Genomic DNA, 59,717 nt, shown 5'->3' on the forward strand with positions numbered 1-59,717 from the left:
TGTGTTTCACATGAGCAGTTTAGCATTTGGTAAAATCAGTGCATTGTCTACGTACGCACTGACAGCAGCTTCAGTCTCTTTGTATTGTTAGCAAGTTCTTACCATCTCTGCAGTCGGTGCATCAATGAAACAGTCAGAATAATCCCAACAGTGTGTGATAAACAACATTGAATCACAATGTCTCTCACACACAACACAATCATATCTATTGGCTAATGTATCTGTGTAGACTCACACACAAAATAAAGGATGACACTTTTGTGATGAATAGATAAACATCAAGTGAAATGAAAGTGGTGTAACTTGGTAAAAAGTATGAAGCTGAGTCTCCCGCTCTCTCACACACAGTCACACACTCTCTCCTTTGTTCTTTCTTATCTATTACTCATTGTCTTTGTTTTTCTATATATGCAGCTGTCTTTATCTTTCTACTCTACTGCCATACTCATCTACTCTATCATGTGACTTGTATCCTGTCTTTTTATCTCTCTCTCTCTGTCTATGCGTCTCTCTTCCTCTATATTTTTCTCGCTTCATCTTAGTTCTTTCCCCCAGGTTTCTTCCATTGCTTCTATCTTTTCCATCTGCTATTTCTCATCTTTGTCATTGTCTTTGCCTCAGTAGCCTGAAAGTGTAGGAACATCCACATTTTTTAGATATTTCAGTCACAAAATTCAAGTGAAAAACTCTTGTTTGGTACAAGGGTCAGAAGGTAAAAAAAACAAAAGATGTAAATGTCACAGAAACTAAGTCATTAAGGTTAATTTTAACAACGCCAGAAGGTAACAGAGGTAGACAAACAAGCTCAAAGAACCAGACAGTCACGATGAAGATTAGTTTTGTGAACTGCCTCCCTCTTCCATCTTTTCCCTCCTTCTCGTGGCCAATCAGCTCCCTCTTCTCTTGCTTGTCCTCTTGTTGCTCTCTCTCCTCTGTTCTAGACTTTACCATAATTAAGACTGACATGAACACTGCTACACCAATCTTCATGGTTGGCTCTAATTGGTCTAATGAGAGCCTAATTACAGGCCAATTATCTATTGCTAATATCTAAAGTACTATGCAGAATTATTTTATAGCTTTATTATTTTTTACTATTTATACTCCTGATTATCTTTTTTTTTTTTTTGCTTGGCTTTAAACTTCCAAATTTGTGCATCAAAAGGCATTGGTGTCCTTGTGTTTTAGCTTCTGGCAATTCCACCTTTATGACACTGCTGATTGTGTCTGATTTGTTATTTCACATGAGAGAAAATTTGTAATTATATTAATTATGTTGTATAATCTGGAAGCAATACAGTCACCATTCAATATTTCAAATTTTACACACCCATAAGTGTCAGACCTCCCAGTCTCATTTTCAGCATCTGTCTTTTTAAAGATTGGCCCAGTGGAACAATCTAGGAAACACCCAGTATGTTGTTGTCTCATTATGGTAAGTACAGGGAAAGAATTTTTTTTCACTTTCCTTGATGAGCATAGGCAGTATTTCTATTCTGTTGAGTCAGGAAATAATGCTGGGCCAACATTAATTACTAAATAGTGCAATAAGCTCCTGCACCTCTGGAGACCGAGGCAACAGATTAATTCAGCAGTCTTTGTAATTGTCGCTCAAGAGGGTGTGAAATTTTCTGCTGAAACTGTTGCGGAGCAAAAATCTTCATATTTGGAATTGACAGTCTTAAGGACCATCTCAGCAAGTGTGTGACTGAGAATGCTGTTGCTACGGTGATGCATTCCACATCCCAAAACAAGAGGTCATATCCCACAGGGTGAGGTCATTAAAGACTTTGTTTCAGTGGCCCCATATGGGAGTTAAAGCTAGGCCAGTCTGTTAGTAGGTTAGTAAAACAAAATAAAAATAAAAATTATTTGGATTTTTCAATACTTAATTTAAAAATCCCTGAGTGACAACCATAGTGAAAATGAAGGTGGAAAGTTTGTATTCTCACTTCCAGGTACTCAGGGAGGGAGATCAGATGCATGTAATTGTGATTAACAGTTGTTATACAGAGATAAAAGACCCACAAATGGACCACACACTCGAAGATGCTCCTCAAAGCCAAAACAATAAGGTTGGCTATTGGTCCTTTACTTCTTTAGGCATTCTGCTAGAAATTGAGTGTGCTAAAAATCATTCTGAACAGCCAGGCTTAAAATATAATGCTACAATTGCATTGAAGTAAAGTTAATGAAAAGGTGGAGACAGAGACATGACATCAGAAAGGTTTGGGCTCAGTCTCTTTGCATTTACAGCAACCTTTCTTAAAGTGTGGTCTGATACTGAATGGCGCCAGTTGGTCCAAGAGAAAATCAGTTAGAGTGACCACAGAGCCACTGGCTAAACACACCACACACAAAGTAATGGAATATCATTATTAATTCATTCATTCATCTTCCACTGCTTATCCATTTCTGGGTCGCGGAGGGCTGCTGGGGCCAATCTAAGCTCACACTGGGCGGAAGCGGGGTACACCCTGGACAGGTCAACAGTCGATTGGAAGGCCGGAATAGCATTATTTTGTTGGAAAGAAACAAACTACCATTCACAGTCACACCTGCCCTCACCCAGTGTGAGCTAGGATCGGCTCCAGCACCACCTGAGACTTGGAAATGGATAAGTTGAATGAATTAATATATGAATATAACAATGAACATAGTAAAAATTCAACGTGACTGTTGAGCATGAATGATGCTTGTGACATTGTAATATGTTGCATGACGGCATAAGATGTCAAAAGGCAAATAATTTGGTATTAAAGGACACCAACCAAATTGAACTGAACCAGTTCAGCTATCATGTCTTTCTGAGGTGCATCAGCTCTCCAATGGAGCTCAGGTGAGGCCAACAGCTGGATCAACATTTGAAACATTTGGGTCAAATCACAGAGAATTGATGAATCCTGCCTAGAATGGGCTGAGCTGTTCTTTCACTGTGTCACTATGTATCCCACCTTTGACTCGGCTCCTCTGCTGGGACACCTCCCATCTCCCCACAGTTCTCCACATAAACCCTCTGGACTCTCTTAATGCCGTGTGAGATAACAGGAAAAGCACAGCATCCTTCACCCCACTAGATCCTACCAGCACCACCTGCTTCCCTTCCCCTGTCCATCTTTATTCCCCGTATTCGCTGAGGTGTAGCACTGCCCTCACTGCCACACAAAAAAGATCAATGAACTAGCTTCCAGGGAGGGCTGGTGATGGTCACAGACGTGCACTGAAACGAACATGCTCCAAATTAAAAATATACACAGTATAACATTTTGCTATTGAAATTTTGTCAGGAAAGTTGAGGATGTAAGTGTGAAATGCTATTAAAGTTCAATTGCAAGAAGACACTTACTAAGGGAAGCTGCAGTCTGGCAGGACTGAACAGCTATCTGGACTTTTTTCCCAAGAAATAGTCATCTCTGAATATGAATATTTAGTAACTTATTAAAATTGGGGACAAAATTATTTCATACTAGACTTCATGTTGAACAAAGTAGGAGAAAATATACAGTTATGGACTCTCAGTAAAAAGCATTTTTAAAAGAAGCTTTTAAAATGAAAACAACTCAAGCTGTTGAAGCGCTGAGCAGAAAGTGCAGCTGGTTTGGGATGAACTGGACAGACGGTAGGAGAAAAGCAATCTCTGCTCACACCTGTGGGAACTTCTGCAACAGTGTTTGGCCAAGTTTCTGAACAAACAATTGTTTGATTGCCATTGTGGGAGGATTGTCAAGAGTGGGTTCAAATGCTGGATAATCAAAATTTTTGTGAAAAAGTTGAAACTAAATTATGTAAATGATGCAAAGTGGTGGAAAATTGGAGGTGATCTAAATTCAACATTTCACCTCTGTAGTGAGACTTACATTTGTTTATTGCAGCCTTTTATTATGTTGCTTGAGTTCAGTGTTGACTTGATCAAGAATTTTCACACCATATGATATGCATTCAAGCAAACTTTGCAGGATCATCAGTCATACAGACTGACTGAGCTGAGCTGGTATCATCTTCCATCCAGTTCCAGCTCAGCGTCAGCTCTTTATGCATTCGACCTGTAGTTCAATATGACACATCAGGGAAGGTCTTTAGAGGGTAAAACATGTCCAGCACAGAGACACACAGCCCCCACCAAAAAATAGCCCTTTCAAAGGAAGAGGGAGAAATGTTGGAAAGCTTCGGCAGACGATCGAAGGGAGCCCTGCCCTACGACATGTGTAGATGTCTGCTGTGTCATCACTACACTCACACATGGGCGTCTATGTGTGTGTGTGTGTGTGTGTGTGTGTGTGCATACGTGTGTTATAGGCCAATAGTCACTCAGTTACACAACTGCTTTCAGTTTCCGAGCCCTGCCTGCCTGCCTGGTGGCTCCCCGCCCACCGCTGCTCCGTGCTGCCTGCCTGCCTGGCTGCCTGGCTGCTGGGCGGACTGGGGCAGATCCGAGCCGACCAGTTCCGTGTTCTGTCCTCATCCAGTGCACAGAGCAGACTGAGCGGGAGGACCTGGCACTGTCATGGTGGACATTCCTGGCCAGCCACGACAGCGGGAAAGTGTGGACGGAGGTGAGGAATGTGCTTGTGTTTCTTATTATCTGTGCGCGGATGGTAAATTCATCAGCCGACGCCGCCTGCGTTACGTTCTAGTCAAACTTTGACGCCCCCCCCTCCTCCCCCCTCTGAAACGCAAAGTGCGCCGCCGTGCACACTTACGGTATATTAACGCAAACGGTACACAGCCCGCGTGCGTTGCGGTGTGTGTCCGTGTCGTTCCGAGGCCGTGACAAGAAGCTCCGCAACTTTTGCTGTCGATACGTGCCGCGTGCGGGTGTTTGTGCGTGTGCCTGGGTGCGTGCACGTGCGCCCAGATAGTATACAGAAGCCTAGCTGCTACGTGCGCGTGTATTCGCGCGCGCAGTCTGCATGTACAGGAGCGTTTGAGCACGTATTATATATCTGTACTGGCACTGACACTGGTGACGTAGACCGTGACGCGCCTCAGCGATGAGATAAGCAGATCGGCTGTGTGAGCACGCGCACGCCAGCGTCAGTCTGAGGGGGATTTCTCAGCTGCGCACTTCGTGTTTTCGCTGCACAAAGCGGCCCACGCTAAATGGAGCCGGAGTCCGGAGTGTCTGTGCAATGAGCAAAGCTCCTGACACACCTGAGGTCCACGCAGCATTGTGACGTCATTTCAAAATGACGGAAGCTGCCCCGTGAATGAAGTGCATCCCCAGATATGAGCGTCCTGATCGGACAGAGGGTGAAAACAGACTCAAAAACTACTTTAACTGTTACATTGACCCTTTTGGCAGGTACCACATTCTGCACGAAGGCCATAAACTGATCAGTATTCAATAAAAGCTGAGAAATGACAAGGTAAATCTGTATGGATTACGTTATTTGCTCTGTTCTTAAATGTTACACAGCATGTCAAAATTAGCCTGTTGTTAATACAACGAATACATGGGAGGCGTGAGGACCTCGGTTACTGTAGCTATAGTTACTCACTATGTGACTGTGTAGCTCTATTGTAGCAACCTCATCACCATACTGAGCTGCAAGAAATGTCAAAGAATTTCACAGGATTGGTCTTGTTGTGGAGGTTTAATGTTTTTTACAAGTCGTAGCGCTGTGTTTCGATTGCATATATCTTCAATATAAACCTGATCCAACATCTTATACATATGAGAGATTTTTTTACTTTTTGCTGCAGGCTATTGTGTTTTAGCATAAACATTATCTGTTATTTTCAAGGCCCCATATTTTACACATTTTCACAGTTTTATCTCAAGTGCTGATATTTAAACGAAGATACCATTTCAAGTTTAGTTTTACATCTCTCTCTGGAGCTCTAGTAACACCAGGTCAGTCATTCAATCAGAAGAACGTTTCAGATCCAACCAAAGTGTTGCAGATTGAAGGTAAACATTTACAGAAACCAAATCCTGCAAGGTTGAATGGTGAATCCATATGGCTGTGGCTGAGGGGTTTCTTGTGACATTGCAAAGTTTCAGAAGTCCTTCCAGATGGTTTTAAGGCTCAGTTTCTGAATTCAGACTGTGGACTCTCTGTGGACTCAGATCTTTCAGTCTATTAACATACAACCTATACCTGATTAATAAGCAAAAAGAGAATGAAGAGCTCTAAAAGCACATACACCTTATGCTCTATGGGACCTTTTAAACCCTACCAGAAGCATTATTTTGATCAGATATTTTTCAACCATACATAAGTATATTCATGCAGTTGCTGTGGTGCCACAATCATCTAGTGTTCCCATAGTTATAGTTGTGTGTTTGTGATATGCAGTACATTTGCACAGAGATACTGATGTGATATCGATGTGTATGGTGTGTGTGTATCTGGTTTACTTCTGTTTTTGTAAACTGCGTTCTGATATAATGAAGATGCGGGACAATAGCTATCCAAAATTCAGTGTTAGTCACTTTGACATTAAGTGCATATCAAGTAAATTTATAGCAATCATTTTAGTCAGAAGTGTCTGACAGACATGAAATGTTGGATAAGGTAAATAAATTCACTGACTGTTATTGCACTCATTTGTATGATGATTAGTATTTGATGGCAGCTGTTATCAAGTCATGAAGGGGCTGTCCTGTGTTTACAAAGGGAATGAATCAGACCTGAGAACACTGCTCACATCAACAAACATGTCCTCGCTCCCTCACACCATTTACTGTAACAGCAGAACTGATTTAATCACATAAAAAAACCCTCTGTGTAAAGCACAATAAATGTGATACCTGTACCCCTGCTGTGGGGCTTCATGTTCATGCCAGTGTCTATATGTAAAGCAGGGTAACCAAAATTCATCCAGATCCATCAAAGTGGGGATGGAATGGGGACAGTTCTGGGAGTTTTAGCTATTCATAGTCGTAGTAATCCAGAGATGGATACATGTAGGTCAGGACTACTACCTTCCTGCTGGACCAGTGTTTGTGTCACTTCTGGTTAATATTAACCATAGCAATTGCTGGATGTGATAAATGCTTCACAACTGGGTTGGACTGAGCAAAAACCAAAATTCAAAAGTCACCGAACAAGAAAAAGGAAACAGGAAAACAGCTGTGTCTTTTGTGTGCAACCCCAATCTGTGTATTGTGTTTGACACTTAATTTATCGCTTGTTGTGGTTGTACAAACAATGACTTTTATTTGTCACGGGAAAGATAAAAGTGGCATATTAGTGAGTGCAACCAACAAAACCAAATTGGAAGGAGATATGGCTACAAATTTTACATTTACATCACATCAGCACTGCTTAGCTTTTGATAAAGATCTTAACAAGGCCTTAAAGTTATTCTAGTTTAAAAAACATTGTAAAGGCAAGAGATGAAAAACTATTTTATTCTTTAATAGCAATGGCAAATAATGCTTCTTCTCACAAAAAAAAACCAAAAAAAAAAAACCAATAAATACATTTTGGCTCTTTCTGGAGGTTGGACTTCAAATCAGACCAAAGAAATTAAAGCTATATTGATAAAGAGTTGTAAAAGTAGAACAAATTGACACATGGTGATGGTTATTCTAACAAGGTTCAGGGTTTAAACTATCAAGTGTCCTCCATTAGCTAGTTGCAGAAAACATTGTATCCCTCTCCTGGGTCACAGCATTGTATAATTTTTTGCAGAAATATCAATAGTGATGTCACATTTAAGTTGACCTATTCCCTTTTTTGATTTCATGATTTCATAGAGACAATTGAGTTGTTTCACAATTATCACATTAATGAGTGGGTTATGGATAAAAACAACACATTTTGTGAGTTTGTTGTGACCATTGTCCAAATTCCAATCAGTCCATCTCATAGTATAACTCTAACATTCATGACATTGACTCTGGATCTGAAAAGCCACTTATTTATTGGTGGTTGACAAACTGTTTCCAATAAGAAGTCAAATTATACTGAAATCTGTAGGAAAACATCCTTACTTCTCTCTTGATTTATCACCTCAGTAAACGATTTCTTCATACGTTTATGGTCTCAGTCTCTAGTTTCCTTCTTCAATACAACATGGTTTGAATTTTTAAAATGATGGTCCCATTTAGAGGAAAATAGACTCCAACATGCGGTATGAATTAGGGTGTGGCTACAGTGGGATTGACAGACTACCACACAAAGGTAAAGCAAAGAGCATGGAAGATCCAGCACTCACTCCTCCTCAGCTCCAATTTTTTTCTCCAAATAGAGTTTCTGCTGGTTTAAAAAAAACGATAATATGACTAATGATGATCAGAACAACAGCTTACAAACCAATGGGTGATGACGGAAGTTCAACACTTTAAATACCATGCTTGAGTCTATTTTTGAGGTATCCCCTTTTGCAGTTTCAGAAATACTGAATTCCATAATAATACCAGTACTGGCAAAACCTGGCTTCAACTGAAATTTTGAGCCTGATTTGAAGAAATGCTCTGTTGGTATTCCACATTAATGAGATGAGATGGATGTATGTATGTGCTTATGCACGACCCAGCTATGATCAGTGCTGAGGTATGAACATATCAGTGCTGCCTGAGAGATTTTGACCCATGTCCTGGCTCTGAGGAAACTTCAAGAGGTTTTTTTTTAATCTTTTATCCTACCCCGCACAGTTACAATACATTAATGGATTGTACTCTTAGCCTTGCATTGTAGTCTTTCACTATTCTGAAAGTGGGAATTGAAAAATTTTTTGATAATAATATAAACAGATAAAACAGCGGGATGTGGCTGTCTAGCAACAGCTTCAAATGGCAGTGAAAGATTAAAACATATTTTTTAAAACAACCTACCCCTCAGAGTTTAGAAAGACAATAAGGTGGCATGAATAACTGTCTGGGTTTCATCCAGGTTTTATGATTAAACTTTAAAGTAACTGAGCCATTTAATAGCCCAAGATCTTCACGTGGAGCCTGTTGGGTTGTTCAGGGATGTTTTACATTCAAAGTGACAACGTTTTCTGACTATCTTTGTTGAGAAACCATGTTTTTCTCAGAAACACAGAACATGCTTGTTTTTTTTTTAGTATTGATAGATGTACTCAGTGGAACATTTTATATGTGTCTTTTGATGTGTTATTGTGCTTTAATTTGAAAAATTGTGTCTTCTTCTGTTTAATCTGGATTTTGTGTATACATTTTTACAATTTTAGAAGTTTTTTTTTATCTTTACCCTCCTGTTCAACTCTGACTTTTGTCTTTACTCTCTCCAGGTTCTTTTATTCTGTGTTAAATAGCCATCAGAAAAACCTCTGTCACCATGGGCCAGTAAAGGAATGAAGACATTACCAGCAGCAGGAGTGGACTAATGAATAAAAACAAGCAGAAGACCTTTGACTCCTCATGGATTAAAAATGGCAGTGGGACAGAAACGGGAAAGGAGTTATTTTACTCTCTGGGAATTCTGGGAATTTAAAACCATTTTTGACTGAAGGAGGACTGCATAGACTGGACAAGTGGGGTGTCTTATTTCAAGGCAACTAACATGGGGCAGTGAAGCCGGAATACGGTGTGAATGGGAGATGTTCCTGAAGAAAAAAGAAAAAGTGATTATTGAATAAAATTTGATTCAAGGATGGAGCAAGATTTTACACAGTAGGACCAAGTAAGATTTCTCATAAATTGTGGAAATAGACCCTGGACTAACATTAACCAGTTCTGGCCAACTGCTAACACCCTGCTCAACTTAAACATTAAATCACAGGTAAACTCTATCAGCCCGTTACTGTAAACCTACTCATTACTCATTGTCTTGAATGGACATCTGACTCATCCCAAGCTAGAAGGTGGCGTTACCCTTCAGCTTCAAACTGTAACCTCATCTCTAGGTCTGTATCCTGCTGTAGCATCACAACAAAAATTAAAACATGGCTGCTACAGGAAGGAAGCACTTGGTGAGAGACTTTAACCATTTCATCACATGTTACCTGTGTCGAGGTTACCTGATTAAACCGACCACGGTCACCGAGTGCCTGCACACCTGTGAGTGAGACAACAGACACACACACAACATATATGAATTTGTTGCTTAAGGTGACAGAGGTAGTTTGTTGTCATCTGGTTTGCCAGAGGGCTTTTTGTGAATACATCTTGTCCTTGATTCTACTGACCAATGCAGAAGAAATATTAAATAATAATTTAATGGGTCAGACCATGATCTTTTATCATCAACACATAGTGAGTTAAAGATGTAGTCTTCACCTCGCGTTTTGTTTGACCACTTGTCAAAAATCTGAAGCCCACAAATACTCACTTTCCAATAATATCTCACAAAAAGTAGCAGGTACATTTTTTAGTGCATTTTTCAAGACAAAACAAGGCAAAAATTGCAGTTAACCATCTTGTGTTACCAAATTTCTGAGATTTCATGCATGTGGAGACTGGCACCATGCTAATTAGCTTCTGGGTGATGTATTTAGTACAAAGTAAGCTAGCCAGCTAGTCCACTAGTATTGGAGGTAAATGCCTTAGGCCTACTGTAGCAAGCTAACCTAGTACTATGTGAGTTAACAAGCAAGCTAGGCCAAGGGCAAGCTAACCTGCTGAAGTGCGCGGGAGGGGGGTCATTCATTTCTTTGTTTAGGGCTAGAAGGGGAAGTGGTCATGGTTTTTTAAGAAGAGCTGCCTCTGGAGTTACTAATATAAGCCCAATAGAAAATGTTGTTGTTTTTTCTGCAGTCTGTAAGAGCTGTATTGTGCAGCACTTTGAGGAGAGTAATGACTGTCCTAAATGTGGCATTCAGGTCCATGAGACCAATCCACTGGAGATGCTCAGGTAGGACACACTTCTTCTTCTTGTTTGTTTTCACTTTTATTTGTCTGAGCTCCTTCTTTTTCTGCTTTGGCTTCTGGCAATTTCTTACTCACCTCTTATATAAACACTGTTTTGTTTTTGAGGTTTTAAGAAGGAAATTTTCCAGGTCTTTGAATACCACAAAATCAATTCCATTCACCCCCTCTTCTTAACCTGCCACCAACTTTGATTGTTTTTCCATTTCCTCCCTCTTCCGCTCTTTGTCATCTTTCTCTCTCTTCTCGCCTCCATCTCTCGGGTCTCCTCTCTCCTTTTTCTCAGGTTGGACAACACCCTGGAGGAGATTATATTCAAGCTTGTGCCTGGACTCAGAGAAAGTGAGTCTCCCTAATGGAGTCACCCAAATGTCTTCCCATTATTTATTACAAGACTTTCAAACAGTCTATTGACACATACACCAATGATGAATTTAGAAATGTGGCTTGCTGCAGAGAGGTTCTTACAGCTGTGGTTTTACAGAAAAACTGTCACAGTATGTTGTTGCTCACCAGTGAACAATACCTTATGAGTAAGCAAGAACATCATCACAACTCATTGGTAGCGTTGTCAGTGTCAAACACCATTGTCACGAATGTTTTAGTGTTTTAGTAATCTTTTAGCAGAACCCTAGTAACCACCTGCTAAAATCATAACAACAAACCAGAATATATTATAAACCACCTCGTAATGGGGCAACGAGTTATTCAGCTACCACCTCTTAGCAACTGTCTGGTAATAACTCAGCAATCACATGTAAATTATTGAAACACATGGTCTTTGTTTTCATGATTCCAGTTCCTAATCTTTCATCTTTTTATAACTATTGCAACTTTCATAAATAATAACAGTAACACACATTTAGACCTATATGGATAAAAAGCATCCATGTAACCAAGTCTGTGCCAACCTCTCCAGCAGAACAAAGTGTAACCAATCATCTTATAAAATGGGAGGGACTTCCTTTTGACACGATAAAGGTATTTGTTTGTCAGAGTCACGTTATTTTTTTACATCGTATATTTTTTTTTGGTTACACAACTGAACCAAGTGGTGTAAAAATCTGCCTCATATGAGTTCTGCTTTGTAGTTTTTGGCGCATGACTATGTTTTATGTTAACTTTGCAGACATGCATTACATCCAGGCAGAGTGTTTCTTTGCACTTAAAGTCTGATTGCCCATGGTTTAGCATAAATTTTATTCAGCATGAAAACAATACATCAGCTTAAACTAATCAAGATGATATCTTGTCTGGGTGCTTTTTGGTATAAAATGAACATTGAGACAACAACATGCTTTTAAAGACAACTTTTTATAATTTGTATCTGTGGTAGAATTAGTACAGGGGGGTTATATTAGCGAACAGTTCAAATGAATCAGTTCTGGCAGGGTAGCCTTTTGCCTGAAGACAGGCATAACTGTAGCCTGTTTGATAAGTGTCTGTCTCCTTTTTATGACCATATAAAGGAGCTTGTATTTACCAACTTAGCATAAAATTATTCAATTACACCCCAACGAACTTCACACACACACACAAAAATTTCACAGTAAATGAAATGACGATAATAACTTCATTATCTAAAGCAGAACCACTTCACCCTTGCTTCTTTATAGAAACTGAATCTACCTGAATGCTTTTTTTAAACTCTGTTTTACTTTCATCTGTTGTTCATGTGAATTAGAAGAGGAACAGCAAGAGCTTGAATACTGGAGGAAGAACCAGCCCAAAGAAAATGGCCAAGGTAAACTATTAGTTGCCAGCTTGTGAATACAGTATGAACCTAAGAAACATATGCTGAAATTAAACAACTTCACCATTTCTCCCCATAAATATCTTCTTTTTTCCCTTCTGATTCTCATAAAGAAAAAAAAATCAAGCAATAAGGGGAGTTTTTCCATTAACCTTTGTTTCATCAGCATGTGATTATTCATCACATTTTGAGGTTCTTCATGTGAATCTGGGGCAGAGCTGATTGTAGGGAATTTCCTGTTCATACATTCATGCTCTGGTGCAAACAGGGCTCATACTGTTCTTCACAGGGGTCAATAATTCACTTTAATTAACACTATTAACCTTTGGAAAAGTTTGGAAAAGCTGTAACTGATATTCTGTAATTGAGCTTGCTGAAATTGTTTCGAACAGCAGAAAACCTGAGGTGCCAGAGGTTTGGGCTGCCTGATGTTGGAGGTGATGGTGGTAATGGTGGTGGCAATGATGGTGATGGAGGAACCAATGACGATTACCACAGGAGTGATCCTCAGATAGCCATCTGTCTGGACTGCCTACGTAACACAGGGCAGTCAGGGGAGAGCACTGTCACGGTGTGTGTCTCGAATTAATAACAATAATAATAAAAATGATGTCTTTATCATCAAGAAGGGGAAGTAACAATAAACTTGAAAAATGGCCTCATAGGTTTCTGTTCTTTTTAGGAAAAATTAGTTTGTTAACATTTAACCCTAGAGACAAACACTCACATTCATGCCCATATACAGTTTAGACTCAGTGACAACAGTAACCCTAGTGTCTTAAATCTTTCGAAATAGTCAATATATCTCCTACATAGCATCATTTTTTGGATCAACTTTTGTCTTTTAGTTGCTTCTCTCTTTTAATCAGGATGTAATAGAATTTGTCTCTCACCCAATTAGGATTTAATGAAGAGGTTCATCCGCTGCTCCAGTCGCGTCACCGTGGGAACAATTAAAAAGTTTCTCAGTCTTAAACTAAAGCTGCCCAGTTCTTATGAGGTAAGAAGCAGTTAGCTTTTAAAGGTGATTTTTGCTTTTTGCCTCTGCAACAAAGCCACTGTTTGCAGCAGTTTGTTATCTTAACATAATAAAAGCAAAACATAGATAGATAGATGTACTTTATTAATCCCAAACTCGGAAATTCTCAGTAACAATGACAACAATAATAACAGCAACAATATTACTGATACTATTACTACTACTACTACTACTACTACTACTAGCAACAATAATAATAATGTTAATAATAATAATAATTATAATTATTATTAGCATTATTATCATTATTTGTAAATTACATAAAGCACAGCAATACAACTTTACATTAACTGACTATAGGGTACAATATGTTAATCAGTCAGTTGAACAAGATAGAGTTTCAAGAAAACTTGGAAAAAGTAGAACTTCTACAAAGATTTAAACCAATGAGACTCACCTATTCAAGGTTGAAATATAGACTGTGACTTTATTCCAGATTGGCAACTTCAGTTCTGGCCTCACAGCGCTTACAGTGACTTGCTGATATTTCTACAAGATATGGATAAAATTGTATTTTATAATATTATAATATTTTGAAGCTTTTACAATTTCAAGAAAAGAAATTAATCAAATTCATAAAAGAACAACAGAATTTCCTGTCAATTTCTGGTAAATGTATTGCAAAAATGAAAGATATCACACAGACAAACAGAAACACATCTGTGCAAAGTTAGAGCTTGATCTCTCGAAGGGGAAGTCAAACTGTGGCCAGCTCTGAAAGTAGTTTGTGGGGCCAGATGCTCATTAATAATCTATTACTATTATCAGCAGTTAGGCTTTATCAGAGCATGAAGCTGCTTGCTTCTACATTGGCTGTAGACAGAGCTGATAGTGTAACGTGAACTTCTCGTCTGACTTCATGTTGTGCATCTGGATTTGGACCCTTTTTATTTTTTGTTTCCTCTGAGAGCAGCGCACTGACATTGTTGTGAAATGTTATTTACATTTAACTTATTTCTGATTATTTTTTTGTTTTGGCTGTGCCCAGCTGGATGTGCTGTGTAATGGAGAAATCATGGGCAGAGACCACACTCTGGAGTTCATCTACATGACCCGATGGAGACTACATGGAGAGAATGTAAGGCTGTCTCCCTCACTTCCTGTTTGTGTATGCATGTTTGCCTTCTAATGTGTCAATGCACTGGTGCAGAAAATTATCGTTATTTGTTGCTACATGCTGCAACTCCTTGCACTACAGAGGCATCACATCCTCAAAGAGAGGCTTTTATTTTATGGTTTTAATTTAAGGGTTAATGTGACGCGCCAGTAAACATGGGGTTTGGGCTAGACTGGGGGAAGTTTCAGGATGACTGGTTTGGGTAAGAATGAAAGTAAATAAACAGAATTTTCTCAGAATTAGTTTAGCTCTGCGTGTGTGAACGTGAAAACTAGTCTTGGTTGAAAGGCTTCTCTATTCAGCATTCAGCAAAAAGTTTTTATACAACGAAAGTTTCTGTTCCAAGAATCTTTTGTGACTCAAACTTGATAAAAAAAAGGAATTCTGACGTCAAACTAGTTAAAAGGAAAACTTCCACCATTGTTACAGTTATAGCATAATCAGTATCTGTAAGTCTTGGATGATTTTATTTTATTTTTTTACTATAGCTTCACCTATACCAGTTAATATCTAAATGACTTCTTTAAAAACGTAATTTTACCTTCACATACTGCGAAACCTTACGTTTCCAGTGTGTTTGGTTGTTAATGCCACTGTTGACACAGAAGGTCACAAAGAAAGAACAAAAGTAAATGTGTGCAGATTTTTGCATCAATGTCCCTGGGGGATTTTCTTTTAATATATGTTTATTACATTTTCAAGAGATAAAACAGATAACACATACGACAAAAACAAACAAACAGACTTTTGGATTACACACATATTTAATTTAAATGTATGCAGGTGAGAGATTCAGGCATCATCCTATACAAATAAAATAAGTAAGTAGAATAAACCAAGAGTACGCTGCCAGGCATGATACATTCACATGATCAAAGAAAGTTACACAGAAACAAAAAAATTACAATTAAATGTTAGAGCGTCATTTACAAGGCAGAGCATTCTCAGCTATGATATAAACCCTCTTGCAAGGATGGTAGAAATATTTAAACTAATATATGACAGTAAGAGTTCCCATGTTTTATGAAAAACCTCATCTTTGCTGTGTAGTTTACGCGTTTGATAGTCCAAAGCAACATATTGGAGTGTCACCCTTTGCTATTGTACTTTGGATGGAACTTTACCGGTTATCCAATTTAAGAGAATACACTTTCTAGCACAGAAAGAAAGTTTGGGTGAAGTTTTCTTTTTGCCAATGATGGACAAATCAGATATGCTATGTAGCAGATATGAGTGATCATTATTTCTATTAGTAGATAGAATCTTATTAATTTCCTGCCCAATGACCTGCCAAAACTGCTGTACTTTCCTGCAATACCACTAACAATAAGTAAGACAACCAGTTTCTATTTTACACTCGGGGCACAGTGGAGATGAATTAGGGTTGAATTCATGACGTTGAGAGGGCGATATATGGGCCCTGTGTAGGAGCTTCAGTTGCCTGGCTCTCACTCAGTTAGACGCACACGAGGGGAGATTCTATTTAATGAGAGAACAGAGCACATGTGAAACAACTGAACAGATTCTAACAGATCTTTTTCACTTTACACACATTCAGGCAAATATATAATATGACATATCATATCATATCATATATAAAGGCAGCATGGTGGCATAGTGTTGCCCCACAATAAGAAGGTTGCGGTCCCAGCCTGGGGTCTTTGTGTGTGATGTTTGCATGTTCCTCCCGTGTCTGTGTGGGTTTCCTCCAGGTTCTCCAGTTTCCTCCCACCATCCAAAGACATCATGTTTGGATTAACTGGTGCCTCTAAATTGTCTGTAGGTCTGAGTGTGAATGGTTGTTGGTCTCTGTCTGTCTCTGTGTGTTGGCCCTTGACCACGAAAATTGATAAACGGTAGAAGCTTAATGAATGAATCTTTGATTGCATTTATTCCTGATCCCAACCTGCCCTATATGCCCTCACTTTATGCTAATGTCTAAAAAGAGTGATGAAAATACAAGAAAACACACACACAGCAGGAGTAGTTGTCCCAGTTTAGTCAGCCTCAGGCTTCAGGGTCATCGCCCTGTGGTTCAGTGGGCCAGTGTGTGTTTGTTTGTAAATGAGTTCATGATCTTGATCTATAGCTGTATTGCCCACTTGTTTGTGCCAACACATACCTTCCTCAACTAGGTGCCTGAATGTTGAACTGTATATCTGCACGTGGGAATTCTCATGAATGATGAGCCAGTGAAAAGTCCAGTCCTCAAGTGGCCATAACTGAGGAGCGCAGACAGCTGGCACCGCAGGATGGGGCATCACATACCAGGGCAGTAGGAGGAGAGGATGGGAGAAGGAGGGAAGAAAGACAATATGAGTAGTTTGTAGCTTCTCAGTTGCAGCTGTGCTCTCATGTCATAATATATTTTCAACAGAGTAACTTTCCTCCACAACGAAAGAAAATAGAGCTTCTTTTGTTCCCCTCGGCTTTTTGAAATGTACTTCATTGTGCGTGAAAAAAACATAACTGCATGTATAATTAATTCATTCATCTTATACCACTTATCCATTTCTGGGTCCCGGGAGATACTGGAGGCAATTCCAGCTAATGTTGGTCAAAGGCAGGATAAACCCTGGACAGATTGCCAGACAATGACGAACAACCGCTGACACTCAGACCTACGGGCAATTTGGGGCACCAGTTTACCTGACCATGGATGTCTTTGGAAGGTGGGATGAAACCGGAGTACCTGGAGAAAACCATCGCAAGCATGGGGAGAACATGCAAATTTCACAAAGAAAGGCCCCAGGCCCAGGATCCAAACCCAGACCCTCTTGTTGTGGGGCAACATTGCTAACCACTCTGTCACCATGCTACCCGCATTTAGAATTATCATTCTCAATTATAATTCAAGTATACCACAAAAAACTAAGCAAAAACTTCAAAAGTCAGCATTTATTTAAATTTTTAGTGAAATGATGCCCCAGTGTGACATTAAAAAAGAAAGAGGTGAATGGGCAATGTAATAATGAGCTGCATATTTTATTTGTAGATCGGACAGACTGAATTGTAGTCTGATGTAATTTTCAATCTGGGCACTTTATATCATATCGAAAGTTGTGGACACAATTTATGTAAATATGAAATCGCAGAAGGGCAGTGCAGCGGCATAGCGGTCAATACGACGGTCGTGGGTTTGGTTCCTGGCCTGAGGCCTTTCTGTGCGGAGTTTACATATTTACATGTTCTCCCTGTGTTTGTGTGGGTTTCCGACGCCCAAAGACATCATGTTTGGTCTAACTGGTGACTTTAAATTGTGTGAGTGGTTGTTGGTCTCTGTGTTGGCAGGGATTGGCTTCAGCTTCCCCATGACCATGAAATAGATAAGTGGTTGAAGATGAATGAATAAAGCACAGAACAATAAAACAACGTGCCACGTTGAATCTAGATAAAAACTGAATTTAAATCCTTTCAATGTAAAATTGAATGTGTGAGGAGAAATGCTCTTAGTTTAATGTATCTTTATGTTACCTACTACTCCACTCCAAACACCACTTGGATGATCCACAACAGCAACAACAAGCAGTCAGAATTATTTGTGCCAGTCAGTCAGACATTTAAACACCCAGAAATCAGTTTTGAATCATATTTGAACCCAGTCTAGACAAGGACAATGTAAGGGGAAAATAACAAACAGGGGAGAAAGGTGTGGGGCACAAGAGCCAGGAATGGAGATGGAGGAGTGACAGAAAAAGATACAAGTCAATCATCAGTCAACTCTGCAGCCTCATTTTTCTTTCTAAAATGATCAATACTATTACAAATTAGCATCACAGACATCCAGAGGTTGCGCTAGACTTTTTCATTGTCCGTCATTTTGATAGATAGGTTAAAAAAATCCATCATAATCTATTTTTATCTGCCATTTTCGTTTTTTAATCATAATAAAGATAAGATATAGTCAATAGCATAAAATTTTTATTCGTTCGTTTTTAATGCAAATTCAGTTAGAACAAACTAAATGATGGACTTAGAGAAAACATTCATGTCAACAACACATTTCCCCGCAGTGACATTGGTGGCCACTGAAAACGCCAACTGTGGCCATAAGTGTAAATGAACAACGCAGTTTTACAAAATTAAATACTTGCAATTAAATATGAACAAACATCTGAAGAAATCAGCTGAATTTAACTCAGCGGCCTGTGGTCTCATTCACACCTTCCTCCTGTTGCACATGGAGTGAAACAGGATACCCGCTTGTGCATAATCAAATGCGTCAGGTGAGGTTGCTGCAGAGACGATTGTCATTAAATGTTGTACCTTTGCCTCGGACAGATGGCTTCTTGTGGCTGTTTTGATATTGGTCAGAAGTAATTGCAACCCGTCAAAATGACAGATGGCCTCCAGATCTGTCAATGCCTGAGAATTCTCGGTTAACGCATCCCCTGCAGACATCATAAAAGTCAGCAAAAGCTGCAGGTTTACCAAATAAAATAACAACCGTGTAAACGTTAGAACACAAGACCAACACATCAAGCAGAACATAAATAAATGCTGCTCATTAAATTACATGAATTATTGAAACACAATGCACCAAATAACATAATAGTGAAATTAACATTTAAACACAAGAGTCAGGTAAAAGAGAAACAGAATGCTATAAGGTTGGCTGGTCCAAATGAAATTGACTTGGGGTAGTGATTGCTTTGTTGTGACATCACAAAGTCCCAGTAGTCCTCACAGCAGGTTTTAAGGTTTGATTTATAATCAAAGACTACATGGAGGTCTACCGTCATTGAATATGGGATCTTTAACCATAGTTTTAGATAACTAGAGGAAGGTGATGATAAAGATGATATCAATCTCTGATGTGACTCTGAATTGTATCCAGAGATAAAGTGTCTAACCCTTATTATGTAAATGCCTCATGGTCGCTGAGAGTCTATTTGGACAGAGCTCAGCTCAAAGGTCTGACCTCGCAGATTAGTTTACAAGGATTAGTCAAATCATTTTATATTCTATAAATCATAAAATCTATTCCTGAGATCAGCAAAAGTCATAAATTGTAGCCATTCCATCAATGGATACATCTCATTAACTTGAATCAGCTTCAGGCATTTGGCACCATTAATTCACAACCTGCGAAGCTCTTGGCTCCAGCAGCGGAACACAACTTAAGACTGAAACCCAAAACTTATTCCTAAACACCTTCAAACAAGAGCTCCATTCAGAGAAAGATGAACATTTGTTTTTCCGTTTTTAGAGAGTCCTTGTTTGTCTGATTCAAGGATCTGAGAGCAGAAGGTGTCTTAATCCTGCACAGATTGATGAATCCCTTGAGGGTTTCAATTTTTGACTTGTGTTATTAGGCTTAAATTACATTTGAGTTGAGAGGATTTAGCAGAGTCGTGTCCAACACCAAAACTCTTAAGGGTAAGCACTGGAACATGTTTTAGAAGAAAGATATTCATTGGAGAGAGGGGGTTTCATACATACATTTAACTTGCTCAGGAAAAACAGTTTGGCCTTAAAAAAGTCGCCAGCGGCCTCATTTTTAAACTTGTGCGTAGGATCGATACTAAAAGTGTGTGTACACCCAAAAGCCAAAAGTTGCGTAAAAAATAGTCAGATTTCAGAACAAATGTAAATCACAGACTTGACTACAAGTGTGTGCAGCTGTGTCGGCTTCATGTCACGCCCATTTGTAACCATAAATGGTCAATGCAAAGCACCTCATGAATGCGGCCTGCATAGAAAGTAAAATAAGAACATCCTTTTTGGAGGTCACAGCAGCGGAATCACAAACCAAAGCTACGAAGGGAGAAAATACAAGAGATTCGACAACTTGACAGAGGAGTTGGGAGAGATGAGAAATGTAATGATTGAAATTGCAGAAATATTAAAAGGCAGTGTGCAAAAATGTGATCTTTAGTTGTTTTTATGAACGCCACACGACTTCCTGACGGAGGGTTAGGGTTCATAGCTCACTTGTCTTGTCCTCTGCGCTTTGCTCATTTGAAAACAGAGTGAGGACCTGCGTCTGCACCGGGATGGCGTGGTTCCAGTGCGTTGCCCTCTCTAATGCTGGACCCAGTTCAGCACATAGATCCAAGAGCAGCTCCAGGGAATCTAAAACGGCTCATTAGACAGTCATCATCATGGACCAATAAGTCGTTATGGTCCCTGAAGACCTTCTCCCTTTGACATAGTCCTCCAGCAGTGCCAGCAGACTGATGGTGCAGCATTACACACAGGGCTCACTGCTGTATTTACAGCTTTAATCAGTCCATGCTAATTGTGGTGATTAAATATAGAGAAGGGATTTTGATTTAGAATTTTCTGTTAGAGTCTAAGGAAATGTTTCCGAAACAATTACTCAGTCCAATGCAAAATAACACTGTTGAATGAAATCATTCTGATGACATGGCTCTAATTCACGATACAGGTTGAAATTAAAAGTGTGAAGGGCAATAATAAATACGCAGCCCGTCTTCCCGCTCTTCATTTCTTCAATGTGACTTCAGTTCACCATAGGCACCGTCTGGGTCGCTAATTCCCCTTTTCCTCCAAAATGTGCGTATGGATGGGTCAGAGTTTCCTTAGCGGTGTGCACATTTTCCCTTCAAGTCTGCTTTTTATAGATCACTTTTGTGTGGAAAGTGATGTATATGCAAAGTTTGTAAATGAGGCCCCAGGCCCCCGCTATAGAGTAGAAAGGTCTCCCCAAAGTTTCCAAACTGGACCGCTGTGTTACTTGTATGAAGTTTTTGTACTTTGTACTGTTGAGATTATGATTGATTTAAAAGGTTTGTGTGTTAGATCAGATATTATAAACACTCTATACAATCATCACCTATCAAATCATGTAGACAACAGGCTCCAAACCACACAATTAAACACAGACAGATTTTCTCATTAAGGTTTTCAATTTCCAATTTTCTGATCTTCTGCAACTGTGGAAGAAGTCTGATTAGATTTTGCCACAAAAACAACTAACTTAGGGTCAATAAAAATGGTTGTTGATTAACAGCAGTGTTTCCTCTTAGAGTTATAAACTTTGTCAACATCCAGAAATTACAAGTTGTATAAGCTGTAGTTCCTCAAATGATCACTGGAAATTTGCACTCAAAGTGAGTCAGTCCCCTCTTTTTGGATTTTTGGATATTTAGTTGAGTCAGTCCAATACCTTGTGAGGTGTTGGACTGACTGACCAACGCGATTATTTATTGACGTCAACAATAAAGGTCTGTATCAGAAACACACGTTTATTTTTTTAAACATGACAGGTGAATTCATTTGACAGTAAATGAGTGATACTGTCGTATCTTAACTAGCGGTTTGACCTAGTGCCTCAGTATGGACACTTCAGCAGATACTGCTGTGTGTAGACTGGTGACAGTCCATTTCAGAAGATAAACACTTGTGGCCTGGCCCCCACTGCTCTGCATTAACCCATTTTTTCAGTGGATGTGAAGTGGCAAGAGATTTACTGGGGCCAGAGTAGCCTACAGAGACACTTACTAATACACAGTAAGCATTTGTATTAAATGATTTGGCCCATCATCAGGTTGGGGGGTGGTGGGGTTATGCAGCATAGATCTACTTAGCTCACCTAATACTGCCTATTAATCCCATTTTCCTAACTATAGTTAGTGGTCTGCTTTGGTTAAACTCACACAAATGACTTTCTGGGCAGGTCAATCTGTAAAGCTATGGTCCTGCTCAGCTGACTGTGCACACATTGTGTATGGCTAAGTAAGAACATGCTGCCCACTAGTGTGTCCATCCATCCATCAATCTTCTACCGCTTTTCCGTTTCCGTGTTGTCCCCGCTAGTGTGTATACATATTTATTTCACATTGTTACATTTATTTGAATTGCTTGTGCATTGTGTTTTCTGAATTGTACTGTATCTTTTACTCTTCTCATATGTAAATCAAATGTTTTATTAATTAATGATATTATTAATTAATGGCCCAACAGCACCAAACAATGTTATATAAATATAACAGTAATTTACTATTATGAAATAATATTTGCCTTCCCAATCAGTAGATTGACTTCATCTTTTGAGCATGTCATCCAGATGAATGTGGCTGATAAGCCTAAAATGTATCTCCCAACTGAACTAGACAGAAGTTCATAAAGGCATGACTGCAGGGCTTTTTAAGTGCAGTAGTGTGTGTGTTTGCCTCATAAGTGTCATGAGTGTTGTGCTGTGAAATCTGGTTGTGCTCTGAAAGTCAGCCCCCTATCCTCCCATGAATTTTCCATCAGGGTCACTACTAAGCCAAACTTTCCACTTAACCAGCAGTGTGCCTCAGTGGTTTCAAAAACAGGTCCAAGTTTTCATGAAATTCAAATATTCAGCATCCCCTGAGGTTGAATCTATCACTCCTTGTCTTCATTTAATTAAACTATTGGCTTTATGTTGCAGATGCCTATAGACACCAGACATGTGGAAGCACCTACATTGTGACTTTAAGCTGTACCAAATAGCATTTGACAGCAAATTCAGTTTTCTCCTTATTTTCCTTGCAGAGTTTTGCTTATGCTGCACATTAAAGTGATTCTGCATTTCAGTTTATTTTACACCAGAATAAAATACATTAAAACAAGTTGACAGCTGCACTGAGTGTATGTTGGACCAATATAATTAAAGTCTGTGGAGACAGAAATGCTGAGTGAATAAGTGTCAGATATGCAGATAGAGAGGCACAGTGACAGACCGGCTAGATTGGGTTCACTCTTCTTCTTTTCTCTCTCTCTCTCTCTCTCTTTTTCTTTTTCTCTGAGACGTGATGCAGCAAAATGCAGAAAGGCGGAGTAGATGACAGCAGCTATACTTTGCTGCACCAGCAACCTCAAGCTGCCAGAAATAGGAGACAGGCTCCAAAAACAGGAGACACACTTTTCACTTCACTGGTGCTCTGATAAAAACACTTGCCTTGGTCCTTTTAGATTTTTTTATGAAAAGGGCAGCTTTGACCGAGTCAAACAGGTTCTACAGACAAAAGGGGGAAAGAATGTACCAAACCAAACCTTTGCCATGAAGCTGCTACATGTTTGATGATGATTTCAGCATCACATGAATTGTTTGTTTAATTGATCCTGACATCATGCAAAACATACCTAAACTGTTGGTGCAAACAAATTGATGAAAAACTCTAAAAGTCCAAAATTTTCATGATTAGAGTTGCAGCGTATTCTATTTGTTCTGTGCTGTCCCGCACATAGACGATAGCCGGCCTTATGTTGTGGGGCTGTGTAGGATTGCATTAGAAATAATTATTCCCTTTTTTGCAATATGCAACACCTTTTGTTTCCCATGTGTTTCAGTGGCAAAGGAAAGCATTTTGGTGGAGCAGTGGTGCAACGTGTGTATTGTTGTGCAGGGTAATGCCAAAAGATTAGAGACATTGTGTAGCTAAAACTTGGTACCTGTAAAAAAAAAAAAGTATAAAAAAATATGGAATCAGTGAACATGTAGTTGATATTATGCATTTGATTTAATACTAATATTTAATGTCCTGTCCAGTTCGTGTTGTGTTCCTACTCGAATCTTTCAGTTGTCTATGAGCCTGGCAGGTAAGTGTGTCTCTATTGAGTTGCGCGTCTGTTGATCTGCTGCTCTCTGTTCATTTTCTCCACAATTTGAATTAATTTAAGATTTATTTTGACATTTATTTATTTTGAAAACTTTAGACCCCATGGCATTATTTTTGCCCACACATCAGCTTTACATGGTTTGGGTCTGACAGATGACACATTGGCTCCACTTTACACTGATAAAGTGGAGCCAATAATTTTACTTTTATCTGGTTGGATTTTGTTTTTGTTTTTTTTTTTCTTTTCTTTTCTTTTCTTTTCTTTCAGTTTAGATCATTTCTGTTGTGAAGATTTGCTTAGTAGAAATAAAAACTGACAACTTGACACTGAGGCTTGGGTAGCTTAATAATTTGTCACCTGGGTTAATTTGAAACATGTTGCCAGGACTGTTCGTACATTTGTGTTGATCTCATTCACACATTTCAACCATTTCTCTACTTCTGTGGTGCATTTCTTCTTCAGAAGAAGGAACCTAACTTTTTGTAAATCATTAAGAAACTCCAAACCATAAAGAATTGTCATCGCAATAATCACAATCAAGAGAGCAACAAGCAACTTCTAATAAAAAGTTTCCAAAAAAGGGCAGTTGGTTTCATATTTGATAAGCTTGCTTTAAAGGACCTATGTGTGTTTCAGTTTAGCTGCATAGCCAGCCTTAGTGGTCACAGATGTTTGCGTAGCCTTTATTTAATTTAGTAAGTGGCACAGAGGCTGACAGGAAACAAGGAGAGAGTGAACTGAATGACCTGCAGTATAGGTCCCAGCCTGGAGTCAAACATGGGATGCTGCGATTACCTGCCATGAGTGCTAACCACTCAACCATCCGAGGCATCCATCTCTCTGTCGGTGACTAATTGTGTCCTCCAGTCTGTCCTGAAGATGTAGCTGCTCAGAGGGTTCATCACAACCATTTGCATCATAAAGGCAGTGAGAACCAAAGCTTTTGTCATCTGCACCTGCTCTCGACAAGAAATCACATTTGACCTCAGAGAAAAAATGACAACTAGCCCCTTTGAGTGCACCACTTCCACACACTGAGTGCTTTGTATTTTCATTGAAATGCTGAAATTCAGGCCAGCTGACTTTTTCCAAACAGGGCATTTATAGCAATTTGGAAATGAGCTTTTCATAGGAGTTCCTGCAGAATGAGCAGCGGCAGCCAGGCCTCTACTGCTTTTGTTCTTTTATAGTCCTTCTTTGTTAGACACTTGGACCCCATCCCAGCAGAGCCGGGCCAGGTGGATCCTAGACAGTTTAATGGAAACAGGTTTACACTCTTTTTTACCTCTGATCCAGGAAACCTGCAGTCTGAAGTCAGATGTAACGGGAGCTGCCTCAGTCCGTCTTTCTGTTTCTGCTAGAAAAACCAGGGTCACCTGAGATCAGGAGTTAAAAATATGTGTCTGGCTTAGTATGACCGCAAATCTAACTACTAATTTATCCTGCACACTTTCATAGTTTCACAAAGGTTTCTCAGTTTTCTAAATATATTTGACCAGCATTTGGCCTAAAAGACTCTGAAGAGGCAAGTGAGTGGGAGCAAAATCCAACAATCATCTCTTTTTGAGGCTTTATCTCTCAGTTGCTCCTACACAATGTGATTCAATATGCGGAGGGCTTTTACCATTCACAGGTTCATTAAGGCTCATGAAGATTTGGGACTAAACTGGGCTTGATATGACCAAATATGACCTTATAGAGGTCTGAGTTCCAGAGATGTCTTGTATAGTTTAATCATCAGAAGTTTATTCATTGATCAGCAATCAGCCAATAAATGCAATTTTTTTCTGCCCCATCTGCGTTACTGAAATGTAGACTTTATTGATGTGTGAAAGTGTGTGTCTGTTGTTGTACGTGAAAATACATGTTGATGTTTGAACAGCTGTCTGAAAGTCTGTTCAGTCACTCTGGTTGTAGTGGCTTTTGCCATGTTGTAAAGACTGCCTCTGTCTCTTATTCCTTTTTTTCTCTGTCGCTCCCACAGACGTATCCCATGGTTCTTGAGTACCGGCCACGTATCGACTTTGGCTGAAAAGGCTGCAAGAAGAGAACCGCACACATACACACACCAACGTACACTTACACATACATACATATGTTTGCACGTGCACACCAATACAAATAATCCCATACACAGACACTCACAATGTGCAGAGACAGAGATATTTAAATGTATTTTTGTACAGCCAATGGTGAAGTGAATACGTTGTTATGGTAAAGAGGTTTTATGCTACATAGAATAATATATACTATAATATATGATATTTTTAAATGTATGTCCCTGTGCCTAAAAACCTGTTGAGATCAGCAATGAATTAAGACCATATCTTCACTTTGCCTGTCTAACTGTAGATTAAATGTTGATTTTCTACTGTTGATGGATGTTTTTATCTTTTATCACATTCGCTCTGACAGTCTGAAGGCACAGCTCACAGAGCTAAACCTGTCCCTGTGTGTTTGGATTTACATCCTGTAACTCTTTTAACTTCAGGAGAAATTATTCTAAACAGCAGATGCACAATGTTTTCATCCATTTTACTTGTAATGGACTGCACTAGCTCAATGAATAAATGAATAAGTAAATGATTACTTACTGATTAGTACAGATTGACACATTATTAATTCACTTAGCTGCCTCAGTGTCCAAAGACAACAAACATCTGTGGCATCAATAATAATTACTCCATCCTGAAAAAAAATTGTGTGTTGTACTTTTTATTAATTCTTGATATCTGCTGTTTGCAGCCAGGTCACAAGGTCAAATTGAAATTTTTAGAAATGGGCTGGCTGTCCTGAGCCTGAAAAGAGGAGACAACAAGAGTCTCAACTCAGGGCAAAGGCATGTAGTTAAAATTACAATGTAACGTTCAACCCTTTTTTAAACATATAAAATTTAGGATGAGTTACAGGCCTCTGAGTCTGCAGCACTTAAGTTGTTAATCAAATGTTCAGTTCTTCATGGATTTCCTTGACTTTATAACCAGAGTCTGAACAAATGATCTAAGATTGTACAAGTTCTTTTCTTTTCATCGCTTTAATGTAGATCATGAACCAAAAGTAAAACCAGACATTTATTAAGCAGTTGATGTTTCTCCGCAGTTTCCAACATCCTTTATGGCCTTAATCCTGTGACCATGATCCTGTACCATGTCAGGGTGGCCACATAGGTTAAAATGCCAAAACTCCTATGAGTTTTGTATATGCAGAAAAAGCCCCATGTGAGAGTCCCTCTGAACACTATTTAGCTGTTGGATGGGTACTGTCTTTGGTCGAAGGAAACATCTCATCAGCAGTGGGAGCTACTAAAGCAGCAGAGACGACAGTTTGTATGTTCATTGTTGACTGTAGGGATTGTGCTAACCTGCTAACTGCCTTGAACGTTTTCCTGGTGAACCTCAAACGTAAACAGCAGTTGATTGATGCGGGGGCAACATTGACTGATTTTGTGCTGTAGAAGCTGGTCCATCTGTTCACTTTGCTCTCTTTCTTCCACCTGCTGACATCCAATTATTTTTGACAAAACTTTTATTGTGGCAGACATATCGTACCACTTAGAATCCATTCACTACTTGCATGGAAAAATTCACATCAAATTCATTTTTTTGATTTCTTTCTTCACAATATATATTTGTATTTGTGTTCTTTCCTCTCCTGTCACTTTAACTGAGCAAGTTTTTGACTAAATATTAGTATGACAAGAAAGTAGTTCAGTGAGATGTGGTTTGAAGACCCGTACTATAAGATATCACAGTGGGACAACAAAAGCTACAAAGTGAGAACTGATGGCAAGAGCCACTAAAAACCGAAGTTGAGGTGAAGAAGCACTCGTTGTTTAAGGTCTGGTGGGTTTGCCAAACTATCGGATAAGGTTATGATAAAATCATGGCCATGTTTCACATAACCCAGGAATCACAGCGGCACATGAATGTCCTGGACTTTCTCCAACTGCATAACTCAACAATGCCCTGCTTACATTCTTTTAGGGCCGAGAAAAACACCAGGTCATTTTTCTTGGAAGAACAAGAAGTGTCCTGTTATATGGAAACAAATGATCTTTAAGGGTTCCATAATTTACAATTCTGTTTCATTTTAACGTGTTGAGATCCATTGGAAGCTGCATTTGTGTTTTTAACCCCTAACCCTAACCCTCAGTGTAATTTTACATCTATCACTGGATTACCAGGGAGAACAGGTTGGTTAACCAATCAGGAGAGTGCAGTCTTTCCTCTGATTGGTTGGCGGTTTTTTGAAATAGAATAGAGTTGCTTTTGGATCATATGGACATCCATTAGATTAGATGGCACTTTTGACCTATGAAAAGTTTATTGTCGTTTCTCCTCATTAAGCATTAAAGTTGGAAGCGTTTGAAAAAATAATGTTCCAAACTTGTGCAAAATTCTTTATCGGCTTATTCCAGCTCCTCATTAAAATTGCATGTCTTGACTGAATGAAATATTGTAAAATCCAAGCTGCAATGTTTTTCATGGCTGCACCACATCCAACACATCGTTGGACGTTTAACTAAAATGCTGTCTGGCAACATTTTGTACCAACTATCTATATGATGACTAATATTTTAAACAAAGCTTCATTCAGTGGGACTCCAGGTATGTCTGCTATGCTCTCCTGCATTGTTCATCTGCTCATATAAAGTGTTTCAGTGTTGATAGGTCAGCAGCAGCATCACTTTGAGTCATGTGAAGAACCACAGGGACCTGTGACCTACATAACTCAGACCTGAAAAAACAACAAGGGCAAGATGAACAGCTGGAAGAACGAGCCTGTGTGTACCTCTGCATGAAGAAACGTGTTATTGTGAGCACGTGTATAAAACAAGGCACGTTGAACAGGTTGTGTGTAAGAGTTAGTCAGGAATGGAACTGCTGTCCCAATTGAGCCCGTGCTTTATTGATCCTGTCATGAGGCGTGTGTGTGTGTATTGGGAATGAGAGAGAGAGGTATCACCAGTGTGTAATAAGGCGTTTGAGTCATTTAAAGCTAATATTAAAATGATATTCTAAATAATGCTCATGAGTAATTGTTGCTGATGATGATTAACACTGTTCACTGTTCACAGTAACAGCTCTGACTTCTATAAATGACATTCATATGGTAATGTCTGGTCTAGTCAGGCAGGAATACAATATGACTTTCAGTCCAATACAATTTACTCATCAAATCAAATCAGCTAGAAGTCTTTATTATAATCTATTGATTTATTAATCCCAATAAAACCATCTCCCACTCATCATCAAATCTAAAGACGTGTTGCCTTTAACTTTACCATTTTATTTTTCACAGCTATTTTTACATTCACTTGGTCTCACAATGAAACATTGAAAACAAAGCCAAATTTTGGGGGAAAATGTGTTTAATGAGCGAGTACTCAGAGAAACTTTAGACTCAAATATTTGTCAAATTTCAAAAATTAAATATATTCATTTTAAATTTGGCTTTTACATCTAAATGAAGACAGTCATTGCTACAGCTTGACCCCCTCCACGGTGGGTGCGATAACGTGTGTGAGTTTGTTATCTGTGTCGGCAGAAAAGGTGTTAATGCTCTGAAAGAGATCAATGAATAATTCAGCTGAGAAAAAGTGAGAGCATCCGTCAGAATGCAAATTTCTCTCTGAGGACGAATGAGTTTCAGTTCCTGTGGTTTCATTTTGTGAAACGGAAAACAATAGCGCTGGGGGGGCTGACACACAAATTTAACATCTGTAACTATGTATTGAGTTTGTGTTGGTTATGAAATGTACATATAAAATAAAAATATTAAATAAAGTAAAATAATAATAATATTGGGATTTAAAGAATAATCATGATAAAAATCATACACAGAAATTGTAACAGTTTTCTGCCCTATAAATGCTTTGTATACAGTAATAGGAGCATGAATAAAATGATATGCACAGCCATTATCACATCATGACATTATGTCTTTTTTTTCATATTATAATTTATATAAGACAATTATATCCTCAGTAATTAAATAAATTAATAAAATTGCTGACGAACCACCTTTCACTTCAACAAGAACAAGGGAAATACTTTGGATTGAAAATGTTTTTTTTTTTTTTGTGTATCTATTAATGTATTCAAAAATATGTAAAAAAAAAAGTGAAATTGTGAAACCGCGACATAAAGACTCAAAACTGAAAACTGAATAACCACACAATCTAATACTTCAGTCCTGTTTGTACAGACAACTCTTTGTCACATTGAGCCGAGTCCTGAATTCTCCTCTGAGTCCTCCAGATCTGGACTCCTGCCAGTCTGGTGGACGGACTTACAATCTGACATCAGAGACATTGAAGGCAAGCAGGATCTGACATATATCTGTCTCACGCAGCTCAGGTGGGCTCACTGACAGCAGCAGCAGCCTTTTATTACTCGCTCTTATAAGGACACTTCTGACTGTGACCAACTGATTGAGAATGGAAGTTGACGTCAGAGAAGTACTTTCTATTTGTATGTTTTTGGTTCAGCACAGTTTTACTGTAGTACCAGAACAGGCCTAATGACAGTGACAGATTTCAAGTTGTCCCTCTGTGTGATGCTGTGCATCTCCAATGATGATTGCTAATGACCCCTTACCTTCCCGTTAGGTGGAACTGTCAGCTCAGCTTTGTCTTCCGATTAGTGCTAAATGAAGATCTTATAGAGTTATAGAGATCCTCCTGAACTTCTCTCTGGATATATTAGGTCTCATTTTTTATTCCTACAGTAGGAATCCAACATGCGTACATATATATATATATATATGTCAAATTTATGGCAATTCCAATATCAGATTTGTCATAAATTTAACACTGATATCAGTCATAGTGTGTATCAGTATGTATCAGTATCACAGCTTTGAGGCACTAACTCATCTTGAAGCTGTTCCACCAGTTGGTATCCTCACTGGGTGCATATATCAGCATGTCAAAGGCCGGGCCAAGTTAAACAGCAGATGGCACGGGACGTCCTGCAGTCGGTGGGGGGGGGGGCTGACACTGATTCTGCTTGACAAACAGCAGTCGGCAGGATCCTGCTGTGAGGGTCTGCATGCGTGACACGGGGCATCACACTGTTTTTGGTGGTTCCCTGTACAGTGGACGACACTGAAAGCACAATGAATACATGCTGATTGTCCCATCATCTCTGAAAGTGGGGTTAAGATTTCACATCAGGAAAGTGTGTGTTTGGATTTGAACAGGTGAAAAACTGACAGATTACATCTTCATCATCCTCCACATGCCAGAATCTTTTTGACCTCACCTGCTTCATATCTGCATCTCCATTTAAATCGGTCATTTAAAAATGAAATTCGTCATTGCTCACTTCCTCCTTAAGAAACTTGGACCATCTTAAGTCCTGGCCACCATCAGCTTACTCTTAGTTGACAGGAAACAGCAGAGAACATTAAGCGGGTCAGAGAAGGAAACATCAGAGAGACTCAGCCACATGTTGGAGCCTTAGATGAGGACTCTGAGAACCAGAGACCAGGTAATGTATCAGAACAGTCAGAGCAAGTAACATTCTTTATTTAGTTATGTTGATTGTTGCGTGTAGCCAGGAGTGGCTGACAGAGTTATAGTGACTGTGCCAATGCTAACCTTTCTCTGTGCTCACAAGGTTTTTGGCTCATCTAACCACGCTCACTCTTCCCTCAAATTGACAAGATTGGTTTCTTAGGACATATGAATCCTTCTCTGAATCAGTTCGTAAGAGAGTATCATTGGTTCAGTTCAATGTGGAAACACTGTGTCATTTTATATCACTCTCTCCATACAAAAAACATGATACGGCTGTTACACTATGATTTTCATTTGAAGCATAATTTAAATCCATCCTGTAATGAAACAACATATTCTGTTTTACTTGGATGTCACCCTGAGATCAGAAGAATGACAACAGCAGTGAAAGACAAAGTGGATGAGTGATTATATACTCAATGTATAGCTCCCCTGGAGATCATGAATACAAACGTTTGTGCACTGCTTGACTCTAAAATGTTGTTGCTTTTAGTTTTTTGTCTGTTTTGCTGACCTGCTGTGTTTTCTCCTACTGGAGCTGACACACTGCGTCTGGCAAGGTGCACTGATGGCTGATGTTGACTCAGGGAGTCATAGAATCATAAATATTTATCTGCTTTTACTTCAGTTCATTTCTATTTAATATTTGTCGGAGTGGATTTTGGTAGGAGGTCAAACAAAGAGAAGATGACTATATCACACTGGTGAAGATGAGCATGTAAGTTATTTTTATAAGTGACATGACAGGAGATGATGTGTGGGTGTGTGTATGTGTTTGTGAGAGAGGAATTGCGAGTGCGAGAGTGAGAGTATCTCGTACTGACTTTTTGAGGTCTCATCTTTGTCTTAGAGAGAACAAGGACACTTTGTTGGTCCTCTAGACTGATGATTTATGGTTGTGTGTTTGTGAGAGAGAGAGGGACAGAGGGACAGAGTGTTGGTGTGTGTGAACATGTTTGGTCACACATGCTTCTGTGAGACAGTGTTACTGTATATGTGTTAGCAGACCTGTGTGTAACAGCATCTGCTAGACTTTGCACCCTTCCAGTGTATGTGTGACTTTATCTGAGACACATACATGTGACTGTGTGTGCATGTGAGTGGGGTGATATGTGCAGCATCACCTCCTCCATCGTCACATGTTGCTCTCTCCAACCCTTTGAAGGCAAATAGCAGCAACCACGAGACAACAAGCCTGGCAGGTTTAACTGTAATCTCTATATTTATTACTGAGGAAATACTCAGATCCTCTCCTCTGACTGACTGACTGACCTTGTTTTTGGTTCTTTAAACCACAATGGAGACCAACAGTTCAGATACACACAGCTTGTTTCCAGAAACTGAGCTGTAAGGACTTTATGATATATTGCACATATGGGCCATGTGGACCTACAGTCCTCTGAGTGTTTACCTAAAATCTGTAATGTTTTCTATTTTATGGATTTCCTATTTCATTTTCATCCATCTGAAAAATCATATCTATACTAGATCCTTAGTGCTGACTATTGACATTTCCCTGCCCCCTAACAAAAAATAAATAAAAAAATAAATAAAAGACAAACAACGTATTAAACGGGCACGTACGATTAGGCCAGAAATGCACCCCCTTCTTTTTTTTAGTCTCTTAAAATCAAATATTTCTCTAATGATTACAAATAAAACACTAAGGAAGTGTAATCTGCGGGACCTGGGTGAATGGAAAGCAGGCAAGACCAACATGTCTGACCACTGGAACCAATTTTGAAACAGAATGTTTACTATTTTGGCAACATATCGACAGAGCTGGATGTTTTGAGTTTGATTGCTTAGTCGCCTGTTGGGGTTTTCTATCTTCCTAAGCCACTTCATCTCCATCAGCTTTTCATCCAAATTTGGCCTTGTCAGCAGCTGCTGACAATTATGGTAAATACTGGTTAACATCTGATGAACAGGTGGAAGAAATAAAAGAACACCTAACAATCGTGTTCAGTGCATTACGGCAGTGCTGTAATTAATCCTTGCTGGTCAAAATGGCTGAATGTAAGCATGACTAAATCTGGCTCTCCACAGTTGCCAAAAACGAGTCAGACCTGATGATGGATGATGCACCAGAATTGGCTGCAGCATACTTGGCTAACTGGAGCTAGTTTCTCGGACTTCAAGAGAAGACCCACATTAAGTTTTCGGACATTACAATAACTGAGATGTGTGTACTTTGAGAACTTCCAAATTTTGCTAAATATGTTGTTATATTTCTGCTCCATTGCTTTTCAGACATTTAAAGTGGGCCACAACCACTTTATTTCATCTCCTCTTGTCTTTGCAGCTCATCGGACATATTTTGAGCATCTTAGCGATGATCACAACACTGTGCCGCTGACTCAGCACATGGAGCAGCAGGGAAGGCCATTTTGGGGTACTTGAAGTTGGTGACAAATGAAAATGCCATAAGAGTGACAGCGGGGCTGCGTGACTCCTGGCAAGCGTCAAGTCAGAGGTCATTCTGATTTAACAGGGTTCGAGGCTCCAGGAGGGGAAGCATACACTATATTCGAGAGCCTGCCGTTTGATACTGTCAGATCCATGTGTGGCAGATAGAGGGTGTGCTCATGAAACCCTCACATCTAATCTGACAGGGAGACAGTGGATAGGGAGCAGTCTTTGTCTCACCACTCTTGTGTCAGCTCTAACCATCGTAATCAGTTTTCCCGAGGCTTGGTTTTTTTTCTATAGTGAACTTACATGAAAGTGTAACGCGTCAGATCAGAGGTAGATATGCTTCCATTAGCCCAACTAATGGATCAGAGATGAGAGGACATGCATGCACCTGTTCCCCATCACCACACACACAGCTACATACTCTCTGTCAGTCTGGAGGATAAATGGCATCTGGGTGTGTTGGTGATGGCTCATTCCAGACATTATGGTGGAGACTCTGTTGTAAGACAATCTGACCATTTCTTCCCTGTTGTTGAGTCACGTCACACTAATGGATTGCTGATCCCCAGGTCATGTAGTTACTTCTCATCAGTGACATATACAGCCGTATTTACCCAGGTCTGGTTTGATGAGTGTATTTTCTCAGCGACTGTAGATGATTAAAATTCCCTTTGAAGCTGTTCATAAAAACCTCATCCCATGATGTATCATTGAATAACAGATTATCGTATATTTTTTGATTGTGAATGTGATGCCACCAGTGGTCAGATTGTAGTGAAAATTGTGCTGGATATTTATGATCCTCAGAGGAGGAGATTCAAATTTCTATTGGCTCCAGTGGATGATGTTGCAGCTGGCAGTCTCATTCAGAGGCCTAGCTGTCAGTTTCCTGTATAATCAAAGTAAATGGGATCAGTCATGTATTTTTCAAATCTCAGAGTTAGGGGAAGTTGGTCTGAGGTTATTGTAAGCACTTTATTTATACAGCACATTTCATTCCAATGGAAGCAAAATGTGCTTTACAGAGCAAGAACACATAGAAGTTGCAGCTAAGAAGAAGGTGGATTGTGTATTATACAGAGGAAACACCAAGCAATAATATCTGTAATTTAAACTATTAAGACATTAGGAATAAAATGAAATAAAAATTAAATAAAGCAAATTAAGACAGAATTAAGAAAAGAAAATAAGAATTCATTTAAATTACAAGACTAGAAGCACAAAAGTCGTAATAATAGCACAAAAATAGTTAAGATTAGCAATGGGCCAATGGGAAAAATAAGATAAATAAAAATAAATGACAGAATCTCAATTAATCTTTAAAAAGTAAGAATAAAAATAAAAATGAATACAAATAAGATAATTAAAACCAGTGAACCAGACTACCAAAAGGCACAGCTAAAAGAGAATGCTTAAGTTTAGGTCTGAAAGACAACAATGTTGGAGCATGCCTGGGTAGGCTGCTCGTTTGGTTTAAATGAGCAAATTAAAATTAAATTAAAAGCAGTCCCACCAATTTTCATGGAGGATCTTGGAATGGCCTAACAGCTTGTTCCAGATGACCTGAGGGGTCTAGCTGGGTCATAGTTCACAAGCCTGTCAGACAGGACTTCAAAAACCAGTGTTTAACATTTGCAATCTATTCTAAAATGTAATGGGAGTCTCAACCCCGGTGTTACATGGTCAAATTTAGCTTTTCTAGAAAACTACTCTGCTGCTAGAGATGACGTCACTATTTTTGCAAGCAGTGCATTGCATTAGTCAAGACAATTTGAAGTAAACGGATGGACAAGCCTTTCAGTGTCCTCCCAAGATTAAAAGCTCCTACTCTTTGTAATATTTCTCAAATGATATATAGATATTTTTTTGATATGCTAATGTGGCTCCAGATGATGCCAAGTTCTTTTTTGGCAGAAATTGGCAGAAAAGCCAACAGGAAACAAAGAGAGGGGGGATCGGATAGACCCGCAGCATTTGTTCCAAGCTGGACCCAAACCCAAAGCAATTACATGGCACGCACCGAACCACTCAATCACCAGGGCTGCTTTCTCCTTGCTTAACTGTAAAAAAAAAATTTAAAAAGACTGGGCATCCACTGATTAAATTTATCAGTTGGGCTGCAGTTATCAGGGGACAGGGAGATGTACAGTTGTGTGTCAATAGCATAATAATGTCAACATACATTGTGTTTCCTGGTAAGTTGACTCAGACATCCAACATGTACAAGTCAAACAGTAATGGACCCACATTTGATCCCTGGAGAAGAACGCATGAGATCCAATAACACTAAAATAGAAGCTCAACCATTATCACTACTTATTTTTAAATCATTAACAGCTTTGACCAAGGCCTTTTCTGTGTTGTGGTTGGGGCGAATACTGGATTGGTAGAAACCCTGGATTGTGCACAGCTTTTTCAAAGATTTTGCTTAAAAATGGGAGGTTTGAGATAGCTCTGTAGTTCCTAATACTACAGGGTTTGAAAAAAGACTTAAAATATTTGGTTTAAATACTGATGATTAGAATGAATGAGGAAATATGCGATCAAGGGAAGACCTGGAGCAGGCAGGATTCTGAAACATTTTCCCAAAATCGTTAGTACTGACTGGTGTGAAAAGGGTTAAAAGAGATTTGAGCTGAGCAGCAGTTATTTGGGGGTTATTTGTCCTAATATTCCTTATTTTACTGTGAAAGTAGGCTGCAATCTCCTCCCACTTATTAATGTAAAGGAAATTACCTGGAATAGAATCTTTGGTATTATTTAAAAATGTTTCGATAATAGAAAATAGAACCCTTAAGTTGTGCGTATTGTATGTTCTTATATTTAAAAAATATGCTTGCCCTGCTTTTCTACTTTCTGAGTTATAACTAAAGAGTAGCTTTTGTTGTGTTAACATTTTGTGGAAGCTGAGTTCTATGCTGTTATGCTCTACACTTCTATAATTGCTTTTCTTCCTCCTCAGCACTTCTTCTCTTAACCAGCGACTTTTAGCATTGTCAGAGGATGCTTAGATTTTTTAAAGGAACAATGCTATCTAAAACCACTTTAGCGCCTTGAGTAAAAGCAATCATATCGAATGTGACAACATTGCTTAACTCTGTAGTAACGTTATCAGTGGAGTGTGTAGGTAAATTTTGTTTCTGGACAGTTTTGAGAGACTTACAGGATCAATAGTCACTTATTGTGATATCCAAGAAATTACAATAGTGATCTCATATAGGAATGTCAAGTGCTGACATGGAGACAACATTAACTCCTTTGGACTTATTTAGATCTACAGTATGGCCCTGAGTAAGAGCAGATCCAGTTACATGTTGAGAAAGACCAAAGGTTTCCAGCAGGTTTATCTGGTCTTGTATTGAATGTTAAATTCACCTGAAATTAAAATGGAAGTCTAAAGAATTTTGTGACAATCAGTCATTAGATTTGTCAATAAAAGTGTTCATTTTTGACATTTCTCAATGAATAAAACAGGGGTTGTGCATTTCAGTGTAAATGAAGCTTTATCTCAAAAAGTGAGTTGGCTGCATAAAAACAAATTGAAGAAATGTGCTGCTACACCTCCCCCTTTCCAATCGGACCTAAAAAAAATCCAAAAAGTTAAAGCTAGAGACAATACTACTTTTAGATTTCAGCCATGTTTCAGTTACAGTAAAAGAAATATATCTAGCCTATTATCAGAGGTTTGCTCACCAACCAATACAGACAGTTCCTGTTAGAGATCTTACATTTTGTAAAGCTAGTTTTGACATTAGTTTGCCAAGGTCAGCAGCTGAGGCTGCAGCCTATAAGAGAAATCTGTTGATCTGAACCAGATTTTGATGATTAACTGATGTGTAAAGTAAGATTACCTACCTTTAATAGCTTGAACAGGCATGTTGGGCTTTCACTGGTGCTACTTACACTCACAACACATCATAGAGACTTTTTTTTTTTTTGGTTAGAATGGGAACACAATAGAATGATGAGCATCGTAGTGACACAATAAAGACAGAAAATGGATCTTCTACAGCATGATAAATTCTGAGCTGACTGTATTTGCTGTATGGAAATTATTTCATATTCTGCAATTGGCTGATAACAAGATGCGTTTGACATTTACACTGGTTCAATACAGTCAGAAAAAGCCCATCAATTTCCTGCTGGCTAACTGAAATGGCACCGAATTACTAGCTAAACTTTCCAACAACAGCAGGGAAACAGACCAAGCTGAGTTTGCATTTTTGATACAAGGCTGGAGCACTGCTATGGCACCAAATCAGCCATTAGTGGGAACGTTGTAATGCCTGATGGATTGGGAAAACAAAAGCTGTGATAGTTCTTTTGGCTGATATCTGTTTGTCTGCATCAGTACCATTCAGATACTGACCTTTTGAATATACTTCCAACTGTTCATCCTCTTACAGCAACTGGATTTAAAAAAAAAAAAAAAAAAAGGCAAGGCTCCATTGCTGAAGAAAACACATGTTGAAGTTTATTTAAAGTTTGCTGCACAACATTTAGACAAGCCTGTGAAATACTGGGAGAAAACAGTCTGGTCAGATGAGACCAAAACTGAACTCTTACACCATGTTTGGAGGTCACCCCATCACCCCAAAAACACCAAACCAACAGTGACGTTTGGAGGTGGGAACATCACGGTGTGGGGCTGTTTTTCAGCATATGGCACTGCCAGACTAAATGTAATTGAAGGAAGGATGAATGGAAAAATGTACTGAGACATTCTTGATTAATCTGCTGCCATCTACCAGGATGATGAAGATGAAACGATGGACATTTCAGTAAGACGACGATCCCAAACACACAACCAACGAAACTCTGACTTGGTTTCAGAGACCGAAAATAAAGCTGCTAGAATGGCCCAGCCAATCACCTGACTAGAATCCAATAGAAAATCTATGGGGAGAACTAAAGATTAGAGTTCATAGAAGAGGCCCACAGAACCTTCAAGATTTGAAGAATGGGCCAAGATCACACCTGAGCAATGCATACAACTGCTTTCTCCATACAGGAGGTGTCTGTTATTAGTATTAAATAAATTTAAATGTGTTCAATACTTATACCTTTGTCATTCCATTTTATTGATCGTAATTTATGGACATCTAAGGTTTGATTTTTTTGTATGTGTGGGATGCATGGGTTGTTACCGACATCTGGTGAAAATTTCATGTCAGTAGCACCTTTAGAAATATATTTACTGAGAAAAACGGTGACGTGTTCAAAACTTATTTTACCCACTACATATGTATATAGTGTGTGTGTGTGTGCAATAAATTAAATTTAGAAATAAATGCGTATAGCAGGCTGCAACCTCAACCATTCACTGGTATCTGCATTAGCATCTGGTGTGTGTGCTATGTGCGTGTCACTGAGCCACAGGTGTTTGTCTGAAATAGAAGGATGACATAATGCTCTGACAGCAGCTCTGGCAGCCTGGTGACAGACAAATGTGTGTGTATGTGCGAAATAACTGATGTATTTTATGCCTAAGATAGGGAAAGGAATTATGTGAAAGTGTGAAAAGAGGGCGGGCAAACACAGCCTGTATGTGTCTATAGGATGCTTTAAGTCAGTTTGCAGAACGTGTGTATGTGTGTGTGTGTGAGAGAGACTGTGTTTTATGGCAGCAGGTGTGTGACGGCATGTAGTGCATATGCGAAATATGCTGTTACTTCAGCACTCATGTAACTTTGTCAGAACATGTGATTGTGTGTGTGTGTAGTTACTATATTACCACATTGATCTTTATTCCAGTTTGTGTAACGGAGGTTCAGCCCCATATGTGGCTCTATAACATTCCTACAAGGTTTATGTGTTTCTGTGTTTGCTCACATGAAATACTGAAGCTTACTTTACATGAGGCAATCAGAGACAGACAGCTTTCAATTTTTTTCCACATTCATGATTACAAGAAAATTATGATGAGGTCACTGTGGGCCTTTACATGCCACGGAACAGACAGAGTCTGGACCTAACAGTGGACACGGGAAGCTCAGAGAATGGTTTAACAAAACTTTATTAACAAAGTAGCTACCAAACACTAACAAACAAAGCATCAAACGAGCAGAGGGCTGGATGGGGCGGTGAAGGAGCCTCTGGGGAGAAAAACAAGAGAAGCAAAAAGAGAAACAAAAGGTGCTGAGAGGGCTGCTGGTGACCGGTTTCAAGAGAGAGACCTGGAAGGTGGGGTGAACCTGAAGGGAGGTTGGGAGCTTTAGGTGGCCTGCTGTGGGGTTGATTATTTTAATGATGGGGAATGGTCCAATGAATCTGGGAGCCAGCTTGCGGGAGTCCAGGGGTAGTGGCAAGTCGTTGGTCGAGAGCTAGACCTTCTTCACCTCCGACCCCTCCAGCCAATGTCTCCACTCGAGGAGTGCCGCCACCACCAGCAGCAGTTCTTGATTTCCCATATCATAATTTCTCTCGGCCGAGGAGAGCTTTCTGGAAAGGACAGCATGTGGGTGAACATTTTGGTCCTGAGAGAAAATAGCCCTAACCCCAACTTGAACACAGGTAAATTAGCAGAATGGGCAAAGTCTCTATCAAGCCAGATTAGGAGGTGGTCAAGGCAGAGGTGGCTAAACTGAAGCAAAAAGAAAAACAAAAGGTGCTGGATACTCCAGGGGGCAAATGCTATAACAAAGTTTCAACAGATAATCACTAGCAATGCTAGGAGTGATACTAAAAATCATTAACAGAAAATCACTAGAAGATCTTGATCAGATGAGCTAATCCTTTACTAGGCCCTCAGTGGGGAAATTTGCACATAACAGCAGCATCAGATATATAAGACAGACATAAAAGAATCATCTTATAGCCAAAAAGTTGACAAAATATTTTACTGAAAACTTTTTAATGGAATTAATTTGGTGAAATAAAATCATGTGGTGACTGGTGTGTTTGTAATGTGCAGGGAGTGAGGAAATGATTTTGATCCCATTTTTTAGTCAATATGACATAAGCTGTGTCTCTTTCAGGGCTCGCTGCACTTCGAGCTGTTGGCTTTGACGAATAGCTGCGGTGTTATCGGGTTTCAGCAGCACAGACCTGTCTTTGTCATTACCAGCTGATACTGGATAACATTACAAGATCTCAACCTCTCAGATGAACGTACCGCCACACGTCGCTCTCCCTCAGGTCACTGTCACTGTGAACCATGGAGGGGAACACTGGAAACAAACCTGAGACAGCAGACTGACGGAAGTCCTAATGAAAGATCTACAGTAGTTGGTTTGTTTATCCAAAATCATCCAAAATTTCTTCAAATATGAAGAAAATCATGGAATCAGCCTCCTGCTTCTGTAGAACCAGGATGTGCTACTGCTAAGTTCATTAGTCAAAAGCAGTTAAAGCTCCCATATTGTACAGTTTCATTGTTTTATCTGAAGTGTTCGTTATTCGTCATGTTCTGTTTTGTGCATGTTTTCTGTGGTGGCTGGCTGCTGTGTGAGTCTTGAATGTGTGGTCGAGGCCACGTCCTCCTCTCCTTGCTGATTGGTCTGGGAATTTCTAGGCTGGCTGGAGTCGTTCGTCATCCTCCTCTTCATACAACCAGCCACATCAGTAGTGAAGTTCTTTTTGGGTAGCACATGGCAGGGTGGCCCACCATGTGCTTATTACTTAGGAGGGCTAGTCTTTTTTGTTTAGTTATTTATGTTTTCCTTCTGCTAAATTAGATTTCTTTTTGTTTCCTTTTGTTCACATTCTGAAGCCTGCCTTAGTTCTGGCTTTGTACAAATACTTTTTTTTTCTTATTATTTAACTTTGCATCCTGGTGCCAGGCCCTGTTGAGTTGCTTATTGTCTGTTTCGTTCTGTTCCATTTAGTTATTCATGCACTTCCTGTTTTATTTGGTTATATTTTATATTTAATTGCATCATAATAACATATAAATTTCGAGCCACTGAAACTTAAATGTCTCAGAATGTGGGACATAGTGCAGGGTAAGACATCTATAAACACTATACATATCACTCTATAAATATCCCTTCAGACATATTGACAAATGTCTGGTCGGTTCATGGTCACTAAAATCTGCTTTGTTCATGTGAGTCTGCGATGATGACATTTAATGTCAGTGACCCTCCACGGGAGCTCAACTTTCAGCTTTGCACGGGACAGGCAACTAAATATTAAGAAGAAAAATTATTTATAGAAGAAAGAATTCTGCACCAATTTCTGCTGTCTTTTAAATAGACACCAATTTTTTAAGGTTCTGCTTCTATTTGGCCTTTTATAGTTTTTGAGTTAATTTGAGTTAAGTAAATTTCCCTCTGTTACCTAAAACCTCAGATGTGTCATATTCACCAACACTGACTTCAGTTCTTGATAAAACAAAGAACCAAAATCATTTTAGTCTATAATGCATTCATTCCAAACACCTTTGCATTGTAACAGACTTTCTACAGCAAACTTTTTACTTATTTTACTCTGGAACCCGACAATGTATGAAATAAAGGCATACATTCCAGATCCATGTGTGAAAGGTAAAATGGGCAGTGCAGTGTGAGGTCAAGGACTCATTGAGGAAAAAACTGTGGATTTCATTTGTTGTGCTCTTTCCAGTTGAAAATAAAAAATAGATTATGGGATTTGAAGAACCTGTCAGTCCATAACTGGCCCGAGTTTCACAGTCGCTGTGGGCTTAAGGTTTTGGAGATATGTGGACCTCATGAGCAAATAGACTTCATCAGCAGACACCGACAAACAATCTGTGTCAGATTATAAATAACAGCTCAGACGTTTTAGAAGTCCTTCCACTCTCCTACACATCTCCGACATCATATGAGGAACTCTGAGACAATGACCTAATGACCTGAGCTATAATAATCGATAAAGCTCCCAGAAAGTGGATGGAACAGGTTAAGGGTTAATAATAAGAAGTACCTGAGATGAAGTGGGTTTTTAACTGATCTTGTTATTGTAGTGCCTTTAACCAGTGTGTTGATTATGACAAAGAGTAAAAACATGAATATCATTTGTTGTAGAAATTCTCTGCTGCTGGTGAAGAATTAAATGGAAAATTCTGCCAGCCAACAAGGTTTTTATTTTCTTTGCAAAGAAAAGGTCAGGTCATCATCATTAGGTCAATCATCACGTGAGTGGTAAAATGAAGAAAAGGCCCCAAGCATGGGGAGTGCTAAACATTTATACCTGAGGAACGCCCCCTACCCAAACGGGTGTTTTCACACCCTCTGCTCTGCCGTAGGTGTCGGTGCTGACTCCCTGGGGTGTGATCCACACCAGAGGCATCCTGCAGGGTTTTGTGTGTAGGTGTTAAGAAGTCCAGACATCACAATTTAAAACACAAAACACAAAAGGACCGGACGTCCTAGTGAGGGAAAGGGAAGTGGGGTATCTCAAGTAGATGAAGTACAAGGAGCTGAATTTGCAATTACAATTCCTCCTTTTTGATTATTAATTAATCACCAAAAAAAAGAAGGGAAAAAAAAGTCACGACTTAATATACTGATACATTTATTCACACAGATTTAAAAATGCATCTTCAATACAGTTGTTTTCAGTTGTATTCAATTCCACACTAATATGTGCCTGTATCAGTGGATTTGACATCATAGAAGGTGATCTACGCTCCATTAGAATTCAGAATCTTTGTTAGTGTGAAGTGAGGATCTCTGTTTGGAACAAGGGTTTTGTCAGTAGCGGCCACAATCAAGTGCCAATCACGTGGGCCGCAGGGATCTTTGCGTAGGCACTTGTCACATTTGGCCTAAAATTAGTGAATTTGACCTGATGGCCAGATTTCCGAATAAACAGTGCAAGTGAATGTTGCACTTTGTTCTTATGTCAGAATGATGGTCTTTGCTGGTTTGTAGGTGTGGGCCTCTATCAGCATCACTGAACATGATAGGATCAGGATTAGGTGACACACGGTGTAGTCTGGGGGGAGAAAGGTTTTGTGTTATTAGTCCTGCATGTCTAGCTGGTGTCTTGTGTATTCACAGAATTATGCCTTGTGTTGTCCTCGCGTTGTCCGGGTTGGCAGCTGAGTTCCTACATTGGCATGAATCCACGTTGCTCTCTCAGCAATCGTCACAGCAGTATGAATTGTCAGGAGCACCTGGAATGAACCTTGCCAGCATCTGGAGTGCCAGTGCTTCCTTCTTAGGTCCTTTATCACCACCCAGCCGCCAGGCTGGAAGTCATGGAGCAATGTGGAAGCTGGTGGTGGAAGGGCTGATTTTGGCTGCTGAGATGAGAGAGAGAATTTTTGCAGTATTCTAGCATGTCATCCTCACAAATGTCAGTGGAGGGGAGTGGCCTGGTTACAGGTTCCACTCCTAGAGATGGAGGTCTACCAAAAAGAAATTCACTCTGGATCTTTTTCTCATTCTCATGTGCGTTAGAACAGTGGGCAGAACTTTTGTCCAAGGCAGCCCCGTTTCCGCACAATATTTTGGTAATTTTGATTTCAGAGTTAAACAGCACCTCCACTGGCAGGATGCTATGCACAATGTTGTTTGAGGTCATTGGCAAGAAATTCACTGATTTGAGTTATTGCAGAATTGACAAAGTGAGAGCCATTATTGCTACTCAGCTTAGTTGGTATTCCCCATCTAGGAATAATTTCCGTTGCTTTGGTGTTTTGCTGGAAATGCTTCAAACTATTTTGACCATGTCAAGCTTTACTAAGCAGTGTTTCTTTCCTTCTGCTGGTGACAGGTCTGTGAAATCCATTTTCAAATATTCAAATGGTCTGTCTGGTGGTGGGTGAGCAGCGTGTGTGATTGGTTTGGTTTTACCTGCGTTATGTGTTGCACAAACCATACGTGATTGAACCAGTGTTGAGTTATGGCGTCCAACATCCCCACTTTTGACAGTGGCATTTGGCATTTCTAAAAGCACAATGTTGCATCTTTGCCATCGTGCTGTGGAGAGGTGAGAGTAAAATCATGGACACAGCATGTGGAACCAGTAGGGCCACATCAGAGTGGCCCACTGTCTCTGGAGGCCATAACTGCCTTTGCAGCAGCAGCCACAACTCTGAGACATCTCGGGAGACCTGCAGCCTCGGGATCCAGTTTTAAAGAAAAATAAGATGCGGGGAATAGTTTATTTCTGTGATCCTGCAACAAAACAGAAGTCATACATCCATTTTTCTCATCTACAGTTTGAGTGAAAGGTCTAGTAGGGTCAGGTAGACCCAAAGTTGGAGCGGTCTGTAAGTTTTAGTTCATTGAAAGATTGTTCCACTTCGAGTCCATGAGATTGTATACCTTTGCCATGAATGAGGGAGACGAGTGGAGCTTCAAGAACGGCATAGTTTGAAATGAATTGTCTACAGTCAGAGCACATGCCAAGAAACAACATCATTTGTTTCTTTGTGGTGGGTCTTGGAAGATTCTGAATTGCATCTACTCTTTTTGGTGAAATAGTTTTCCCTTCAGAAGTGATGATATGACCTAAGAAAACAGCTTTTTCCTGGACAAATGGAAGTTTAGACAAGCTGGCCTTGTGACAACTATTAGCCAGATGTTTCACAGTTTTATTTTGTTGGCTTCACACTGCTCTTCAGACGGACTGGAGGTCGTAAGGTCGTCAACATACTGTAGTGCCTGGAGAGAGAACAAGAGATTCAAGACTTCTGAGAGCTTCATTGTAAATGTAAAGAAAGATTTTGAAAGGTCCACCATTGAAAACAATTTGACATTGGGTGGGACCTGAGACAAGATGGTGTAAGGATGTTTGGGGCTTCCAGATTTGGGGCTCTGGATTGGACTGCTGCATTTACTGCTTGCTGATCCTGAACAAAATGCCATTCTGTTGGATGATGTTTTCTTGAGAGGGAACAAATGTGTATTCACTGGAGAGTCATCACAGGGAACAATTACTCCTGCTGTTTTAAGAGACTCAAAAACTGGTGTGATGACACGGTAGCTTCTAGTTTGAGTGAATATTGAGCCTTGCAAAGTATAAAGGCTGATTTTGGCGCAATGACAACAGGTTGACAGTCGTTGATGAGACCAACATAACACTTAGTGACAGCCTTTAGTGTCTTAGGGACCTCCTGTAGGGATGTAATAGCTGTAGCTTGTTATTTGGACAAAAAAGAAAAAGAAAAAGGTTAGGAAGTGCTTTTTGGTATCAGCTGGATTGTTCTTTGAATGTGCACAACAGACCTAACCTCTTAGAGTAGCACTGCAGTGTTGTGAGAATAAAGCACATCGATCAGATGTTTCTGTGCTGACAAGATCTCATAAATTTCATAAACCTCCACTTCCTCGGACTGCTCCTCTGCTCTCTCCTCATCAGCACCTCAGCACTGGTGACCGGCTCTACAGACCTTGAGCTTTTTCTGCCCCTCTCCCTGACAATAAAGGTCATTGCCGACTGTCTCCCGTTTTGCTGTGTACTCCTTTGGGGCCCAAACCACCTTTGTTACAATGGGCCCAAATCTATCTGATGTGTGGGACTGAATGGTCTGTGGTGTATACATCACATTGAGCTGGTGTGAGAGCGATATAGTGCATTTATGTTGTGGCTAATGAATGTGTGTCAGTGTGAGTCTATCGAATCTCTCTCTCCACCAACCAATGGTCTTCATATGGCTTATTAGGTCCTGGTGACACATGAGCTGCAATGCAAATCCTCTGGTGTCATAAAATCTGTTCTCTACTTTTCTAGCTTCTGTAACAAGCTCAGAAGAGGCTGTTGATTGTCACAGTCTGCCCCCGTCTCTCACCCCGGACTCAGTACCTTTCCACTCAGCCATCAGCACACTGCAGCCCATCACCCCCAATCAACCCAGCCCCACACTCACTCCTTGCCAGATTGTTCTTTGCCATGCAAGACTTTCCAGCATTTTCTTGTCAGATCTTCAATTGCTAACCTGCTCCCTGGTGTTCCGGCCTGCCTGTCGTCCCTGACCACGAGTTCTGTCTCAACGTCCTCGGCTTCTGTGTACTCTCCCAGCTCTGACCTATCCGCTTGTTCCCAGCACATCTTCTGCCTGCTCCCTGTCGGTACCTCCACCTCCTTGGACTGCTCTTCCCTCTGCAGATCCTGATCTTTACCTGTCCCTGGCAATAAAAGTCACTACCTCTCTCTTATGCTCTGCTTTTGGGTCCTAACCACCGTGGTGTCAGTTGATGGTTGCAATTTCCATTGATATGCATACTGCAGGTTTGGACAAACAAATGAACAAAGGAGAATTATAAATTTGGTTCCAGATCGGATAATCTGTAAACATTGATACCTTCTTGGGTTGAGATCTGACAAAGGCCTCAATTGCACATCAAGCCCATCAGATTAATGTCTTTAGAGACAGAGGCAGACTTTAGAGAGCAAGAATGCATCTTTGAAGCTTTTATTTGACCCCATCAGCATTTGAGTGGGACAGTAACATTTTCTCTAATTGTTTGACCAAATTAACCTACAGAGTACATTCAGTTGAAACCAGAAGTTTACACACACTATATAAAAAGGCATATAACCTTTTTTCTCACTGTCTGACATTAAATCAGATTAAACTTTTCATTTTTTTGGTCAGTTAGGATTGCCAAAATCATTTCTATTTGCTAAATACCAGTAACTGGGTAACTAACTGGAGTAACTGAGGACATGTCTCCACAAATTAAGGTTTTTGTCCCTGTGTGCATTTGCAAACTGTAATCTGACTTTTTTATGTTTCTTTTGGAGTCATGGCTTCTTCCTGAGAGAGTGGCCTTTCAGCCCATGTCGGTACAGGTGTCGTTTCACTGTTGATAATGACACACTCTTACCAGCTTCAGCCAGAATCTTCACAAGGTCTTTTGCTTTTGTTCTTGGGTTGATATGCATTTCGGGGTAAAGCACATTCATCTCAGGGACATAGAGCCCGCCACCTTCCTAAGCGGCTGATTTCTTTTGATTTTGCCATGATGTTACACAAAGAAGCAGTGTGTTTCAGGTGTGCCTTAAAATACATCCATGGATGAGCCTAATTAACTCCAATGTTGTCAATAAACCTATCAAAGGCTTCCAAAGACATGGCATTATCATCTTATCTTAGCGTATGTAAACTTGTGGTTTCAACTGTATTATCTCCACTCAGTTTTGGTTTTGTAGTTAGCTCTAATCTTTTATCACAGAATGTGTGGCCACTGAGTCAACTAAGAATATAACATTTTGTTCTGTAATGGACAATGTATGTTGTAGAAACTTCTTGAAATGATCAGATGTGTACTGCACAACTGCATATCCATTGTCTGAGCCCTCAGTAGATGGTGTGTCAGGGTGCTTTCACACCAACAGCATTTAGTGCACACTAAACGAGTTTGGTCCCTTGGTTCAGTGCGTTTGCGTCAGTGTGAATCCAACCAACACACTTTAGTGCGCACCCCCTCTAGCAGTGGTCTCAGACCGCTCCAAACTTTGGTGTGTTGCCTCTGGTGTGAACGCAACCAAAGCAAATTGGACCGAAACAGTCTAGTTTTAATGCATTGTAGGCATTGGGGATACTGAATTGTGGGTAAAATTATTAATTTTATTTCCTGTTGATCCATTTATTCATGAAACAGCGACTCCAATCAATCATGACATTGTTTTCGAGTCTCATGTTCGTCTCCTGTTCGAACTGAATTGTTGTAGAAAATTACCCACACATACAATGTAATAGGTGAGGATCAACCCCAGGAGCACAGCACAAAGCAATCACTCCATGCTAGCTTACCAAAAGTGGCACATTTTTCTATGAGGAAGTTGTCCTTGGTCTATTCTGGTTCATTTAGAAATATGCATATGTGAAACTGAACTTTACCAGCGTCTGTTTGCTACATTATAGCATTTCTCTGCCTAGTGCCGACCAACACAATCAAACTATAGGTCTGAAAGCACCCTTACTCTGCCCGTGTGTGAGTGTGGTGCAGTACCTTCTTGTTTGGCTTGTCAGCAGGAGTCCATCCCTCTCTGACCGTTGTCAGTCTTATGTATTTGCTGGATTTACAATGTTGATGTTAAACACTCACATTTCCAATGTCCACAGCTGAAACAGACATCAATGGGAGTTCTTCTCCAGTTCCTGTCTCGACCACGTCCTTTCCCTTTGTGTCCATGACCTGGTTGTCCATGTTCTTGGGCTGCCACTTAGAAAATAATAACAAAGATGAGTTTCCCATGCCTCTGAAGTGTTGCTCAACTCATCAACCTAACCCACTTTAGGTGTTGACTACCTCTGTCAGGGTCCTTACTATCCTTTTGTCTGCAGCCGGGGACTTTCTCCATGTTAACTTTCACAGGGAAAGTTTGGGTGAATGCATCACATCTCTGTATTGGGCATTAGACCCATCTTCCCAGTTAATGTCAGATGCAATGGATGTCAGAAATTGGGAACTTATTAGCTATTTTCTGCCAGTCTGTGGGTTTCATCTTAGTAACCAGAAGTGTTTTTAGTTTATTCATGGTTGGTTTAAACTCCTGGCAAAACATGAAGAATTGCTCAGTAAATAGTTTATCTGATGTTGCGAGGCTGCTGTGACATCAGCAGAAGTCCATGGACAGACAACCAACGTTGCACCTTCTGGTCCAGATACTTGAACCTTGGGCACATTGAAGGCTGCTGAAGGCTTATATTGGAATGGCGCAGTCTATGTGCAATGGGGAGAGCGGTGGCTTGTAGAATTTTGTGGTGGAACAGACACATCAGTATGAGCTGCTGCTGTACGTGTGTTGTTGTGGCATGGTGGAGTCTGTTTCTCTTCTTTTGTTGGACGTCGCAAGGTTGTATGGTGGTGGAGCTGAAGGATGAGTTGGTGGGTTGCCGTTGAGGTCTGGAAAACAAAGAAGAGATCTGGTCTGGTGTTCTTTTTGTGTGTGAAAAGGGTATCTGTTTCTGCATCATCTTCCTGTTCCGTGCTTCTTCCCCTTTCCACATTTGTAAGCATAATTTTTTGACCTTGAATAGTTTACATTTTTTTTACAGAAAGTTTCTTTTTCTCATTTCTTGTTCTTTTTCTTTCATTTTTACTTCTGCCAGGAATAAATTTTTTAACTGAGGGATCCCTCTACTGGAAATCCAAACTCAGCTGACCCAGACATTTAAATATTTAAATTTTTATCCCCATATTTCCTTCTCATGATATCCACAATTGGACCCTCCAGAGGTCCTGCCTCAACAGAGCCTTTACGCCCCATTCCAGCTGTGGAGGTGCAGGACAATTACAATACAGACGTCTCTGTAACGACTGGTTTGTTCTATGCTACAAGCAATAAAAAGCTTCCGAGGTTTTTAAACTTTTAACCCGAATTTTCCTTGCAACTCCAAAGGTATTAAGAGGTCTAGACATCATAATTCAAAATGCAAAAGCACCTGATATCCTGGTGAGGAAAAGAAAGGGAAGGTGGGGTATCTCAAGTAGATGAAATACAAGGAACTGAAATTATAATTACACATATTAATTAAAATTTTTCTTGAGGAAATGCAACACTGATCCTGAAAGATGACTCTCTGGCTGAATAACTGTGTTTGCTATAATATTGTTCCCCATGAGCAGACATCATCCACACAGGAAGAACATTATGTTTGATCATATGCTCTGGAAAAAGCCATCAGAAAAAAATCTGCCCACCCATAAAGCATATTTTACTAGCTCAAAAATGTGTCGATTCACAGTAACCAATTTACGATGGCCTTATTGTGTAGATTAACCTGTAACCTTCAACTAATTTTCTAAATGCAATTTTGTCTTTCATCACAAAAAGAAGCAACATAGTTAAAAAAACAGTGTTACACATTTTGTGCACACATAAATTTTATCAAAACTTTTTATTTTACTTTGCATAACCTTGGCACGACTTATAGCACAGTGGGGATGCGAACAATGGAGAGAAGCATGTAACCTATCTGACTTTTAACCTGACTTTTGATTTTATACCCCAATCACATAAGCAAACAAACAGAAACAGATATACGGACCCTGAGTCTCCTTGTACATGAACCAGTTTGTTGAACTAAACCATAATCACATCTAATACTAGTTTCAATAAAAAAGTGGTCAGCATTTGAAGCACAGTATTGCAGATGGCCAAGCAGATGTCATGGACACACACACACTGGACTCCAACATGAGAGAAGTTTGATGTGTAATTAATGAGATCATATTTCTCCAGAAGCAGAAACAGAAAGCTGCAAATAGGTGGTAATGTGAGGCAGTAAATGTCTCTGGGACAAACAGGGACACTGACAACCATTTGGCCTTTTTGAAGTTGTGAAAAAAAAAAGCAAAAACCCTGCAACCCTGATCTGAACCATCACAACCAATTACCCAAATCCAAAAATTACCACTTAACTTCAATTCCTTTTTTAAATTGTTTAAAGGCTGCTTGAAACCCTAAGTGATAAGTAACGCAATGTAATGTTGCACCAGAGTGACCAAGAATAGCAGCTGCCAAGGAAAACTATGAAAGCATGTCATTTATAATGTGTGTGCAGTGTATTATTGCAGTTATTAATGTAGTGGCCTAATATGGCAGTGAAACCTCAGCCTGTCTCTCTCCCTTAATTCACTGCTGTTGTCTCTGTGGAGACACTTTTGCTGTATTCCCGTTCAGCAGCTTCATCCTATGACTGTGTGCCCTTCTGGCCATGAAAGCCAAATCAAAATGATTGAGTCTCGATTTTTGCCTTATGTCCAATGACAACTTCACCAGTTGTAAAAAGAAGCCATTAGCTCAGTATATATTTCCCTAATGAGTTTATCTCAGTCTCAGTCTTCAATATAACATGACGTTAATTTTTTTTTAAACAATTATCCCATTTACAGAAAAATAAACATAAAATATGGGTTGGATTAAGGGGCATGGCTACGCTGTGGATAGAGTACGGAGCAGGTCAGATCCAGCTAAATATTAGCTTTAAAAACCAAGGCATGGCAGCTTTCCCCACAGGAAGCTCACACTTGGTGTGTTCACCATTGGTGATACATCTGTCCTTTACAGACCTGATCAGGTTGTTAATTGTTGGTCTGCTCATCTTTAGTGACTGTGTGAAGGTTTCTGATATTGACAGGAAGTGGAACATGTTGTCACACACAGAGCCTGTGAAACACAGTGTCTGTGTTTGTATGATTGTTGCATTTATATTTTTGCTCTAGTGGGCAGAATTTACATCTCAAACTGAAGAAGAGGCTATTTGAGGATGTATATCTGCTGCAGGTCATCCAGGGTGGCAGCAGCCATACCAACCAGAGCATTTTGGTCACATGGAACAGTGGGTGGAGTCAGGAGTTTCCTGCAAGGGAGGACAAACATCAACTTCCAAGAGTCATTGAACTGATCCAGAACATTTTAGTTGAGGATGGAGCTGCTGACAGAGCAGAGGTTTATTTAGAAACTGTCTTTGTCAGATCTTTTCAGACCAAGGACCATGTACACACTAAAACAAAACTGTGAGACCACCTACTAGGCTAAACATCCTCAAGACCTTCACCGCTGTCTATGTCACTTTTGTTGTGGTCACCTTGGCTCAACTGAGTTGAAACCTAACACTGACATATAAAGGTGTTCCATCAGCGTTGTTTGTTTTCTTTACCGGTGCACATTGACTCTAGGGATAGGTTGGAGCAGGAAACGAAGAAAGCATGTGAAGGTGTTGCTGAAATGAAACAGCCTCATTGGGCTGATGTAATATAACAGTCCTGAAATGCAGTTTCCAAAGAATGCAGCCTTTGAGTCTTCATTTCCAAGGAGTCTGCTATGTAGTTAAGACCAGTTCACTCCTTTTCGTATCAGGATGGTCAAATATACATGAGAGTTTTGATGCTTTATCCTCAGTATACTCTGATTTGTGTCAGTGAATAATATGAATCAGTGTTTGGTTATAAAAATTCTCAAAACTAAGAAGGCTTGATCTTTTGAAAATGTAACAATAAAGCGATGGAAAGAGAAAAGTCTTCCCTACTGTCTCACAGTCGCTTTGGGGTAATTTGGTTCATGTGTGACACACCCTCTCACACACAGGTTATCATATCTGAACTGAATGCAGACCATGTGAATCATGGGTAAGCTACGCCCCCTTGTGCTGACATAAGAAACACAGTAAAGGCAGTTTGGCCACATGATAAGCTAAGACTCAGGCAGAGAGAACGTGGCACATTCACAAAGACTTACATTCTAGTTTTTTTCTCCTCTCTGGTCTCGTTTGTTCCTTGCCAGAATCTCCTCCCTCATGTCCTATGTGTTTGTTCATTTTCTTTCCTTTAATGTTTTGCTTTCCTACTCAATCTTTTCTACTTCAGCTTGTCCTGTCTATATACACTTGTTCCATTTTCTTTTCATATATAATTTCACATTTCATTTTTATATTTAATGTATACTCATCCATCTTTTTCAGTTACTATGTCTTCTCCTACTTTCCCATCTCTCCATCTTTTCTTTCTTCATCCTCCCATTCTTTCAGTGCTGCTAAGAGACACTCTTGTGTACCAAAATATTCAAGACCGGATACAGAAACACACCCTCATGTGCAGGAAATGTGTGCACCATTCACCCTCCTCCTCATCCACCTCTCTTTCTCTCTCTCTCTCTCTTTCACACACACACACACACACACACACTGCCCCTCCTCACACCCACCCTCTGAATCAGTTTTGAACTAGAGTAACCTCTGTCTCCTTTTTCTCTCTGGTTTTTGAGGAAAGGCGAGTGTGTGTGTTGCAGCCAAAACATCTTAAAAAGAGGACTCTGCTTCTCTCCCTCTCTCCCACAGTTTGAGGCATTGCTATGAGTCAAACCAATAATTCCTCATGACAACAGATGCCTCTCCTCCCTCTCAGCTCCTCTGAGCTGTCACATCCGCACAAACTGACAGGGATCACACTGTATAAACAGATTAATCCTATCATCCTTTCACACACATTCAAACACAAGTACATGCACACACTGTGCAGGTGAATGTGGTCCTCAGCTACTGCATAGATCACCTGCTCATCCATCCCAAGTTTGTTAAGATGGAATAATGAGACTCTGGAGAAGTTACTTTGGGTTCCACCAAGAAAAATCCAAAGTTATGCAACAAAAAGCAGCGTAACTCATGTCAGTTTCTCAAACACTGATCACATTTGTCCTCCATGTTTTAAATGCAGCGTTGTCCCACGATAGAGGGAAGACACTAAAAATTGGGCCATGATCAGTGACCAGCGAGAGCTAAACTGCCCTTGGTGTTTGAAAAGACACGAGAGGAGGGATAGGTCTACTCCTGAAAGTCATATGGCATAATTTATATACGTTGACAGTTGATGTTTTCTTAACTGTTCTAATATAATATCAGTTGATCTACCTGGTTCCTACTGTTATTAATCTTAAACACTCGACACACATTCGCACATACATGAATATCAGCTGCTATTACTTATGTAGCACACTGGATGGATATGACACACTCTACCGGCTGATCAGCCACCCCCCAAAAAATTGCTGTTCTATCACTTTTTTCTGATATCATTTTTAAATTGAGTGTCCAGTTGCTGCTCCCTCTTGTTCTGCTGCAGTTTTAAACATATAGTCTTATATTCAAAGTCATGATGCATTCACAGTAATTTAACACACACCAGTTGAGCATTGTCCCTCATCTGCTGTTGTTTTTGTTTTTTACTTTTGTAACTGAACGCATTGTATTTCATTAGAGAATTTGTTAGTAGCTTTGTTCTAATCCAGGCTTTCATCCTTCACTGGCTCCATCTGAAGACTGACAGTCGCCAGGACTAAAGGCTCTTTTGAAGCGGCTGAAACATGTCCTCTGTCCTTGTGTGAAGCTAGCTCCAACAGGTGGAGCCTTTGCAAAATTCATGAATGAACCAATAAAAACCACCAACACGGCACCTGAAGATGACACTTTTAAATCTAAGTGTTGGGCCTTAAGGACACATATTTCTATGGGAAAAAGTTACTTGTTTTAAGGTTGCCAGGCTTTGCAATGCAAACGTAAAGGCGATAACAGCTGATGATGCAAAGTGAAAATCATACAGTGCCATCTCAGCAAGTCTGCAGTGGCTCCAAAGTACCAGGCCTTTGTAGACCTCCTCCTCTGAAGGATAGAGCCACTGAATCACCGTCCCCTTGTCCACTGTTCTAACACAGTGATAGTATACAAAGTAGTACTGACCCTGAATATCTCCAAACAAAGGATATAATCAAGTGGAGGAACAATAGAGTTGAAAACTCAGTCTGAGTTTTTCTCTCCTATGGTTCAATTCTCAGATCAGTCTTCGGTCTTGGGTTATTTCTCTGCCCTATATGACCCTGGACCACTGGAGAGCATTCATTTGATATAAACACAATATAGTCTGATTCTCAACACACATGACTGAAGTAACTGAAATTTTTTTCCTTCATGCTCCGTTTGACCCACAGACGATTATCACATCCTCATGAACAGGAGCTTCCTCATAATTACACAAGTTCCCTTCACCCTTTACCTGTAGTGTGTCTGTGTGTGTGTGTGTGCATTCTCATATATTTTAACATTAAAATGAAGGTAATAATTATATGGCTCAAAAGTACTACTGTATTTCTAAATGACTTTTTGGGTAGTGAGTAGTACAATGATTGTTTACATTGTGAATATTTCATTTGTTTATGAGTAGTTGAAAAATGGTAGAGTGGAGGAGATAAATGGAAGGTTTGTGAAAACCAAGAGTTTATTTAACTACATTTTTGGTTTTGTACCTCTGGTTGTTGTGCCACTTCTAGTGCAAATAAACAGCCACTTGTGCTTTATTCTTGACTTTGTCTCCTACGTTATATCTAAACCCTGTTTACAGTGGTCAGAAAACCTCGTTCTTCAGCAATGTCAAAGAGTACAATCAGCATTCGCGCGCAGGTCACATGACGTGAGTATTTAAAGACTTCAGCTCTGATCAGCATCGATGCAAATGCAAGCCCTTGGTGAGCATGCTAATTTTGGCCTCTTTTCTTGGAGCACAAACAACAACTGAAGGATGAGATGAGACAGCTCCAATTCATCATTATTTTATTATGCAAGCAGCTAGCAGCTCAGGCTGCACTGTGTTTGACTGTGTCCTAAGTTCAAACAGAAAGACACACGGGGTCCATCAGCAGGTTCACCCACTTCTAAATAGTCTATTTATACCCACTAGCTTTTGAAAACCATGATTACGCACTCTGCTGGGGTCTAAGTTTATGGACACAGAGGTTAGGAATAAATTGATTTATTAATTTGTTTGCCCTTCATGCATTAGTAAAACCGAATTTTTGATAACTGTGCAGTTTTTACACTTTGATACTTCTACAAATAAACTTGGTTTCTTCAGATGACACGTCTAAGAGCCCTTGAACCACATCTTAAGTTCTAAATCCTGAATCCTAAATCACCCCTGATGGCTGTTCTGTCTGTGCATGAAAGTGTCAATAAATTGGTAAATGGTACAAATGGTAAAAAGTACAGCTTTTAACTTAAATGTCCGTTATATTACAACATTAAGACCATGGCAAACTCCTAAAACCACATGAAGCTTATTGCATTTATGCCCTCCCATCACTCGCTCTTAAAGACCCCCTAACCCAAACACTTTTTTTCAAATTATTAACATGTCTATGTAGTGTTTGGGTTCTTCTACAAGACATTTCAGCTGTCAAGTCTCTAGTGTGCGTCATAACTGAACAGTTTGGATTTGAAAATGCAGTTTGAAAACCAGATCTGAAAAAGTTGGATTCAGTTTTTCAGCTCCTCAGTTGGATTTCATACGTCACAAATCCTAGCAACCAATCCCGTGGATTTTCTTTCCCAGTTCATTTACATAATATATGCAAAGACTGGAATGTGGCGATGGCGAACGCTTGCTCTGTGTTTGGGTGGGGAGAGGCTAATCGTGATACTAGCCTTCATCTTTTACCAAAGGATCGCACTGCGGGAGAAATGGTTGCAATTTATTTGGAATGATAATATCCCCAAAAACATTCCAGCTAAAACGTAGGATTGCAGCAGGCATTTTGAGGAAAGCTGCTTCTTGAACCTGAATTTTGAAGCATGATGCTTTTCCAGCGTTCTTCCCGGGGTTGGACAGCGCACCGCTGTTACCTAGCAACCCAGATCAGGCAGCGGCGGTGGGCGGGCACAAGGCTGACGTATCTGCATACTCATGAATATTCATAAAACCTGGATTCAATGAGAGAGAAATAGTGGACGTGTCTTTTTTTTGTGGGAAAGCAATTTCAATGAAAAAATAGTCATAGCAGAGCATTTTTGCACATTCTACATTTTTGGGTAAGGGGGTCATTAAGGAATTGAATGATGAACGCTAACATTTTTAATGATTCCCTTCATTGGCTGAGCCACATGGTGGAGAAATTGGTCTCTTAGTATTTTAAAAGATGCTTTTCCTCCAATTTTGACGTAAGGATGTTCTGCTATACACGAACAACTGATTTTATAAGCTCTGGTGACAATTTTTCTGAATTTTTATAATCTTTTTTCAAATTATATTGAAATGATGCTTGATGTATTGATCTTTAGCAAATATAAAATTTTACGTTTTTTTTTCCCCACAAACACATTATAGAAATAAATATAAAGTCATAAATTAATTAATTAATTAAATAAATTTCACAGTGTGGAGTCTCTTATATCGAACCACTGTGAATAGTGAACAGTTATTCAATGAAATCATTAGGATTTATTGTTATCTGTCCGTTGGCTTCCTACAGCCACTCCCATTAAAGATGGATCCTTCGCTGATTAAGGTCTAGCATCAAAATGCTGCAAAGAAAAGGTTGAATGTGTGAAGGGGATGGGAGGAGCTTGTTGATCTTTCAATGGAGCTAGGAGCGGACAGTTTGTAAATGAATCCCACCAACCCTATGCTCTCTGAGCTGTTGCTGGGATGTTCTCAGATGGTTTACATGAACACGGTGGAGCCAGAAATTAAATAAACAATGCTGCTGTTGAGCTCTCGGCCTCTCATTTATCCATTCATTCAACCTCTTATTCATTTGCCTCCGGTCTCATGCATTCGCTCCTCAGCTCTTGTTCTGTATCCTGGATGTGTTTGTAGAAGAAGCCCACAGCCCATAAATCCATGAGTCACCCACAGTCCATCTGCTCTTACATAACACTCCCATAATGCAATAGCGCCTGGTGCCTCAATCCACAGCCTCGGCCCTCCAGACGTAAACGATGAACGCCCAGTTTGAATCCAACTCCTGTCACAGCCTGAAAAGAGGACTTGAACTGAGGCAAACTCCTTGGGGCTCAATATAATACAATATTTTCCTCACAGCAAAATAACAGAACCAAAATCTGAGCAGTAAAACCAGAGAACAATGTGTCCGTTTGCCGCACAGTCCATTCTGTCCTGTCATGTCAAAACTCCGGTGCACACGACTGCAGTGAAAGTAAGCAAGTGAGGCCTGGGAGCCGTAAAAGTTCAGAAGTATTACACATTTGCTGCTTGACTACACACAGAGACTGAGCTCCAAAGACACAGCGTTTAACCTGCTGGCTTGACTGAACCACTTGTTAAAAAGCTAATGATCAAAAAATTAAAAGTGGATTCAGCTACATTTTTTTCGATTTTGGAAACAGCAAAGTTAAAGGTCGATACAGTCTAAAGGCAGACCCCCCATGGAGTCTCTGCTTATACTGTAGATCAGGTCTAGATTCTATATTAATACAGTAAAAGTAGGTCTCAGCTGAACTGAGCTGAGTTCAACAACTGAGCTCAGCTGTGAAAAGGTTGCACGCTGTATTCAGAAACTGAGCCTTAAAACCAGAAGTCATGACTTCTGGGACTTTTTGATGCTCTTTTTGATCATTTACTGACCTCAGCCATGCCCCCAAGCAAAAATTGGTTCCTCTGAGGCTTTACCTGACAACGTAACCGCTCCGTTAATGGAGCACCAGAGAGAAGCTTTAGAGAGGAGATGCAAAACTACACTGAAATGGTTTTGGGGTCTTCAAACCACAAACATATCTTTTTATGGTGATCAGGGCTCCAGTGTAAAATATAGATCTTCATTTATAAAGCCTGTTATGACAAACTCATCTAACAGTTGTTCTAATGAATTCTGAATGGGCCTTTTCACTTTGTCCAAGTGCTGAAGTGAATCTGAACTAAGATGTCATTACCAGAATATAAGAGCTAAAACTGTCTTCAAGGCTTTTTCCAGGACCTGCAGACACACTGAAGCTGTTTTTAGGAAACCAAACGGAGAGTGCAGATGATCTCAGCTCTACCAAGAAACCACACACACACACACACACACACACACACACACACAGAGGGAGAGAGAGAGAGATCTGTGCCGTCTCCTCTTTTCTTTATGTTCTTTATGTTCAGTGAGCATTGGCCTCCAGCCTGGATCACGTTTCTCACTAATTATGGACAGAAGTTAAATTGTAGCAGTGAAGCTGACTCTGCAGGAGCTTAGTCAAGGCCGAAAGTCATGGCACATCACTTCCTGTTGCATATGCCAAAACAAAAGCCCTCCTGACAGTTTCAACATTTAAAATTGGTGTTCAAAGTGATCATCCTTCTGCAGGGGTGAGAAATTTAGTTTTCTTCCATTCTTATATCCTTGAAA

The 59,717-nt window shown here is 39.8% G+C and overlaps 1 protein-coding gene across 5 annotated transcripts; it reads left to right on the top strand.

The window, feature by feature from the left end:
• The first annotated feature begins 4,356 nt into the window (after nucleotides 1-4,356).
• Nucleotides 4,357-26,620, top strand: pcgf5a (polycomb group ring finger 5a). Of its 5 annotated transcripts, none has more exons than XM_029520741.1 (10): nucleotides 4,357-4,553; nucleotides 9,205-9,596; nucleotides 9,820-9,973; nucleotides 10,670-10,766; nucleotides 11,067-11,122; nucleotides 12,465-12,524; nucleotides 12,926-13,104; nucleotides 13,435-13,533; nucleotides 14,561-14,650; nucleotides 26,229-26,620. In XM_029520741.1, exons 3-10 carry the CDS (start codon nucleotides 9,859-9,861, stop codon nucleotides 26,274-26,276), a joined length of 744 nt encoding a protein of 247 aa, XP_029376601.1. In that variant the 5' UTR covers nucleotides 4,357-4,553; nucleotides 9,205-9,596; nucleotides 9,820-9,858; the 3' UTR covers nucleotides 26,277-26,620. The 5 variants fall into 5 exon arrangements, with proteins under 5 accessions (XP_029376601.1, XP_029376602.1, XP_029376599.1 ...); XM_029520739.1 differs by having other exon boundaries at nucleotides 4,358-4,553; nucleotides 9,205-9,695; XM_029520742.1 differs by having other exon boundaries at nucleotides 9,205-9,973; nucleotides 12,929-13,104.
• Nucleotides 26,621-59,717: the final 33,097 nt, after the last annotated feature.

The sequence above is a fragment of the Echeneis naucrates genome, chromosome 15, assembly GCF_900963305.1.
Source record: "Echeneis naucrates chromosome 15, fEcheNa1.1, whole genome shotgun sequence".
NCBI lineage: Eukaryota > Metazoa > Chordata > Actinopteri > Carangiformes > Echeneidae > Echeneis > Echeneis naucrates.

Excerpts from the sequence above, each read along its gene's own strand:
- pcgf5a (XM_029520741.1), top strand. The coding sequence starts at position 9,859 with ATGGCTGCTACAGGAAGGAAGCACTTGGTGAGAGACTTTAACCATTTC. Across the intron at positions 10,767-11,066 it reads AATCCACTGGAGATGCTCAG|GTTGGACAACACCCTGGAGG; the intron begins GTAGGACACACT and ends CCTTTTTCTCAG. Across the intron at positions 13,105-13,434 it reads CAGGGGAGAGCACTGTCACG|GATTTAATGAAGAGGTTCAT; the intron begins GTGTGTGTCTCG and ends TCACCCAATTAG.